Source organism: Benincasa hispida, chromosome 12, assembly GCF_027475165.1.
Source record: "Benincasa hispida cultivar pf3 chromosome 12, pf3_genome.v1.1, whole genome shotgun sequence".
Lineage (NCBI taxonomy): Eukaryota > Viridiplantae > Streptophyta > Magnoliopsida > Cucurbitales > Cucurbitaceae > Benincasa > Benincasa hispida.
The window spans coordinates 64,334,756-64,406,844 of NC_143489.1; the positions used below are offsets into that span (position 1 = coordinate 64,334,756).

Consider the following 72,089-nt stretch of genomic DNA (forward strand, 5'->3'; position numbering starts at 1 on the left):
CTCCAAACTTAGAGGTTGGCAGCGTTCTCACTGCAAAGCTAAGAAAAAAAATACTAGAATGAGGTAATAAATGTTTGAAAAAAGGTTTGCACAAAATAAAACTTAAGACTTTCAAAATTTGAAGAAGCTATTGCAAGTAAGGATTGCCTTGCGATGATTAGTTAGAAGATGCGGTGAATTATACGTACCATCATAGAAACACTGCAAATCAATGCAATCGGGAAAAAAAAGAATTTCAAAAGGATAAGGCATACAAGATAACAAGAAAAGAACCTTAGGCGGAATAATGCATGCGATCATGCGTTGGAATCCACGATCGAAGCCTTGCATTGAAGGATGAAAGGAATTCTTCCATTAAACTGCACACTGAGAAAACTTATTGTTGCACTTACAAAGAGCAAACGCACCACAACCAAGGAAGCAACCATATATCCAAAATAACAATAAAAAAATACAAATAGCCTAAACTATGAAAGTGAGGTAAAGATACTGTCTTTCGATCATGCGTTGGCCATCATGTGCTTAGAATCATCTTCAGCTCTTTGCGACTGATTGCTCTTCTACCTTGGAGTCAATACTGACTTTCGGCGCATCGCCTACACTTCAATATTGTTTTCAACTTGGTCGCACAAGCTACAATACTCCCAAGATAAAAAGGTTGCCTGTAAAGACACGAAACTCAATAAACAATTAGCTGCCAAGTCCCCGACAACGATGCTAAAAACTTAGTGACAGAAAATTAGATGTCAATTACTCGACAACTAAAATTCGATGAAACACAATATGTGATGCATGTTCTTAGTGTATGCGTTGAAACACAATAAGCTCTTGAAAAGTTTAAAGAGTACAAGGCTGAAAATGAAAATACATTAAGTAGAACAATTAAGACATTTCGAACTGTTTGAGGTGGAGAGTATATGAATTTGAGATTCCAGGACTATTTGATAGAACATGGAATCATATCCCAACTCTCAGCACCTAGTACATCTCAGCAGAATGATGTATCAGAAGGGAAAAATTGAACCTTGTTGGACATGGTTCGGTCTATGATGAGTTACTTTTGGAATTATGAATGGTCGTAAAAGTAGTTTTCGTCATTTTATAATTTGTGGTTACCCAACATATGTGCTTGAGGATAATCCTAACAAATTGGAACTTCGTTCAAAACTATGTCTATTTGTAGGCTACCCTAAAGGAACCAAAGGTGATTACTTCTACGATGCTCAGGATAATAAAATGTTTGTGTTGACAAACATTACGTTTTAAAAAGATTACCACATCAAGGAGCATAAGTCGTGCAGTAAGTTAGTGTTAAACGAGCTTTCCAATGAAACTATTAAACCTTCAATAAGAGTTGTTAAAAATCCTAGTACATCAACAAGAGTTGTTGATGTCGATTCATCTAGTCAATCACCTGTACCTCAACCGTTAAAGAGACCTCGACATAATGGTTGGATTGCAAACCTACCTATTCATTATATGGGTTTAACAGAAACCCTAACTGTCATATTTGATGGCGACGTCGAGGATCCATTGTCCTATAAACAGACAATGGAGGATGTGGACAAAGATGAATGGATCAAAGTTATGGATCTTGTAAATCAATCTAATGAGGTAAAATCTATAGATTACAAGTGAATCTACAAAAGAAAAAAAGGTGCAAATGGTAAGGTGAAAATTTTTAAGGCTAGACTGGTGGCAACGGGTTATAACCAGATTGAGGGAGTTGACTATGAGGAGACTTTCTAACCTATTGCCATGCTAAAGTCTATCTGGGTACTTCTGTCCATTGTCGTATATTATGACTATGAGATTTGGCAAATGGATGTCAAGACTACCTTTCTAAGTGGCAATCTTGAGGAGACCATCTTTATGCAATAACTAGAGGCATCCATCTTAATCGGTCCATTCATGGTCTAAAATAGGCTTCTCAATCTTGAATATAAAGTTTGATACTCGATAAAATCTTATGGCTTTGATCACAATGTTGATGGGTCTTATGTCTAGAAGAAAATCATCAACAGTTCAATAGCTTTCGTAATATTGTACATAGACAATATCCTACTCATTGAGAATAATGTAAGTCTACTGATTGATGTAAAACAGTGGTTAGCGGTGCAATTCCAAATGAAAGATCTGGGAGAGGCGTAGTTTGTTCTTGGGATCCAAATCTTCAAGGATCGTTAGAATAAATCCTGCCTTGTCTCATGCCTCGTACATTAATAAGATGCTTGTCAAATATTCGATGCAGAATTTCAAGAGAGGTTATTACCTTTCAGGCATGAAATCATCTTGTCTAATGAGAAATTTCCTAAGACACCTTAAGAAGTTGAGGAGATGAGACAAATCTTAAGGAACTCTTATGGGGGGATCCTTGAGCAGAAGCGAATCTATCCAAATCCCAATTTTACAGATGAAAAAGAAAAATTATGTGTTCACAAAAATTGTACAACATGCTTCAACAGAAATTGCAGAAAATAAATTGGGGTTTCGAAAAAACCTTTACCTTTGAAGACACAAAAAATCTTCAAGAATCCTTCTTCTCTGTGAAGAACACAAACATCAAAAAGGGCACCACCACTTGGAGATCACAATATTCTTAGGTAGAGAACCTAGGAGTTGTGGGCTCTAGTTTTTTTGGATTTTTGTGAAGGAAGATAAAAATGATAGAGAGAAGAGAGGAGGAATAGAAGAATTGGATTTTTTTTTTTTTTTTTGTACACTGAATTCTTTTGTGTTGCAGGAAGAAGAAGAAGAAAACACGAACTCCCACTCCCTTTATCAACCACCCACATAATACGTGGGTGGAGAGAAATTTGAGGATGGAAGTTAATTCCCTCCAAAATATAGAAATAATTAATTTAAAAAATTTTAATTAATTAATATATATATATATATATATAAAATAACTATTTTATTATACATATATACATAACTATATGTTATATCACATATGATATATAACCTATAGTTTTTATATTGTATCAAATATGATATAGCCTATAGTTTCAATTTTCTCTCACCAATGGATTTTAATATAAATCACATTTACATTAAATTTAATTATATGAATCCAATTCATAGAATTAATATTTGAATAATTTTCAAATATTTATTTTCTCTCATAAATACTTAGTATTATAATGTATCAAATACACTATAATAATTGAAGGAAATCGAATTCGAGATTTCCATGAGCAATAGAATATAGATCCTTCCAAACTACAATCATGAATGAACATTACAAATTACAGTTGTACAGAAACATATGGTTATACAATCAATACAGAAATTACAGCATGAACAACTACAAATGAACAAGGGGAAAACTCTACGATCAATTGTAGACTCGTCTCCATGCTCCTTGCTCACGAACGCTCGAACAACACGACCGCAACACTGCACGAACACTGCACACTCATCCTCTGCGATCGACTTGGTCATGAATTCCTCAGGAAGAACACGAACAACCTCCATAAAACCTCGACGGTGTCGAGTTGAGTATGACACCACCAAGAAGGCTACCTTGGTATTCTCGGTGTGAGAATCCAAAGGGTGGGCTCTGTTCGGACTTGGTATGAGGCAGACGAAGGAGGAAACACCAATCGTGTACACGATTGAGCAAGTGGGAAATGGCAGAGACCTATTGTATAGGTCGATGCCCAATCGTTTAGCTAAAGCTATGCGATCGTATAGTAAAAGCTATGTGATCGTTGAGCTCATCGTTTATCTCGATGTCTGTCGCCTACAAATACTACACGATCGTTTACTAAAACACGCTATCGCTTAATGAATCATTATTTACTTGACAAGCACCGTAAGTTTCTTTTTTTCGAGAGAAAAAAAAAACTTTTCAATACATACTAAAATTAGGAAAAACAATTTTCCTTTTAACTTAAGGTTACCATGAAAAACCAATAACCACCCACTCAATTGGTTATTAAAGAAAAGAAATTAATTATCCAATAATTAATATTATTATAAATATAAATGATAACTAACTTATCATATTATATTTATAACCTATAGTTATAATATTTCATCTCATGAAACGTATAAACCATAGTTTTTTTTCTATTCCATGGTACTTAATGTAAATCTCCTTTATATTAATCCTCCACTAGATGTATCTCATACATCATACTGATTACGTCATATATAATCAAAATAACTTCTTGTCAATTTGAACACTTTAAATCAATACCAAGAACTGATCCTCGACTGAATCCATTGAGCTACCAAGGGGATCTTATGGACTTGTAGCTCGAAGCTCCAACGGTACGTGAAAAACTGACTAAACTCTTTAGTCACGGGATCCACCATCTGTTAACTGCTAGGCACTCCACCAAAGATCGACAACTGAACTCTCCTTACCACAGATATATTATGTGTCTATCTTAACCAATCAGTAGTACGACAACCCTTCACAGATCGCTCGAAAGTACAACTGGGCCAATAATTGTTATACCCCTGTAGTTACATCTGTCTCTTTAAGTACCACTGATCCGTCTAATGAACATAAATCATTGTCCTATTATGACTGAGTCTTCTCTTCTAAAGAGAAGTTTTGGCCACTATGTTCAAGCCCCGGAATCAGCCCTTAAGAGAGCAATCTTTCTATCCTTGCTTCGGGAAAGAAGTGCATTCCATCTTGTGGATTAAGTTCCCAACTCCCAAATCAGATAAGTCCCCAAAAAGGTAGGCATGTTAAGTTGGCAATTTGGCCATTCTCACCCATACTAATCAAAGGACTGCCCTCAAAGGCAGAAGTTCCCAAAACACTCAAGATTGAGGTCGTGTCACTATTGAACAAACGCTTGTGATGTAATAATATATGATATTTTCTTCACTGTTGTCTATGAAACATGGAATGTTTTATTTGCTTTACCACAAACCAATAAACTAAGATCCCTTGTTGTCATTGTAACTTAAGCATGTATGTGGAGACATATAGATGGGTCATGCTTTAAGTGATAACCAAAATGGTTTATAGTATATGGATATAGGAGAGAAACCTTATCCTAGTAACGCTACGGATGCGGCTCGCTTTGTAGAATAGTTACAAGTGTTGTGACTTGCTATAGATTGTCTGATCCTAATCATTCATGTGGAGACATGTGAACAAGGCCGTTCTATACAAAAGAGATTGTATAATACCGGACCACGAAGTGTTATAGTCTCATTATATAACGTCGTTCAGGACAAAGACTTCACTTCACTAGAATGACCATAGGTAACATGACCTCAATCCTGAGTGAGTTGGGAACTCTTGCCTTTGAGGGTGATCCTTTGATTTGCATGGGTGCAAGTTGCCAGATTGCCGACTTAAACCTACCACTTTGGGGATTTGTTTGATTTGGGAGCTGGGAACTCAGCTACACAAGATGGAATTCACTCCTTCCCCGAAGCAGGGGTAAGTAGATAGATTGCTTCTTTAAGGGTTGATTCCAAGGCTTGAACGATGTGGCACCACACATCGTTTCATGGCCTGAGAGGTATCTACACATAGTAGGGCTATGTTGTATTGTTCATTAGAGGGATCAGTGTTACTTAAGGAATTAGATGTAACTACAGGGGAAAAACGATAAATTGGCTCAGCTATACTTACGAGCATCTGTGAAGGGTTATCATACTGTTGATTGGTTATATCTGATGGACAGAAAAATATATCTGTGGTGAGAAGAGTGTCAGTCTTTAGTGGAATTTCTTGTAGGTAACGGATGGTGGATCTCATGGCTAAAGAGTTTAATCAGCTATTCACGTACCGTTGGAGCTTCAAGCCACAGGTCCATAAGATCCCCTTGAAGTGTTTAAATTGACAAGAGGGAGCTTGATTATATATGATATGGTTAAACTGGTCAATTAGATATGATATAGTTGACATGATGTATAAGATACATTAATTGGAGAAAAAGGATATAAATATAATTTATATCTTATGGAGGAGAAAAGGACTATGGTTTATATGTTGCATATGATGTGATATTAAACTATAGGTTATAAATATAATATGATTATATTTATTTTTAATTAAACAATTATGGGATAATTGTTGGTGGTTTTTCTCCATAACCGTATGAGAAAGTGGGAGGTTGTATTCAGTTTTCATAACTAGAGGATAAAATGAAAATAGTTTACTAAGTGATCACACGTGAGCATACACGATAGCTTAAGTTTTACTAAACGATCGTGTACACGCACAGATTTCCTAAACGATCGTGTAGCCTTTTACTAAGTGATCGTGCGTGAGAGCGATTTGCCTAAACGATCATCTAAACAATTGTGCATCGTTTGCTAAAAGATCAAGCACATTTTCTAAACGACCAAGTACCCGTCTATATGATAGACACAATATCTCTCCCACTTACTTGGTCATTGTAAACAATCATAGTTTCCTCATCCCCTCTGCCAAATCTAAAAAAGCCCATACCTCCTAGATTCTCACTCCGAGAATACTGAGGTTACTGAGTGGTGGTGTCCTCCTTGTTGCCTGTTCGTGTAGAAGACCTTTCGGTGGTGAGCGACATCGAGATTTGTTGGACGATTGACTTGATGATTACAGTGACAGCGAGAGTTGTTGTTCCTTGATGAGAGCGCGATAAACACAGAAGAAGAGTTCTTCAAGAGGTATGTATCTCATTCCTTTGTTATTTATTTGTCAAAGCATGCCGTAATTTATTAGTAGATGCATAACTTGTATGTTTGTTTGTGAATGTGGTATTTCTGTCACAATGAATTTGGAACGATCTTACTTCCCCTCACTGGTACTCTTTGATAAGAGTTCCTTCATCAACAGTACGATGACCCTTCACAAATTACTTGTAACTACAGCTGGGCCAAAATTACCATTTTGCCCATGTAGTTATATTTAACTCCTAAAGTACCACTGATCCCTCTAATGAAACAATTTACCTACTTGTCCCGAAATTGGGAAATGAGTGAATTCCTTCTTGTGTAGTTGTGTTCCTAACTCTCCAATCAGACGAATCCCAAAAATGGTAGGCTTATTGAGTTGGCGATTTGGCCATTCTCACCCATACAAATCAAATGACCGTGTCTTCATATGCAGAAGTTCACGACTCACTCAAGATTCAAGTCATGTTACCTATAGTCATCCTAGTGAAATGTAAGTCTCTATTATGAACAGATTTATATAACGAGACTAAACATTTCGTGGTCCGGTCTTATACAAACTCCTTTGTATAGAATAGTCCCACTCACACATCTCCATATGAATGATTAGGATCAAATCATTTCTAGCACTTTGCAACATTTGTAACATTTACAAAGCGAGCCATACTCATTGTGTCCCCAGAATAAGGTATCTAGCCTTAACCATTTACCCCAGACCATTTAGGTTATCACTTAAACATGATCCACCCGTATGCCTCTACATACATGTTTAAGCTACAAGATAACCCTGGATGTTAGTTTATTGGTTTGTGGTTAATGCAACAAATTTTGAAATAAAACATCAAATATTTATTACATAAATAAAATGTTTGTAAATTATAATTACAAACTATAGGACCCTACAAGATTTAAAGCATAAACCCAAACAAGATCCTGTATGCATAGACTGTTAGCAGCCTAATGTATGCAATGTTATGTAATAGGTCTAACATTTGCTATGCAGTGGGGACAGTTAGTAAATATCAGTCTAATCTAATATTGGATCACTGGACAGTAGTTAAAACCATCCTCAAGTAATTTAGGAGAACGAGGGACTACATGCTTGTGCATAAGTCTAAGGATTTGATCCTTACATGATACACTGAGTCTAATTTTTAGACCGATAGGGATTCTAGGAAATCCACTTCATGATCAATGTTCACTCTTAACAAAGAAACTATAGTCTGAAGGAGCACTAAGCAAGGTTGCATAGTTGACTTTACCATGAAGGTAGAGTATATAGCGGTTTGTGAAGCTCCCAAGGAGGTTGTGTGGCTCAGGAAGTTTTTAACTGATCTGGAATTTATTCCAAACACGTCAAAGTTCATCACCCTTTATTGTGATAATAGTGGTATTGTGGCAAAATCCACGGAATCTAGAAGTCACAAGCGAAGAAAGCACATAAAGCGCAAATATCATCTCATAGGGGAGATTATGCATCGAGGGGACGTGATCATCACGAAGATCGCTTCAGAGCATAATGTTGCTAATTTGTTTACAAGGGCCCTCATGACTAAAGTATTCGAGGGTCACCTAGAGTATTTGGGTCTACGAGACAGGCCTCATCTAGTCTAGGAAAAGTGGAAGATTTTTACTAGGTGTGTAATATATACCCTAGTTTCTTATTTTTGTGTATTGTACCTTGTAATTTTCTTTGTATTTATATGGCCAACTGGTTTTAGGACAAGTAGAATATTGTTGGAGTTGATGTCTTAAATCTTGTGATTTTGTAGTTTGTAATTTATTGTAAAAAATTATTATTTATCTAATAAAATAAGTTGTATTTTTATTTTAAATTTAGTTGCACTAACCCAAAAACCAATAAACTAACATCCAAGGTTATTAGAACTTAAACATGTATGTAAAGATATACAGGTGGATTATGTTTAAGTAATAACCTGAATGTTCTGCAGCAAATAGATAAGCTAGGTACCTTATCCTGGTAACTCTAGGATACAACCTGCATTGTAGTTGTTACTATTGTTGTAAAATGCTGGAAATGAGCTGATCTTGATCATTCATGTGAAAACATGTGAGTGGGGTATGCTATACAAAGAATTTGTATAAGATCGAACCACGAAATGAATAGTCTCTCTTTATAACACTGTTGCTAGGAGAGACTAACATTTCACTAGGATGACCATAGGTGACTTGACTTGAATACAGAATGAGTTGTGGATTCATGCCTATGAAGGCAGCCCTTTGAGTTGTATGGGTGAGAGTGGCTGATAACGAGCAGAAATGCACGTTATTACAGTGCTAAGTTATAAAATAATGCAGGTTTGCAATGATAAAAATATACAATATTGTGTCCAAAAGCATTAAGTTCACAATATTACGATCGCATGCATCCATCACATTAAAACATTTAACTTATGTATTTTTGTGCAAAATATGCGTTGACGCAAGGCGGAAAATGCGATCCAAAGAAATCAATGGCCAAACGCATTAAGAGATTGCGTTGACACAAGGCTATGTGATCATTTGCGCATGAATATCTGCTCAAGAAGGTTGCCGCATAGAGCCGATGCATCTTGGTGGGCGTATCTGAGTGAAAAGCGTAATAAATCATGATGGGACAGAAAGCGATGACGGTAGATTCCGAATTAAATTGACAAGCCGTTAATGACCTACTGTAGCAAGTATACTTAACTTTTCGGTGACAAATATTTGGCGCATCAGACAAAGAATTAATGCCAACCCATCAGTACAATTATAAGAGAGAAGAAACTTTTCACCCCGAAGCTCTATAAATACCAAAGGCCACCTTCAGTGAAGGAGTTAGTTTGTTCAGTTAGATAATTTTATCCTTAGATAGAAGTAGACTTGTTCATAGTTGTTATACTTAGAAGGCGGAGTGAAAGAAGGGAAGAGACGCCGGAAGATCGCCTTGGTCAGCTTGAGAGAGAACCCAGGAGGCGTGGAAAAATAGAGAGAGGGCCGACTCTTGCGAGAGCAAGATTATCTTTTGAACAGAGTAGAGAAGAACAGTGTAAAAGCCTTGGGATGCAAGAAATTGCTACCAGGCTCTTTATTTTTATTTCACACTGTTATTCTGTATTTCGATTATATATCTATAAAATGGAACTTGCTTATCTACATCTATTCACTCTCTTTAAAGCACGCATGAGTAATTAAATATATCGAATGGGTTGAGAAGAACTTAGCTAACATGACCTAGGATTTTCATTGCATGCGATCATTTTTTCTTATGTTGCATCCAAGACCCCTTTAGAGCTACTCTCGAGAGAGTCTAAAGAAAAAACCTAAGACTTGAGAGTGCTAGGTTAGAATCTAGACTCGAGAGAGCAAGATTAGAACTGCATGAGCAAGAGATATGGACTTAGAGATAAGCTCTGTTTGCCTACATGCATCGCATGCACCCTAGATATAGGTTATGGTAATATGCGGTCACCTTGTATGTGTATGTGTCATTCGTCATTGCATAAATAAGAATAGAGGCTTATGTGTAGGTCCTATAGACATCATCACATATATCACATGCGTTCTAAAACTAGAAGCCGTAGCATTTGGATTGAGAGATGATTTGCTATTGTATGTATGTAGCATGATCGCATAACATGAACGCAATCCTAGGAAGTGTTAGCTGAACCCCTTCTCAACCGTTCTCCCGCATATTCATCACATCTTCCGTAATATTAACTCTTTTCTCAACTCCGCGCATACATTTTATACTGTAAACAACAACCCAACAACTCCTTGATTTATTGGTTACCGCAAAGTAATCTAAAAATTATTGCCATATATTGTTTTCCTTAGTCCTTGAGTTCAACCATGGGCTTACCAGGAAACTCAGTAGGATTTATACTTGGGTTCTACAGAGAAAACTTGTTGCACAACGCATTTTCCATCACCGCAATTCCTTTCATTAATTCACCGCATAAATAACACATCAGTGGCCATATTCACTGACTCAATATGTCTACCATTTTGGGGATTTTTCTGATTGAGGAGTTGGGAATATAGCTATACAAGAAGGAATTCACTCTTTCTCCATTGTTAGGGTAAGTAAATAAATTGCTCCCTTAAGGACTGATTACAGGTCTTGAACAATGTGGCGCTACACCCTCTCCTAGCTTGAAAGTGGTTCAATTATAGTTTGACTATAACAAATTGTTCATTAGAGGGATCGGTGGTACTTAAGGAGTTAGATGTAACTACAAAGATAAAACGGTAATTTTGACCCAACTGTACGTGCGAGCAATTTGTGAAGGGTCAATGCATTGTTGATTGGTTATATTCAATGGACACATAAATATATTTTATATAGTGCGAAGAGTGCAATTGTCAGTCTTTAGTGGAGTGACTGACAATAATGAAGGTTGACTAATTTAATTGAAGAGTTTAATTAGTTAATCAAGTATCATTTGAGCTTCAATCTATAGGTCTATAAGGTCCCCTTGTTAGCTCAATAAGGATTAATAAAAATCAAATTAATTTTTGGTTAATTTGAATTGTTCTAATTAATTAAAGCGAATTAATTGTGTGATATAATTAATATAATGTATGTGAGTACATTATAATATAAAGTTTTAAATAAGAGAAATAAATATTTGAATATGATTCAAATATTAATTATAGTAAAAAGGGTATGTTATCATTCTCCCTATTTCCTCTTAAATTCATAGTAAAAAGAGCATATTTAGTGTAAAATGTTTATCATATTTCCATCCCTATGAGTTTCATTTCTATAAAAACAAAAATGAGACACGACGACATTCATTTGCTTCCGCTTCAGGGTATTCCAAACCCTTCAGTTGAAGCTCAAGATTTGATTGCACAAGAGAAGTCTTGTTTCCCAGATGCGTATGTGAAGGTACAAATTGGCAATCAAATTGTAAGAACAAAAATGGTGAAAACTCAAACAATGAATGTCTTTTGCAATGAATATTTGATGATTGTTGCTACCGAACCCTTCGATTATCATTATGTTGAAGATCGTGTTGGCCCCAACAAGGAAGAAATGCTAGGGAGGGTTGTTATTCCACTGAATTCTGTTGAAAAGCACGTTGATAGTCAACCTATCCGTAGTCGATGGCACAACCTTATGAAGTTTGTATCAGATGTGGCGACATAAGGAGAACAAATTCAAGCACTCTTAAAATGGCGAGATCCTTGTGAAAAAAGAAAACCATATACATATTTTTTTGCTTCATTGCATCTCTTGTGTTGTACATAACACCTTTCCAGATGTGTTCTTTCTAGCCGGTTTCTACGTTATGAGGCATCTTATGTTCATAAATCGAATGTCATTGGTGCCGATGAAATTTTTGCACAGCTGCCTGCTAGAACTGATAGTATATTGTAATTTGAACTACAGTAGTGATAGTCAAGCTTGGATTCTCTATCAAGATGCAAAGGTTTTCTAGAAATGGTTGGTCAATTCTCATGGTGAACTTTGTAAATCTTTTTGCAATGTTTTTCATTTAGCCTGTGTTGGTCAAGGAAGTAGAAAAGCTAGTTAAAATGTGAAGTTGTCCTTTGAAGAGGTATACGATGGGACAGTAAACGATAGTAGTAAAAAGGCAGACGATAACGACAACAAGTAAACGATAGTGTTAAGCGGTAGACGATAGCATTTAAAAGAGGTAGACGATAGCGTCAAGAGATACATGATAGCATTTAGATGAGGTAAACGATAACGTCCAAAGGAGATAGAAGATAGCGTCAGGAGATAGACGATGTTGTGTAGACGATAATGTCAAGAGGTAGACGATAGTATCAAACAAAGGTAAACGACAGTTTTAGCTAGGTAGAGGATAATGCAGAAAGTACACGATAGTGGCACGCCAACCTTTCCTTTATATTTTCTTGTATATTGAAATGTACATGGGTGTTCTATTTATACAACATGGAATCCCTAATTTGGGAATGCAAAAATAACTCAACAATAAAAAAAAGGTTAGACACTTGTTATAACCATTCTATTCTTTTGGTAAAGAGGTAAGACTGTAATTTATGAAGTCTTGCACTACTGACGGAGTTGCTGAGTGGATTTCCCTTTGAGGACGTGGCTGGCTGTGTTGGCATCCTTAAGAAAGCTGTCAATGTACTCATCAATAGTCAAATAAAACTACAACGCCTGTCAAAACTTTGTGACGACTAAAATTTGATTCTACTTGACGACTAATTTTATTTGACTATTCATCAATTAGTCACCGCAAAGACTTGATGACTGAAATTGTGGTGAATGTAATATGCGATGCATGTCTTAAGCTATGCGTTGATTCTCATGCGTCGATGGTCATGCATTAGAGTGAAAATATGTGATTATGAATGTATACGATGACCATGCTGTTCTTGTCACAAGTTTTCTTGCGCCCACGCCAAGTATAACACAAACGCAAGTTTTTCGGGTGATCGGGGTCGAACTCAGGGACTTGTAACTAAATGCTATGCGGTGATTTGTATGTGGCGGATGAATAAAAGAATGATGGGGGTTTTAAGCTACAACCTACTTCTACTCCTAGCTAACAGACAAAGCAGTGAGATTAAGAATAAGAGGTAGAGCCACGAAAACTATTGACGCGTAGTAAATGAATGGAGAAATCGATAAAATGTGAGGATGTCTTTATCGCAACCCTTAAGATTGGCCGCAAGGGCAACCCTAGCCAACGCAAGCTATGCGATCATACTGCACACACATGTGCCTAATTCTAGGACGCATGCGATGTATATGCGAAGTGTCAAGAGGCCTTATTCCTAAGTCTCTATTCCTGCTCATGTGTGATCTGCATGTCATCTTAGGCCTTTTACTTAGAATTATGAAGGTTGTTAGGTAGAATGTGCGGCAATTATAATAGGAATTCACGATAAAATGAGTTTGCGTCGTTCAACATGATGAATCTTGGCTAACTCGTTATTTTGCGTTATTATGCATTCAATGTTCTATTTTTGTAGTTAAAACAGGAAATGGACGTAAGCATGGAAATCGGACCACCACATAGACGACTGCATGCAGAGAAACTCTCCATCGCAAGGCAAATGCATGGATATTACGGTGATCAGCCGCATGCGTCCATCGTATGGGAATTGTGTTCGTCAAGCGATTGCGGTCATCGTGTAGAGTTACGGTATTAAATGAATGCAGTCACTGAATGATTGCGGCTATGCAACAACGCATTCTAAAGGGATCAACACAAGGTTGATGGAATGAACACATCAACGCATCTACATCGAGATAATCAAAAGATGACGTTGACATTTCACCTACCACGTCGTTGATAGTAGAGGTTCAAAAAAGGACTAACGCGCTGAATGTCAGACTCAGTGTAGTCCATTAATGCTGTCGGCGACCCAAGCTTTATAAATAGAAGTCGATGAGCAGAAATTCAAGTCATCCGGAGATTATCCCTCAATCTGGGGATTTTCCCCGTGATCAGACAAAATGCGTGAGAAAAAGCTTGAGAGTTCTTCACCTCCTTCATCCATTACGAGTGACGACTAGAACCTTCGACTGGAGCTAGATCTCGAGAGAGTCAGCTCCTCTGCCCATCCATGACACCACCGCCAGCCTTGACGCACATCCGCTGGAAGCAAGTCTTTGCTTCTAGCCGATCTCTTCATTTTCCTTCCTTTTTTTCTATTGTATTGTATGACATTTTGTGATTAAAGAATTAATACAATTTGTTTTCAATGCATTTCTTTGTCTCCTTTGACTCCAACTCAATCTTCTTTACTTAGCATCTTTACTTTCATTGCAATAATTAGTGGGATTGCTTGGGTATCGCATACTTAGTCATGTGGATTAGGGATATGAAGCATGTAGTAACCCACTGAGAGGTGTGCGTTGCGTGAGTGTGTGAGTAACCTAATTTGCTTAGTGTGAAGCTGTGGCAACGCCTGTCTATAGGCTAATGCAGTGCTTGTCTATTAATAAAGTTAGAAACAACCAACTGCCTGGAGGGTAAATGGTTGGTCGTATTAGGCAATGTAAGTTATTGTTCACTAGGGATAGGAGTAATCATGCATCAATCAAGTTTATGCATTTGTCTTGTTTTATGTTATGCCCAACACCCCTTTAGAGCTACTCAAGAGAGAGTCTAAAGAAAGAACCTAATGACTCGAGAGAGCTAGGTTAGAATCTAGACTCGAGAGAGTGAGATTAGAATTTCAAAAGGATAAGGCATACAAGATAACAAGAAAAGAACCTTAGGCAGAACAACACATGCAATCATGTGTTGGAATCCACGATCGAAGCAATGCGTTGGAGGGTGAAAGGATTTCTTTCGTTGAACTGCGCACCGAGGAAACTTATTGTCGCACCTACAAGAGCAAACGCACCACAACTAAGGAAGCAGCCATATATCCAAAATAAAAATAACAATAAAAATAACCTAACCTAAGAAAGCAATGTAAAGATTGAGTAGAAGACGTCCTTGGAAAAATAGGAGTGTTGTCACTGCAAGGAGTCTTCCATGCAGGAGATTTAGTATGCGTTGTTGCATAGCCGCAATCATTCAATGACCGCATTCGCTTAATACCGCAACTCTACACGATGACTGCAATCACTTGACGAGCGCAATTCCCATGCGAAGGACGCATGCGGCTGATCACCGCAACATCCATGCGTTGATCTAATGTGTTTGCCTTGCAATGGAGAGTTTCTCCACATGTGGTCGTCTATGCGGTGGTCCGGTTTCCGCATTTGCATCCATTTCTTGTTTTAGCTACAAAAATAGAACATAACGCATAATCATGCAAAATAACAGATTAATCGAGATTCATCATGTTGAACGACGCAAACTCATTTTATCGTGAATTTCTATCATAATTGTCGCATATTCTGCCTAAAACCTTCATAATTCCAAGTAAAAGGCCTAAGATGACATGCATTTCTTCATGTCATCATCATGCTCCCACACATAAACAAAATGACCGCATACCACCGTATCTTACTTCTTGGACACATGCAATATCCTCTCCGTAGGGTGCATACACTGTGTAATAGCAAACAACGCTTATTTCTAAGTTCCCCATTCTTGCTTATGCGATTCAATTCGCTTTCCCGAGACTTAGATTTGGTTTTTAGACTACTCTCTCAAGTATGCCTAAATGATGAATGATGCGCTCATAAGACAAGGTAACCGCATAAACTTGGCTGACATAAGATTATTCCTATCTCTAGTGAACACAACTTACATTACTTAATGCAACCAACCACTTACCCTCCCGGGCAGTTAGTTGTTGCTGACTTTACTCATAGGCAAGTGTTGCCACAACTTCACATTAAGAAAATAAGGTTTTCTCACAACACTCACGCAACGTACACCTCCCGGTAGTTTGCTACATGCTTCATATTCCTATGCCGCATGATTAAGTATGTGATACTCTAACAGTCTCACTAAGTGATGCAATGAAAGTTAAAGATGGTAAGTAAATGAAGATGGAGATGGAGTCGAAGGAAAATATAGAAATGCATTGATCACAAAATGTATTAATTCCTTAACCGAAATGTAATACAATACAATATAAGGAAAGAAGAGAAAATGAAAGAACCAGCTGGAAACAATGTCTTGCTTTCAGCGGATGTGTGTCAAGGCTGCCGGTGGTGCCATGGAAGGGCGGTGGAGCTGACTCTATTGAGATCTAACTCCGGCGAAGGCTCCGGTTGTCACTTGGAATTGATGAAGAAGATGAAGAACTTTCAAGCTTTCTTCTAACGCTTTGGTCTGGATCACAAAGATCCACCCGAAGGTAGGAGACCTTGAAAGAAATGAAATTCTACTCATCGACTTCTATTTATAGAGCTTGATCGCTGACAGCATTAATAGACCTGCTCTGATTCTGACATCCGGGACGAGTTGGTCCTTTTCTGAATCTCTGCTGCTAACGGCGTGGTAGGTGAAATGTCAACATCATCTTTTGATTTTCCCGAGATATGGGTTGATGCTTCCATTCCACCAACCTTGTGTTCATCCCTGTATTATGGTTATCATCGTGTAGCCGCCATCTTTGGATGACCGTATTCGCATGATTACCACAACTTCTATGCAATGATCGCATTCGCTTAACGATCACAACTCCTATGCGATGGATGCATGCAGTTGATTACCCCAACAACCATGCGTTGAACATATACATTCGCCTTTGCGATGAAGGATTTCTCCGCATGCAGTCGTCTATGCGATAGCCCGACCTCTGCGTCTGCGTCCGCTTTTTGCGTTAACTACAAAGATAGACAATTTAACGCATAATAGTGGGTTAACCGAGATTCTTAATGTTGAACGATGCAAACTCATTTTCTCATGAATTCCTAACATAATTGCCACATATTCTGCTCAACAGCCCTCATAATTCTAAATAAGAGGCCTAAGATGACGTGAATTTTTGCCCGTCATCAGCAGACCGCGATTTGGTTAGAGGATGGTACATAACGAACATCAAGCTGACCATTGAGGACTTGATCACGAACGAAGTGCATGTCGATCTTAATGTGCTTGGTCCGCGCATGAAACACCAAATTGATGGCTAGAGCACCGGTGCTGAGGTTGTAACACCACAGGATTGGAGCCGACTTCTGTTTGACACCAATCTCAGATAGTAGTTATTGCACCCCGATGATTTCTACAGAGGTATGAGCAACCGCTCTATATTTAGACTCTGTGCTGGACCGAGCTACAAAGAATTGTTTCTTTAAGGATCATGAGACTAGATTACCACCAAGAAAGATGCAATAAGAAGCAACTGATTTTCAATCTTTTATGTTGGCTACCCAATCGGCATCAGAGAAGGCCGAAACAGACAGGTCAGACCCATGTTGAATGCAAGCTGGAGAAGACACTTGACAAGGAAAATCAGTTTCATCAAACACATGCCAGGAGATGAACAACATACCATTGGGGTTGAGGCATTTATAGCCTTTGTGATTCATGGCAGGGCCGAGGTAGATGCACTTCTCTATGCGATAGCTCAATTTATGTGAATTGTACGGTCTCAAGCAGGGGAAACAGGCACACCCAAATATTCGAAGCTCCTCAAACTTGAGCTTCTTTTTTAACATCACTTCCATTGGAGACTATCCATTTAGGATAGGGGTAGGAAGGCCATTAATCAACAGAGTTGAGTATAAGAAATCATCACACCAATGATGTAAGGGAAGATGTACTTGGGCTAGTAGGGTTACTGTCTCCACTATGTGTCTGTGCTTCCTCTCAGCCCTTCCATTTTGTTCTGACGTGTATGGACAGGTATACCTAGAGGCAACGCCATGTTGATGATAGACTTTGTGTATCTTGAAAAATTCTCCACCATTATCCGACTGTAGGGACTTGATCAGTGTATTGAACTGAGTTTGTATCATGATGAGAAAGTGTTAAAAAGTTGCAAGAGTGTCACTTTTTAACCTTGGAGAATAGATCCATGTGTACCTGTTGTGATCATCAAGAAAGATAGCATAATATTTGTATCCATCTATAGACAAGAGAGGAGCTGGACCCCACAAATTAGTATGTATAAGTTCAAAGGTTGCAGATGCTCTTGAGTTAGAGTTAGGGAAGGCTAAAGAGTGCGATTTGCCATAGCTATAAGAATCACAAAATTTGAGCTCTTCATTAAATAACATAGGGAGATTACAACCTTTGATAATAAATTATAGTGGTTTTTATGAAGGATGGCCAAGTCTTCTATGCCATGTAACCTTAGACACCCTATGCTTCGAAGATAGACTAAGAGCAGACAAATCTTTATTCTTGTGCACTAGCTGCGATGGTACTCCGTTTCCTGCTGACTTCGAGCTGACTTCTGCACCTTTTAACTTATACAGTCCATCTTTAAGCACTCTTTTCATTACTGTTTGTTCCGTACCCTTGTTCTTAACAAGACAGTAATCTGTGTGAAATTCAATAAACATGTTATTGTCTTTTGTTAGCTTAGATATACTGACCAAATTTTTTGCTATGGCAGACACACATAACATATCATTCAGTTTCAAATTACAGGCATCACTAGACAGACATGCAGTTCCAACATGAGAAATTTCTAGAGTATTACCATTAGCTATAGTGATTGGGTCAATACCTGAGTATTCAATAAGGTTGCCAAGATTGTTGAAGTCTTAGGCAACATGATTGAAGGCACCACTGTCAGCATACCAATTTGCATCTGTTATGTTCTCTTGTCTTGTCAGAAAGGGATTACTTCCATAAGCAGTGGCTAGGGCTGTTGGATGAGATTGTTTGTTTTTGGTCTGGTTATTGGGGAAGGGTTGTCCCTTGTTCTTAGGAGAATTGGGAACAAAATCTCTGTTATACCTGTTGAAGCAATAAAATGCTATGTGTCCTACCTTCCCACAAACTTGACACACAGGTTTGTTGTTGTTTCTTCCCCTGCCTCGACCTCTGCCATGACCACCACCACCTCGTCGTCCTCCCCAAGTAGACTGGTTGCTACTATTGGTCTTGTTATTTTGGTTGACATGTCTAATATTTTTCATATTCACTGACACATTATTGACTTGGTTGAAGCCTACCGTCGTCTTTTGGTTTGACTAATGTTCTAATCTCCTTTCATACAGAAGAAGTTCAGATTGCATATCAAGCCATGACATTTCGCTCTCCCTTGAATTGTGGCCATGATGGCATTGTACTCTTCATCAAAACTTAGTAGCACCTGTGAAACAAGAGCTTTTGGTGGCACTCGACTACTAGCTTGCTCAAGATTGTCAGCATTCATTTTCATAGTTCGAAGGTACTCTTCCATTTTCAAATTACCTTTTCTAGTTGTTTGAAACACATGTCTCAGATAATCCTCTTCAGCCTTAGACTGAACACCAAAGATGTGTTGAATGTTGGTCGACAGATCCCTTGCACATTCACATCCCATCACTTGAATGGCAACTTCTGGTGTCATGGAGTTATATAGTCAGCCTAGGAGGAGTTGATCTACAGCCATCCACGCTTTGTATTGAGGATTTACCTCAATTATTTTCGACGAGCTGGAAGCACCACTGTCGGAGCATCCTTCTGCGTTGTGTGGAGCAGCTCTTGCTTCAGTCGATCCAGTCGGTATGCTCTCATCGACTGCAGGTTGCAAAAATATTGGGGGACAAACTTTTTGCTCGGTCAGGTGCCCATCGAGTCGGTAGCTCCGAAGGATTGGAAGCGCCAAGTTTTTCCATAGGAGGAAATTGCTGCGATCAAGTTTGATGGAGGTTACTTGATTGAGGAGTTAGTTTAAGGATGGGCCGCTGAAGTTGGTTGTGCCGAGGATGGTTCCCAGATTTCCTTGATTGACACTGGTCATTGTGAGCTCTGATACCAAGTTAAAATGTGAAGTTGTCATTTGAAGAGGTATTTGAATGGTAAACGGTAGTAGAAAAAAGGTAGACGATAACGCCTACAAGTAAACAATAGTGTCAAGCGATAGATGATAGCATTTAAAGGAGGTGGATGATAGTCAAGAGATAGACGATAGCATTTAGAAGAGGTAAACGATAACGTCCGAATGAGGTAGACGATAGCGTCCGGAGATAGACGATGTCGTATAAACGATAACGTCAAGAGGTAGACAATAGCATCAAACAAAGGTAAACGACAGTTTTAGCTAGGTAGACGATAATGCAGAAAGTACACGATAATACAGAAGATACACAACAGTTTTAGCTAAGATAGACGTGGTGAACACTGAATCACCAAATAGAATAGTCTTTTTTGTTAATAAACTACTTTTTTTTTCTAAAAAAAATTGGATTTTGTATTAAATTAGTTCTTAAGTTTCAAACTTAAACAATCAAGTCTCTAATATGGTGTTTGGGGCACTAAATTGATATTATAGTTAGGTTATAGCAGTTCATGTTTGAAGTGTTGATTATTTGATGGTTATAATAGTATGTGTTTGAAGCGTAAACTATTTTAGTTTGAGGAAGTTGTAGCAAAGAATAAAAGAATTGAATGTAAAATAGTAAAAACTATAGCAAATAGTAAATACGGTAGCAAATGAAATTTTAAAATATTGTTCATTGTAACTAATTAGGAATTACAAAATAACATTTACTGTAGAAATGAATGGTTTTAATAGTTGAACCTTAATTGAAGGCCCGGAGAGCTCCTAATATTTTATAGGAAAAAATATATTTTTTGGCCCCTAGGTTTTGGGTCTAGTTTTTATTTAGTTCCTAGATTTCAAAATGTTACACATTTAGTTCTTAAATTTTGAGTTTACTTTTAATTTAGTCCTTAGGTTTTAAAATGTTACAATTTTATCCTTGATATTTGAATTTTGCTTCAAATTGTGCCCTATATCTTGAGGTTTACAATTTTAACCACCATTTTTCACTAAATACCCAGTTTTCGTCTTTTAAAGTTAATTTATGTTAATAAATTAAAAATCATTAAAATAATTATAATTAATTAAGTTTCACTATTTTTATCACTTTTAAAATTAAATTTAAAATTTCACTTCTAATTATTTTTAATTAATTAACAAAAATTGACCTCAATGATTGAAAGTAAGTATTTCATGAAAAGTTAAGGTTAAAAATGTAAAATCTTGAAATCCATGGACCAAGTTGAAACAAAACTCAAATATCAAGGGTAACATTATAACATTTTAATACTTATGGACTAAATTGAAACAAAACTTAAAACTTAAGAATTAAATATGTAACATTTTAAAATCTAAGGACCAAATAAAAATTAAAGCCAAAACTGCGGGACCAAAATGATATTATTTCCTATCTAACAGTTACTATTTAGGTTCAAGCGAATGTTCGATTCGATTATGAAGTCGACTATTTAGGCTCAACTAGAAATTGTTGGATGATGATTGTGATAAATGCTTGGTTACTTCACTAGTCAAGATGGTATCATAGATTGCTTGCTATGGAATAGACCAAAGTTCAAATTTTAGTTGATGTTGTGTTTTTTATGATTATTTTTTTCTTGGCCTTTGTCAAAAAATAATAATAATAATCGCCACATCATAACTTCATTACTCAATTAATAATCAAAATAGTTTTATGGACCAATTAGATTTATTTTTCAAGTCGGAGCAAAGAGACATGAACTTCGGCCTTTGCGGCAAAAAAGTATATATATTGTTTTCAAAATTCAAAATGGAAAAATAAATTTGACTAAAAAAAATGGCAATAATTATATATAATGAACAGAAAGTAATAAGTATATATATTGAAAAGAAAGTAATAATTATATTGAAAAGAAAGTAGTAGAACGAAAAAAATATGATGGTTTAAATGTCACCTGTTCCGTTGTCGTCCAGCGGTTAGGATATCTGGCTTTCACCCAGGAGACCCGGGTTCGATTCCCGGCAACGGAAATTAATTTCTTTCTTCTCTCTACCATTTTTTAAAGTCAAGTAAAATGTTGTGCAATTCTTACTATTTAAAAACAATTATGTTCAAATAGAATAATCAAGCACCTTTTCTTCTTTTTTTTTTTTTTTTTTTTTTTTAAAGGAATTTTCTTAAATTAACAAAAAAAAAAAAAAAAAAAAGGTCTATTCTAACAATATACTTTCATGATTATGCATATTAAAAGTCACATTATTATTCATATCTTAAACAAAATGATAATAAAAACTTATGGACTAAACAAAAGGGAAATTTGTTACCCCTATTTGATAATAAAATATTTCTATTTGTATTTTTTTTCTTGTTATTTAAAAAGACAAAGCCATATATGTTTTATATACATTTTCTTTTTCTATTGTGAAAAAGAAAAAACAGGGAGAAAGAGAGAAAATTGCTATAAGAAATAGCAAAAGAAAAATATGTGGAGTCAGAAAATATATACAATAGAAAGATTTTCTAGATTTTTCTTTTCTTCTTTTTTTTTTTTTAGAAGATGAGCAAGTTATGAATCAAAGTCAGCAAGTCAAAAACCGATACAAAAAGATCAATAAATTCGAAAACCGATATAATAATATCAATAAGTCCAAAAATCGTCCATTCAAGAAGATCAAGTCCAAAGATTAACCACCCAAAAGGATAAAAATGCCTAAACATTAAAGTTTATATATTAAAGAGAAATAATTAGATAATAAATTTTAGAGATTTTAACACGTCTATGAACAAATAAAATCTAGTTCATTTTCAAGAATTAAATTTGATTTTGAAATTTCATGCGACAAAATTGATGACATGCCCGATAACGCAAATGCATTTCTATCTCTCATATCTTTCTCTCTCAAGAAAGTGATGGCATCCAAAGAAGTTACAAATTTTGGTGCTTCAAACTACTCATATTCAGGACCTGTTGCACACATTTCCTCTAAGAATATCCAAAATGGAAAAACCAAACATTTGTCTTTACAAATAAATTGTCAAGACACATGACTGTTGGCTTTTTGGTTCTTAATTTCAATTAATTAATTAATATTTTGATGATAACAAACCTGAGTTTATTCGCTAAAATTTTTGTGTTTTAAATAGTCTATTACGTAGAGCTTGGAATAAAGATTTTAACAAAATTTGAATCACTCAAATTGAAGCTCAAACGAATAGGATATGGCCGAAACAAGCTCACGGAAAAATCTTGAGTCCATGACATTGCAAAATTTTTCTCATTATAGTGGACCGATTGGAAGCTGTCATTTGGAGTAATTGCGGAGCGACACATGGTCGCCTTTTGATTTTTAGATTGGTTTTTTAAAAGAAAATGAATTTAAAAGAAAAATGAATTTAATATAAATTTTGTTTGTGTCTAATGCTAGTTTTGGACACTTTTTGCTTTTTTGTTAGGTTTTTAAAAAGAAAAAAAAATTAATATTGTATTTTGTTTGTGCCTAAGGGTTAATTGGTTTTCACTTTTTTCTTCTCTTTTTAAAGTTTCCATCTTCTCCAAAATTAAAATAACAATTACACATTATTTTCAATCCTCCATAATCTATTAAGCCTTCATTGTTGCTCTCTCCAAGTTTCAAATTTCTTCTTTTTCATCTTATTCTTGAGAAAGATTTATGTATGGTGAGGATTGATTTGTGGTGAACTCAAAATTTATAAATACACTCTTTTAGATAGTTTTTTAAGTGTGTTTTTTAATTTTCCAAAATTTTTGTAAGGATTGCTTTTAGTTTCGAAAAAGAGTAGTTGTAACGGTTTGATTTTGCTCTTGAACTCACAAAAAGAGCGGTGTGGTGATTAGGCTCTAATCCGTAGAAAGAGTTGGTGAAATCCTTAATCAAAATCCCAAGAGGCGGTTAGAAAAGTGGATATATACGATCGTGAAGCAACTTTGAGCTATCGTATAGTCTCTCGGTTAGTGAAGCGATGGGCAGTATACAATTTGCTTGAGCAAATTCTGTGATTTTTTGCAAAATGAAAACGATTTTCATTTTATTCTTCAGTTACGAAAACTAATTGAAACTTCCCATTATCACACGGTTACGGAGAAAACGACAAACACAATTATCCTATCATTGTCCAATTAATAATAATAAATATAATCATATTATATTCATTAACCTATAGTTTGATATCATATATAAACCATAGTTTTTTCTCCTCCACTAGATATAAATCATATTTATATCCATTGAACTCCAATTAATGTATCTCATACATAAAGTCAATCATATCATATATAATTAACAAGTTCAATCATATCATATATAATTGAATTCCCTCTTGTCAATTTGAACACTTCAAACTGACCTAAAAGTTGATTCTTAACTCGAATCCATTGAGCTACCAAGGGGACCTTATGGACCTATGGCTCGAAGCTCTAATAGTACGTGAATAACTGACTAAACTCTTTAGCCACGAGATCCACCATCCATTAACTATCTGGCATTCCACTAAAGACCGATAGCTCAACTCTCCTTACCACAGATATATTTTTGTGTCCATCGGATATAACCAATCAACAGTACGATAATCCTTCATAGATGCTCGTAAGTACAGCTAGACCAATTTACCATTTTACCCTTGTAGTTACATCTAACTCCTTAAGTACCACTAATCCCTCTAATAAAACAATACATCATAGTCCTACTTGTGTGAATACCTCTCGGGCCATGATAAGGTGTGTGTGGCGCCACATCGTTCAAGCCCCGGAATCAACCATTAAGGGAACAATTTATCTACCTACCCCTGCTTCGGAGAATGAGTGAATTCCATCTTGTGTAACTGAGTTCCCAGCTCCCAAATCAGACGAATCCCCAAAGTGGTACGTTTGAGTCAGCTATTAGGTCACTCGCACCCATGCAAATCAAAGGACCGTCCTTAAAGGCAGAAGTTCCCAACTCACTCAAAGAATTAAGGTCATGTTACCAATGGTCATCCTAGTGAAGTGAAGTCTTTGTCATGAACGGCGTTATATAACGAGATGTTAACACTTCGTGGTTAGGTCTTATACAAATTCTTTGTATAGGACACCCTCGTTTGCATGTCCCCACATGAATGATCAAGATCAGACCATCTGTAGCAAGTCACAATATTTGTAACTATTCCACAAAGCGGGCCACATCTGTAGCGTTACCAGGATAAGGTTTCCCTCCTATATCCATATACTACAGACCATTTTGGTTATCACTTAAGACATGATCCACTTGTATGTCACCACATACATGTTTAAGTTACATAATGATAACCAGGGATTTTAGTTTATTGGTTTGTGGTAAAGCAAATAAAACATCCAATGTTCAAAGACAAGTAGTGAAGAAAATATCCTATATTATACATCACAAGTGTTCGTACAAAACTGTATTTACAAACTACAGGACACAAGAGTTTTGGGCATCATCTCCAACAGGTTCATGTTCCTTAGTTACACATAATGGTTTGATGAATCTGGAAAATGTGTTATGTGTTCCTGAAATAGCAAAAAATCTTATTAGTGTTTCTAAACTAGCACAAGATAACAAAGCGTATATTGAATTTCACAATGATTGTTGTCTTGTTAAGGATACCGATACGGGAAAGGTGGTGCTAAAAGGGGAACTCAATGATGGACTATACAGATTAAGGACAACAAGATCCATTGGCAGCGTCACAGGTTCGGTCGATCTTTACTTGATGTCGAATGGTAAAATAATGGCTTGCTCTACTGTTTCAAAATAATAGTGTTAATGTTGCAGTGTCCAAGAAAATTTTGCTAAGACGACTTGGACACCCCTCTCTAAAAGCTATGAATGATGTAGCTAATAAATGTAAACTGCCAATGAAAGTCGATGAAGTTTTTAATTTTTGTGAAGCGTGTAAATATGGAAAATGTCATGCTCTCCCTTTTTCAGCCTCTTTATCACATTCTTCAGCACTATTTATTTTATTATATTCTGATATGTGGGGTCGTGCACCAGTTATGTCCTCTGATGGTTATTGTTAATACATACATTTCCTTGATGATTTTAGTAGGTTTGCATGGATTATCCTTTGAAATTAAAAAGTGACACAGTTGCTGCCTTTTCTCACTTCATTAGTATGGTGAAGAATCAGTTTGGAACATCTATAAAAGTTTTTCAGTCAGATAATGGAGAGGAATACAAATGAATACATCAAATGTGTGCTACCTTAGGCATTAAATCACGTTTCTCTTGTCTTTATACATCTCACAAAATAGTTTGTAGTATATGGATATAAGAGGGAAACCTTATCCTAGTAACACTACAGATGCGGCCTGCTTTGTGAAATTGTTACAAATGTTTTGACTTGTGACAGATGGTCGGATCCTGATCATTCGTGTAGTGGACATGCGAGTGGGGGCATCCTATACAAAGAGTTCGTATAAGACTTGACCTCGAAGTGTTAATGTCTTGTCAGATAACATCGTTCATGACTGAGACTTCACTTCACTAGGATGACCATAGGTAACATGACCTTAATCTTGAATGAGTTGGAAACTCCTGCCATTGAGGTTGGTCCTTTGATTTGCATGGCTGTGAGTGGTCCAAATGCTAACTTAAACCTACCATTTTGGAGATTCGTCTGATTTGGGAGCTGGAAACTCAACTATACAAGATGGAATTCACTCATTCTCTGAGGCAAGGGTAAGTAGATAGATAGCTCCTTTAAAGGCTGATTCCAGGGCTTGAATGATATGGCACCACACACCTTCTCATGGCCTGAGAGGTGTTCACACATAGTAGGACTATGTTGTATTGTTCATTAGAAGGATCAGTGGTACTTAAGGAGGAAGATGTAATTACAGGGGCAAAATGGTAAATTAGCCTGCTGTAATTACGAGCATCTGTGAAGAGTCATCATACTGATGATTGGTTATATCCAATGGACATAGAAATATATCTATGGCAAGAAGAGTTCAACTGTCGATCTTTATTGGAATGTTTGGCAGTTAACGGATGGTGGATATCGTGACTAAAGAGTTTAGTTAGCTATTCACGTATCGTTAGAGCTTCAAGCCATAGGTCCATAAGGTTCCCTTGGTAGCTTGGATACAAGTTGAAAGTCAGTTTTTGGGTCAATTTGAAATGTTCAAATTGACAAGAGGGAGTTCGATTATGTATGATATAATTGAACAAGTTAATTAAATATGATATAATTAACTTTATGTATGAGATACATTAATTTGGAGGAAATTGGATATAAATATGATTTATATCTAGTAAGAAAAATTCTATAATTAATATATGATATTAATTATATGTTATGAATATGATAAGATCACATTCATTGGACGGTTATAAAGGAAATGGGAAGGCGCCTCTTCTGTTCTAAATAACGGATGAGTGCATTATAAATAGCCGACGGTGTGCAGGAGACAAATGCGTGGACATTGTGAAAAAGATAGTGTCATCGTTTAGAAAATCAGTGCCTATACGATAGTGACTGCACGATCGCTTACATATATGATATTGTTAAGCGATTGCATACCGATTACACCGTCGCACGCTATTATGTAAACGATCGTTTACCTTTTTCTTAAGTGATCGTTTAGCTCCTGATATTTATTAAACGATCGTATAGACGATCGCTTAGTTTTTTCCTACGCGATCGTTTGGACGATCATTCACCCTTTTCCTACACGATCGTTTAGATGATCGCTTACTTTCCTTACACGATCATATACTTCACCTAAAGGATCAAGCATCTTGTGTATACGATAGACGACCACATCTCTCACTTGCTTGATCGTTGTGTACGATCTCTCTTCCTTCTTCCCTCTACGAAATCCGAATAAAGCCCACACTTTGGATTCTCACACCAAGAATACTGAGGGCTCTGAGTGTTGTTGTCTTTTTCGTTTCCTTCTGTCCAAGTGGTGATTGTTTGAGGTAGACGGTTGGGCTTCAGACTTGCTTGAAGAATAAATCTTCATCTGGTATGATTTCTTGATCTCTTTAGCATTATGAACGTATGTTTGAATGTATATGCAATAATTCTGTCACAATGAATTGGAAAGATCCGCTTCCGCTCGTAGGTACTCTTGAATAAGAGTTCCTTCATTTCAAGCCCAAAGTTTGGCTCGTTTCCTCTTAAGGTTGTGATTCCACATTCACAGAACCAATGCATGTAGCTGATGCTTTGGTTACTCCGACTTAGAAGGAGGCCATGGATCTTGAAATTCAAGCTCTAGCTCGACATAACACGTGGGATATGGTATAAATGCCCTCTAATAAAATTATTGTTGGATGCCAATGGATCTTCAGAATCAAATGAAATTCCGATGGGTCCATACAACGTTATAAGGCACGGCTTATTGCCAAAAGATTCCATCAAAGTTTGGGTGTAGATTTCTTTGAGACGTTCAGCCCAGTGGTCAAAGCTTCCACAATTCGTATTGTTCTTACCCTTGCAATATCCTATGGTTGGGAGCTTCGTCAACTGGACTTTAACAATGTCTTCCTCAATGGCCATCTTAAGAAGGACATCTACATGGCTCAACCTCCCAAGCATGTCAACAATTCTCTGCCCACCCATGTTTTCAGACTATGCAAAGCCATATATGGCCTCAAACAGGCACCTCGCGCTTGGAATACAATGTTAAAAAACACCCTGACCTCATGGGGCTTTGTGAATAGTAGGGCTGACATCTCCTTGTTTATTTCTCGGCGTGGATCCTCTATTGTGATTTCACTTATCTATGTTGACGATGTGATATCACAGGAAACAACCCTCAAATAGTAAAAAATCTAATTGCTCTATTGAATAACAAGTTTTCTCTAAAGGACCATGGACCCCTAAATTATTTCTTGGGCATTCAGACCTCCCGTTTCAGCTCTGGGATGTTGCTAACCTAGTCCAAATATATTGAGGATCTGCTAACCCGGTTGAATCTCTCCTCTCTATAGCCAACGCCAACTCCCTCAGTCGTGGGAAAACATTTCTCTGTATCTGATGGAACTTCGTTGTCTGATCCCTTTGTATACTGAAGCACAATTGATGCACTCCAATACCTAACAACTACACGCCCAAACATTGCCTATATTGTGAATCATGTGAGCCAATTTTCGAAACAACCTACAGATATTCATTGGCAAGGTGTTAAACGAGTGCTTCGCTATCTCAGTGGTACCAAACATCTAGGCATCTTAATCTCACCATCTGAAGATCTTGCCATTACGGCTTACTCTGATGCTGACTGGGGATCTAACATTGATGACCATAAGTCAATTGTTGCCTATTGTGTGTATTTGGGTAACTCTCTAGTTTCCTGGTCCTTCAAGAAATAAATAGTTGTTGCACGTTCAAGCACGGAGTCTGAATACTGGGCTTTAGCACATGCCTCTGTCGAGATAATTTGGCAAAATCAACTACTCCGTGAACTTAGTGTCTCACTATCGTCAAAGCCAATTCTATGGTGCGACAATGTAAGTGTCGGGGCCTTAGTTACCAATCTTGTGTTGCACGCAAAGACAAAGCACATTGAAATCGATGTCCACTTCATTCGTGACAAAGTTCTTGAAGGTGCTCTTGAAGTTCGTTACATTCCTTCTGCAAATCAGGATGCGAACAGCCTCACGAAACCTCTGTCTCACTCTCAGTTCATTTATCTTCGCACCAAACTCGAGATAATTGAATTAACCGCTCGTTTGCGGGGGGATGTGAAGGATTACAACAGACCCATTTACTCACACTCAAAGAAAGTGGAACGGACTCCACCAAAAAGCCATTAATGTTATTGTTACTTGTTGTTTTGTCCTCTGTATAATTTGTTACAATTTCTGCCATAATGTGTATGCGGTCCCCCCATTTCTTGTCGTTTTTTGAAGCCTAGGGTTCCCCATTCTTTTCTTTCCCGGCAACAAAATTAAGTTTTTTTTTTTTCCTTTCTCTCAACCTTTTAAGAATTGTTTGTATAGTTATTTATTTTCAAATAACATTTTTTTTCTTTCAAAAGGTAAAGAGTAGAGGGTTTGTTTCCCATTAACTTAAAAATAACTACTTTCCTAAATTATCTTTTGTGTGGTAACAAAATCAATCATCATTCTTATTTGAATGATGTTATTAACATATTAAAAAAAATGTCAACCTAAGCATTTCTCAATTTAAATAAACTTGCACTATTAATCATGAGATTTTGCTTTTGAGGTTAGATCCCTCATTTCACAAATTGTAAAAATAATTATACGTTGAGCAAAATAATATTGAGAACCAAAAAGCATTCATTTTTTAATATTTTAAAACTAAGATAGACGTTGTGAACACTCAATCACCAAATAGAATAGTCTTTTTTGTTAATAAACTACTTTTTTTGTCTAAAAAAAATTGGATTTTGTATTAAATTAGTTCTTAAGTTTCAAACTTAAACAATTAAGTCTTTTATATGGTGTTTGGAAACTAAATTGGTTATTATAGTTGGGTTATAATAGTCTGTATTTGAAGTGTAGATTATTTAATAATTATAATAGTATGTGTTTGAAGCGTAAACTATTTTAGTTTGAGGAAGAAATAGTAAACACAAAAATTAAAAAAATGAATGTAAAATAGTAAATACTATAGCAAATAGTAAATGTTGTAGCAAATGAAATTTTAAAATAGTGTTCATTATAACTAATTGGAAATTACCAAATAGCATTTACTATAGAATTGGGTGGTTCTAATAGTTGGAGCTTAATTGAAGGCCCCCCTATTATTTTATAGGAAAAAATACCCTTTCGGTCCCTAGGTTTTGGGTCTAGTTTCTATTTAATCCCTAAAATTCAAAATGTTACACATTTAGTTTTTAAATTTTGAGTTTGGTTTTAGTTTAGTCCTTAGGTTTCAAAATGCTGCAATTTTATCCTTGACATTTGAATTTTATTTCAAGTTGGTTCCTACGTCTCGAGGTTTATACTTTTTACCTCAATTTTTCACAAAATTCTCATTTTTCATCTTTTGGAGTTAATTTATGTTAATAAATAAAAAATCGTTAAAATAATTATAATTAATTAAGTTTCACTATTTTATCACTTTTAAAATTAAATTTAAAATTTCACTTCTAATTATTTTTAATTAATTAACAGAAACTGACGTCAATGATTGAAAGTAAGTATTTAATGAAACGTTGAGGTTAAAAATGTAAAATCTTGAAATTCATAGACCAAGTTGAAACAAAACTCAAATCTCAAGGATAAAATTGTAACGTTTTAAAATTTATGGACTAAATTGAAACAAAACTCAAAACTTTAAGATTAAATATGTAACATTTTAAAACATAAACATAAATAAAAATTAAAGCCAAAATCGTGAGACCAAAATGGTATTATTTCCTATTTGACGGTTACTATTTTGGCTCAAGTGAGCGTTGATGTAGAATGACCAATGAGCGAATGTTCGATTCGATTATGAAGTCGACTATTTAGTCTCAACTAGGATTTGTAGGATGATAATTGTGAAAAATACTTGGTTACTTCACTGGTCAAGATGATATCATAGATTGCTTGCTTTGAATAGACCAAATTTCAAACTTTAGTTGATGTTGTGTTTTTTATCATTATTTTTTTCTTATTTTTTCTAATTCTAATTAATTTTGCATTATTTATTCATACAAAACATGTAATAAGTTTAAGAAAACAAATAAGTTTAAATAGTATTTTAATTTTTGTACTTTATGTTGGTTCTATTTTAATATATATATTTCTAATGTTCAATTTTCATTTTTGAACTTTTAATAAAATTTAAATATGATCTTTACCAATAAACTAAAGTTAAAATTCTGCTGAGTCGAAAAAGAATAAATAAATTTGATTCCCTTTTTAACTTATTATTTACTTTTGCCTTTTTTGTTTACTATAACAAGTCATGTCAACTAGTTGAATTAAGTTCACTTTGAAAAATATAATTAATAATTAATTATCTTTGTCAAAAAAATAATGATAATAATAGTCACATCATAACCTCATTACTCAATTAATAATCAAAATAGTTTCATGGACCAATTTGATTTATTTTCCAAGTCTCAGGTAGGGAGCAAAGAGACATCAACTTCGACCTTTGTGGCAAAAAAGTGTATATATATTGTTTTCAAAATTCAAAATGGAAAAATAAATTTGACTAAAAAAAAATGGCAATAATTATATATAATGAAAAGAAAGTAATAATTATATATTGAGAAAGTGATAGAAATGAAAACAAATATGATGATTTATATGTCGCCTGTTCCGTTGTCGTCCAGCGGTTAGGATGTCTGGCTTTCACCCAGGAGACCCGGGTTCGATTCCCGGCAACGGAATTTAGGATTTTTCTTCTCTTATACCCTTTTATAAAGTCAAGTAAAATGTTGTGCAATTCTTAGTATTTAAAATCAATATGTTCAAAAAAAATAATGATGAGCCATTTTCTTAAATTATATATATATAAAAATGTCTATTTTAACAATATATTTTCTTGATTACGCAAATTAAAAGTCACATTATTATTCATAGCTTAAACAAAATGATAATGGAAACTTATGGACTAGACAAAATTGAAAGTTTTTAGCCCTATTTGATAATAGTATATTTCTATGTGTAATTTTCTTTCTTTCTTTTTTTCTTTTTTTCCTTTTTTTTCCTTTTTTTAATTGTTACTTAAAAAGACAAAGCTATATATGTTTTATATACATTTTCTTTTTCTATTGTGAAAAAGACAAAACGTAGAGAGAGAGAAAATTGCTATAAGAAATAACAAATATATATATATATATATATATATGTGGAGTTAGAAAATATATATAACAAAAAGATTTTTTAGATTTTTTTTTTTTTTTTTTTTTTGAAAAACGTCTAGAGTTGCAAGTCGGTCTCCCTTTCTTACAACTATTCATAGACCCAACTCCAATGGAAACAAGCAACAAAGGGCTGCCAATACTCGTCATCCTTTTCCAAACAATGGACAAGGAGGAAATGGACGTGGTCAAGGTAAGGGTCACTGGAATGGTGGCAGTAATAAACCTACATGCCAAGTATGCTTTAAATAGGGGCATATTGCTTTTACTTGTTACAAATTACTAAACAAAGGCTTCTCTCCAAATCAAAATGGTGCACAAAATAGCTGCAGTCAGAATCCTATGCAAACTTTTGATGGTGAAAATCAACCTACATACCAAGCTCTTATGGCAGCTCAAACAAATAATCCGTTTGTAGCCACTCTCGAGGCAGTTGCTGATCCTAGATGGTATGTAGAGTGGAGCTTCAAATCATGTAATCGGGGATCCAAACAATATGACATACTCATTTGAATATGGAGGTACTAAAAAAGTTACTATAGGTAACGGGTGTGCTGTCCCCATCTCTCATGTTGGTTCATGTTCTTTAGTTACACAATGGTTTGATGAATCTGGAAAATGTGTTATGTGTGTTGGGTTTTATGTCCTAAAAACTCGCAGTTTGTAAAATGATAAACATTTTCTATTATCAATATACTTGTTGTATGAAAGTCTAAATTCAATAAACTAAGACTCATGACTATTGTATGAGTACTTGAACTTTATGTGGAGACATAAGAGTGGATCAGGTTCGAGTAAATAGTCAAAATGATCTATGGTACATGAATGAGGTTGGATACCTTATTCTGGTAACACCATTGGATGCGGCCTATTCTGTAGTCGTTACAAAGAGTTGTAAAGTGCTACATACGATGTGATCCTAATTCATACATGTTATGACATGAAGAGTGTGGGTGTCCTATGCAATGAGTTTGCATAAGATCAGGACCAAGAAATAAGTCATTCTTACTTTATAACGTTGTTTACTGTTTAAGACTTACTATTTCACCTAGATGACTTAGGTAATTCGATCTTAATCCTGAGCTAACTGACCTTCTGGTTATTCGGGACTTCCCTTAGATTTGCATAGTTGAGGGTTGGCTCAACAGCGCCGACTCAATAAGACTCCCATTTCAGGGGTAAGACTAGATAGATAGCTGGGGACATAGGGTACAAGACGGAGATCACGTCTACCCGATTTAGGGATAGAAGAAAGGTTGTTCTCTCAAGTACTGAATCCATGCCTTGAACAAAGGGGCCCACCCTCTCACTGGGTTGAGAGAGTTTTGTTTGGTGATTGGATCACAAACCAGTTGTTCATTAGAGGATCAGTAGAGATTTGAGAAATAAGACGTAATCTCGGGGGTAAAACAAATATTTGACCCAGCCGTTATTACGAACAACCTGTGAAGGGTCAACTTACTGATTATGGTTAAATCATGTGGACATAATATATCTACAGTGAGGGGAGTGCAACTATGGGCTTTAGTGGAATGACCCATTAGTTGACGAATGGAGATTAATTTAGTCTAATGAGTTTAGCCAATTAATCTCGGATCATTGGAGCCCCTGATCTGTAAAACCGCGAGGTTCCCCTACTAACTCGTAATGGACTAGCTATGGAATAGCGTGATAAGTTAATTTGAAATGTACAAATTAGAATTAAGGGAATTAATAATTATATGAGATATAATTATGTTTAATTTTAGAATTAAACAGAATAGGAGAATTATATATTTAAATATGATTTAAATATATAAAGATGGATATATGTTAAAATTAATTTAATATTTGATATTAAATTAATTAAGTTTTATTTAATAATTAATTTATGAAATTAATTAATTTTTCATTTTTAAAATCAAAATTTAATTTTTAGATAAAATTGAAAAATTGGAAAACAAAAACACAAAATAGAAAAATGGATTTTTCCAATATCCATCTTTGAACCAACTCACACATATTACAATATCATGCCTTTGTCTTCTCTGAGCATGAGTTGCAACTCATGTAGTTCTTCTCTTTGCAAGTTGATCTGCAATATAATGAAGAGATGGAGTGAAAATCGACATGCAATCAAAAGAGTTTTGAGAGAAAAAATTGGTTTGAAGAAAGGTTCTTCAACAAGGTTGCAGCAGTGAGCTTTTCTCCTTCATCCCTTGATTTAAGCTTGTTTTGAGTCCCACAACTCAATCTAAAGTACCAAGAGAATAGTGGGGAAGATCTTGAGGTGGTCTACAACAAGATATGGAGAAGATAGAAGCTGGAGATGGAGTTTTGAAGAAGTTCTGCAAGAGGTATGTCTTGAAACTCACTTTTTTTGCAAAAGCATGCTTTATATTTTTCCAAAATTAGTGAATTTGAATGTTTAGATGATCCTTGTGTTTCCGCTACTGATGATACAATCCTACAATGTTTTCCTGAAATATCAAAAAATCTTATTAGTGTTTCTAAACTAGCACAAGATAACAAAGTGTATATTGAATTTCATAATGACTGTTGTCTTGTTAAGGATACCCATATGGGCAAGGTGGTGCTGAAGGGGGAACTAAAAGATCAAATTGAATAAACTTTTAAACAAGAGTATCCATGAGCGCATGCGGATCTTTCCGATTTCATTGTGACCGAACTACCACACATACTTTTTAACAAATAGATATGCATGTAACACTAATTATAGGCATGTTTTAACAATTAAAATAAAAAGACTGAGTAAACATACCAGTTGAAAACAATCTTCACTCGAACTCAGTCCAGAAAAAGCAAACTCCTCTACACTTCTTATCGCCCAGCAAACAGTCGTCGAATAGAACCACGACCATCTACACGATCGGCAGCACATAAACAAACAGCAACCTGGGACGACACCACCACTCGATCGTGTAGTACTATTTTCTATAGTCGGGTGCTTGTCGATCGTGTAGTATGAACAAGCAAGTGAAAAATAGTAGAAGTCTATCATATAGTCGGGTGCTTGTCGTTTAGAGAAAGGTACACGATCGTATAGGTTTTTATAAGCGATCGTCTAAAAAATAGTAAGCGATCGTTTAGGTTTGCTCGACGCGCTAACCAATCGTATAGAAAGGGTAAGCAATCGTTTAGGACGATGGGCGCTATCGCACAGGCTCTCAACGCTAAGCGATCATAAACTTTTCACACCATGAGCGAATTTTGAATCTCTTACAAAATAAAAATAATTTTCATTTTATTCTTCAGTTACAAAGATTGAATTTGATCCTCCCACTTTCGCACGATTCTGGAGAAATTCTCGGCCAATTATCTCATAACCGCTTAATTAATTAATTAATTAATATAATCATATTATATTCTTAACCTATAGTTTGATATCATATATCTACTATAGTAATTTCCCCTCTACTTGATATAAAACATATTTATATCCAATTTTCTCCAAAATAATGTATCTTATATATTTAGTCAATTATATCATATATAATTAACCAGTTCAATTATATCATATATAATCGAACTCCTTTTTGTCAATTTGAACATTTCAAACTGACCCAAAAACTAATTCTCCACTTTTTCTAAGCTACCAAGGGGACCTTATGGACCTATGGCTCGAAGCTCCAACGGTGCGTGAATAGCTGACTAAACTCTTTAGCCATGAGATCCACCATCCGTTAACTGCCAATCATTCCACTAAAGACCAATAGTTGAACTCTTCTTACCACAAATATATTTCTGTGTCCATCAGGTATAACCAATCATAAGTACGATGACCCTTCATAGATGTTCGTAAGTACAGTTGGGCCAATTTACCCTTTTTCCCCTGTAGTTACATCTCACTCCTTAAGTACCACTGATCCCTCTAATGAACAATACAACATAGTTCTACTATGTGTGGACACCTCTCGTGCCATGAGAAGGTATGTGGTGCCACATTGTTCAAGCCCCAGGATCAACCATTAAGGGAGCAATCTATCTACTTACCCTTGCTTTGGGGAAGGAGTGAATTTCATCTTGTGTAGTTGAGTTCCCAGCTTCGAAATCAGACAAATCCTCAAAGTGGTAGGTTTGTGTTGGCGATTAGTCCATTAGTGCCCATGTAAATCAAAGGACCGTCCTCAAAGGCAGAAATTCCCAACTCACTGAAAATTGTGGTTATGTTACCTATTGTCATCCTAGTGAAGTGAAGTCTTTGTCATGAACGGTGTTATATGACGAGACGTTAACACTTCATGGTCAGGTCTTATATAAACTTTTTGTATAGGACGCCCCCACTAGCATGTCCCCTACACAAATGATCAGGATCAAACCATCTGTGACAAGTCACAACACTTGTGACCATTCTTCAAAGTGAGCCATATCCGTAGCATTACTAGGATAAGGCTTCCCTCCTATATCCATATACTACAGACCATTTTGTTTATCACTTATGACATGATCCACTTATATGTCAGCAATGCCCTTTGCCGTTTACTTTTGAGTTCGCTCTCAGTCTATCCTATCTGAATTTCAAGATTGCGGATAGACGTCGCTTGACTCTAGAATACTATTTCATTCTTCTCAATATACTGCTTTAGTAAGCTCTCTAGAGATGAAGATTGTGGCACCTGCAAACTTCTAGCTTGATTTTATGATTGACCGTTTGTTCGTGGGAAAAATCCTAGTGTCCCCTCTTTTTACGCGATCGGTTGAAAATTTTGTTGTTGGTTTTTTCATTTGAAGTTAGGGTGGTTTCTCCACCCAGGTTTGTAAGTATTGGAAAAAGGATTATTTTTCACGAAATAAACAGACCGTGGATTCCTAGGACACTCTTCCATTGGATGGTCTTCTTCACAAGTGGCACAACTTGCACTCGTTTGCTCGATTGCGTTACCCTACCCTCTATGCGTTCCTGAGCTGCTGATTGCGATTCGTTGTATTAAATTCATTATCGCATTCATTTGGTTTTGTAGGGATGCGATGGCCCTATTGTTTGTGTCGCTATCTTTAATTCTCAGTCGTTGATCGCTTTCTCTCCAGTTTTTGTGATTCTTCGAAATGTGATCAAGTATATTCTTACCCTCATTGTAAGTTTTGTCGAGTAGACCTCCAGCTGCTACCGCATTGGCAGCCGTCTGTGATGTAGGGTTCAATCCGTGGTAGAAAATTTCCATTTGGAGGCAATCGGGCAAGCCATTGTACAGACAATCTCGCACTAGTCTTTTAAACCTCGCCCAGGCGTCACTAAGCTATTCGTCGATATCTTGTTCAAAAATAGTGATCAGCTTCCTCCGTCTTGCATTTTCTACCGGGGGGAAGTACTTCTTCATGAAATTTTCCACTACCTGTTCCCACGATTGATCTCCCCTAGTTCGAGAGAATAAGCCCATTTTCGTGCTTGGTCACGCAGCGAAAATGGGAATAGCTTTAGTCGAACCTCCTTAGCGAGGATGTTTGGGAACACAAACGTATTCCTCGCCATGCCTACCGCGAAACTGTCTGGTAGTTTGAATCATTTGCAGCATCACCGGCTTCATCTCGAACCTCGATCCATCTAAGGTTGGCCTCATGATTCCTGGTGAGAAATCATAATGGTTGGGTGACGCATAGTCTCGGATGGGCCTATTGTGGTCGTTCGCCAAGAGAATGGGGTTTGCCATGATATTATTTGCATTTAGTACTCTGTCTTCCGGTTGCTTCGCCATGTTGGGATTTTTCTCTTATTGTTGATGTAGGCGATTGTCTCTTCTTCTTTTTGGGAAAGTTCTCTCAATCTCTGGGTCGTAATCGGGCTCAGGAACTTGTCCTTCACTCATACGATGCCCGCTTCTTCCCTTACCAAAGGGGAGGCAGTGCACAAAGATGAAAAGCTGCAAAGAAAATAAAAAAGTTACCGTTAGCAAAATATGAACTATTGTAGTCCCCGGAAACGGCGCCAAAAACTTGATGCATTATGAATATGATGAAATAATGGTGTATACTGCGATGGTGGAGTATGCATTGTACATGCAAGTTTTTCTAGAAAAATCCAAGTATAAATGCTACTAGGTTGTCTGGTAAGCCCAGGGTCGAACATAAGGACTATGGAGATAGTATGCGCCGGTAAATTCTGATTCCTTTGCGCTGATAAACAAAACTATAAGTTGGTTGGTATGCTTGTTTAAAATATAAATTCTATGTGGTGGAATTGATAAAAGAGTCAATAACAGCGAAAGTTGCAATGAGTATGGGGGGAACGGTTTGAGAAGGGATTTAGCTAACACTTCCTAAGATTGCGTTCAAGTTATGCGATCATGCTACACATATACAACAACAGGTCATCTCTCAATGCAAATGCTATAGCTCCTAATTTTAGGACGCGTGCGATGTATACGATGATGTCTATAGGACTTATGCTTAAGCCTCTATTCTTGTCTATGCGATGATGAATGATACACACATACACAAGGCGACCGCATACTATCATATCCTATTTCTAGGGTGCATGCGATGCATGTTCGCAAACAAAACTTATCTCTATGTTTCTATCTCTTGCTTATGGGGTTCTAATCTGACTTTCTCAAGCCTAGATTCTAACCTAGCTCTCTCAAGTCTAGGTTCTTTCTTTAGACTCTCTCTCAAGTAGCTCTAAATGGGTGATGGACGCATACATAAGACAAGATGATCGCATAAAATGAAGATCTTAGGTCATGCTAACTAAGTGCTTCTCAACCCATTTGGAAGTTTAGTTACTCATGCGTGATGTAAAGAGAGTGAACAGATGTAGAGATGCAAATTCATTTTATAAATGAATTCAGAATACAGAATGACAATGAGAAGTAAGGAGAGGGAGCCTGGTAGCAATGTCTTGCTTCCCAAGGCTTTTACACTGTGTTTTTCTCTACTCTATCCAAAAGAATGTTCTTGCTTTCACAGAAGTCGACCCTTTCTCCGTTCTCAATACTTCCCGGCACTCTCTCGAGCTGACCAGGAACGATCTTCTGGCGTCTTCCCTCTTCACTCGCCTCCGCCTCTAAGTATATAAAAATTACAGACTACGGCTATCTATGTATATGGTGGAAAAGAACTCCAAAATTCTAACTACTGAACTCAAACCCCTTTAACGAAGGTGGCCTTCGGTACTTATAGAGCTTCAAGGTGAAAAGCTTTTCTCTCAAATGATTGTAATGGTGGGATGTCATTAAATCTCTGTCTGATGTGTCGATTAATTGTCACTGAAAAGTTGAGTGTACTTGCTACAATGTGTCGTTAACGGCTTGTCAAGTAAATTTGCATTTGATTGTCATCAACTTTCTATCCCATCATGATTTATTAAGCTTTCACCTTGATGCGCCATCTCTATGCGGCCACCTTTTAGAGCAGATCTTTGCGAACGCATACAATCGCATAGCTTTGCGGTCGCAATCTTCATATGCACTTGGACACTGAATTCCTTGGAACGCAACTCTTCCTTGTGGCAACGCATTTTCCTGCACAAAATACGTAAATTAGCTACGTTAATGCAATGGGTGCATTCGATCGCAATGTTCTCAACTTAATGCTTTTGGACACGATTTTACATATTTTTACCGTCGCAATCCTACATTGTTTTATATCTTTGCATTGTAATAATGTGCATTTCTGAATGCAAGCCGTGAGAGCCATCGTAAACGGGTCAGCAACATTATGCTCTGAAGCTATCTTCGTGATGATCACGTCCCCTCGATGCACTATCTCGCGGATCAGATGATACTTCCGCTCTATGTGCTTGTCGCGCCTGTGACTCCTAGGCTCCTTGGAGTTCGCCACTGCCTCACTATTATCACAATAGAGGGTAATGCGCTTAGACATATCTGGAACAACTTCCAGTTCTATCAAGAACTTCCTGAGCCAGACGGCCTCTTTACTAGCTTTGCAAGTCGCTACATACTCCGCCTCCATAGTAGAGTTGGTGATGCACCTCTACTTAGTGCTCTGCCACACTACAACTCCTCCGTTAAGAGTAAAGATTGACCCTGAAGTGAACTTGCGAGAGTCCTATCAGTCTGAGAGTAAGAATCTGTGTATTCAATAAGGACCAAATCCCTAGATCCATACACGAGCATGTAGTTCATCGTTCTCCGTAGATACTTGAATGTGTTCTTCACTGTGGTCCAGTGACCTTGGCCTGGGTCAGACTGATACCTACTGACTATGCCCACAGCGTAGCAGATTTCTGGTTTAGTATAAAGCATCGCGTTCATCAAACTTCCAACAACAGATGCATATGGGACCTGTGTCATCTTCTTAACCTGTTGAGGCGCTTAGGACACATGTCTTTAGATAAAGTGACTCCATGCCTGAACGACAGTAGGTCCCTCTTGGAGTCATGCGTCGAGTACTTGAGCAACATCTTATCAATGTACGATGCTTGAGATAGTGCTATGACTTTGTTCTTACGATCCTGAAAGATCTGTATGCCCAGAACAAACTAAGCCTTTCCCAAATCTTTCATTTGGAATTGGGTCGTTAGCCAGTTCTTAACTGCAATTAGTAGACCTACATCATTCCTAATGAGTAATATATCGTCTATATACAATACTAAGAATACTATTGAAGCATTGATGATCTTCTTGTAAACACGAGGTTCATCAACGTTCTGGTTAAAGCCATATATCTTGATCATAGTATCAAATCGTATGTTCCAAGATTTAGACGTCTGTTTCAACCCACAAATGGACCGATTCAGTTTGCAAACTTTTTGCTCTTGACCTTGGGCAATGAATCCCTTGGATTGCACCATGTAAATGGCCTCCTCAAGATTGCCATTCAAAAAGGTTGTCTTAACGTGCATTTGCCAGATCTCATAATTATAATAAGCTACAATTGACAAGAGGCGAGAAAGTCTTGACCTTGGCAATGAATCGACTTTAACATGGCAACAGGCGAGAAAGTCTCTTCATAGTTGACTCCCTCTACCTGGGTATAAACCTGTGCCACTAGTCGAGCCTTGAAGGTTTGCACCTTCCCACCAGCACCTCGTTTGCACTTAGATCCATTTATAACCTATAGGTCTTACTCCGTCAGGCTGATCTACAAGATCCCATACTGAGTTGAAGTACATCAACTCCATTCGAGATTCATGGCTTTGACCTATTAATCCTAGTCTATATTCTCTATTGCCTTCTGATAAGACAACAGATCCTCAACGTTGCCATCTTCTACCATAGTAAGGATTTCCGTGAAACCCAGATAGTGAATAAGCGAGTTCGCAACCCTCCCACTACGTCGAGGTTCCCTCAACTCTTGAGGTGGAAACGACCTCCAAGATGAACTATCATAACCAATTCTTGCTGATGAACCAGGTTTTGCAACAATTCTTGTTGAAGTTTTAGTAGTTTTATTGAAAAACTCACACAACACGACTTTACTACGTGCACTGTGCTCCTTAATATGATTCTCCTCCAGGAAAATAGCACTCGTGGAATCAAACACCCTATTTTCTGACGAATCATAAAAATAACCCCCTTGTGTACCTTTGAGGTAGCCTACAAAGAGGTATAACCTCGACCGTGGTTCCAACTTCTTGGGATTTGCCTCAAGCATATATGCAGGGAAACCTCAAATGCGGAAGTGACGTAAACTACCTTTATGCCTGTATCACAACTCCAGAGGTGTTCTTGCAACACTCTTGGAGGGAACACAGTTGAGTATGTATATTGTAGTCTCCACTGCGAAACCTCAAAATGAGTCCGATAAGGAAGCGTAACTCATCATCTAACGAACCATGTCCAACAAGGTTCTATTTCTCCTCTCCATTACACCATTCTGCTGAGATGTACCCGATGCTAAGAGTTGGGAAATGATTCCATGTTCTATCAAATAGTCCTGGAATTGCGAGTCCAAAAACTCTCCACCTCAATCCGATCCAAGTGTTTTAATCTATCTATCTATCCAATGTGTTTTCAACTTTAGCCTTGAACCCTTTGAACTTTTCAAAGGATTTAGACTTTCGTTGCATCAGATAAACATACCAATACCTAGAGTAATCATCAGTAAAACTGATAAAATACTCATAGCCACCTCGGGCTTGCACATTCATAGGATCACAAATGTCAGAATGTACTAACTCAAGAGACTCTTTGGCTCGATAACCTTTTCCAGTAAAAATTCGTTTAGTTATCTTACCCTCAAGGCAAGATTCGCACACTGGTAAAGAATTTTCTTCTAACTCACTTAGAAGTCCATTCTTCACCAATCTCTCAATCCTATTGAGATTGATGTGCCCTAATCGAAGGTTCCAAAGTTGGGCATTTACTTTTGGAGAATTTTGTTGACGTTTAGATTGAGTTACGACAGTTTTAAACAATTCTGTGTTATGGAGGGAACTTATGGCTAATGGTCTTAGCACATACAAGTTACTTTCCAGATACATTGTACAAATATTAATACCATCTTTATGAATAAATGCTTTATCCACATTAAATGAAATAGTGTATTTACATTGCAGCAAGCACTTTACAGAAATAAGGTTCCTCTTAAGTTCAGGAATATATACATCACGTAAAACAAGAAACCTATTCTGTAAAGATAACTGGATCCATCCCACTGCCACAGCTGAGATGACGTGCCGATGCCTATTCGCATCGTCATCTCACCAGCCTCCAGCTATCGTCAGGATCTAATCCCCTAAAAAGAAGAACAAACATGATTATGACGCTCAAATCAATTATCAAGGCAGAATCATCGTTCTCCACTAAACAAGTTTCAAGTACAAATAAATCATATTTACCTTTATCTACCTTGGCCTTAGCCTTGGCGGCCTTCCTTTCCTTTGGCCAGCGAGGGCAGTTTCTTTTCCAGTGTTTATCCTGGTTGCAGCGGAAACATTTTCCCTTTTCAACTGGCGGCGTACGCCTTCTTTGGGTGATAGGTGGCGAGTTAGCAGGCGCCTTCCCTTTCCTCATACCACCCTTCTTCTTCTTCCTCTCTGCAGAGTTAGAGGTAGAAGGTGCAGACTTCATTCTGAGGTTGAACCTCTATGGAACGTCCTGGAAGATGATGCAACATTTGCCTCAGCCTTCTTCTTCTCCTAACTTTTCAGTAAATATTGGTAGGTCTGCAACTCGTTGAAGAGAGTTGTAAGAGTATATTTCACTTTGTTAAGAATCACACTACTAACAAAGTGCAGGAAGCTTTCCGGTAATGAATGCAGGATTATGCTTATTGGGATTGGTGTCCTAATTCTCCCGGAGTCTCGTTGTTTTGTAAATATACACATTGTTCAATGAATAAAATAAATGTTATTTAATTATGGCATTTACTCATATCCAATAAACAAAGCTCTTTGTTTATCTTATGTGAACTTAAGCATGTATATGTGATATACAAGTGGATCATGCCTTAAGTGATAACCTAAATCAGTCTGTAGTATAAAGATTAAGGTGGGATACCTGATCCTAGTGACAATACGGATAGGGCCCACTTTGTAGAGGTTTGTAAGTGTTGTAAAATACTACAGATGGTTGATCCTGACCATTCATGTGGAGACGTGGAGCGGGGGTGTCCTATACAAAGAGTTTGTATAAAACCTGGACCACAAGATGACTAGACTCTGTATATAACGTCGTTGATACTAGAGATTTACATCTCACCTAAACGACCATAGGTGACACGATCTCAATCCTGAGTATTTTGTGAACTCTTGCTTTAAGAGCGGTTCTTTGATTAGTATGGGTGAGAGTGGCCAGATTGCCAACTCAACATGCCTACCTTTTTGGGGACTTGTCTAATCTAGGAGCTGTGATCTCAATCCACAATTTGGAATTCACTCATTTCTCGAAGCAGGGATAAGTAGAGAGTTTGCTCCCTTAAGGGCTGATTCCAGGGTTTGAACATAGTGGCCACAACTTCTCTTTGGAAGAGAAGACTCAGTCATAGTAGGACTATGATTTATGTTCATTAGAGGGATCAATGGTACTTAAGAAGACAGATGTAACTAAAGGGGCATAACGGTTATCGGCCCAATTGTACTTACGAGCGATCTGTGAAGGGTTGTCGCACTGCTGATTGGTTAAGATGGACACATAATATATCTGTAGTAAGGAGAGTTCAGCTGTCGATCTTTAGTGGAGTGCCTGGTATTTAACGGATGGTGGATCCCATGACTAAAGAGTTTAGTCAGTTATTCACGTACCGTTGGAGCTTTGGATTTACAGGTCCATCAGGGTCAACTTGGTAGCTTAGATTTATGTTGAAGGATCAAGCTCTTGGTGTTGATTTGAAATGTTCAAATTGACAAGAGGTATTTTAATTATATGTGATATAATCGGTATGATGTATAAGATACATCTAGTAGAGGACTGATGTAAATGAGATTTACATTCAATACCTTGGAATAGAAAAAGAACTATGGTTTATATGTTTCGTAAGATGAAATATTAAAACTATAGGTTATAAATATAGTATGATAAGTTGATTATCATTTATGTTTATAATAATATTAATTATTAGATAATTAATACTTTTTCTTTTAAATTACCAAAGTAGTGAGTGGTTATTGGTCATGGTAATCGTGAGTATAAAGGAAATCGGTTTCCTATTTTGAAAGGGAGTGCTTTTACAAAGTGTTTTTCAAAAGATTGAAAAAGTTTTGAGTTTTCTCTCCGGCGAAAAGAAACTCACAGAAGTCGTCAAGTAAATACAGATTTACTAAACGATGGCTGGGCGAGCTAAACGATCGTGCAGGTGTTAGATAAACGATCGTGCATTGTTTACTAAATGATCGCATAGCTTTGCAAGATGATCGCTGGACCAAGGTAAACGATCGTGTAGAATCGACCGAGCTAAACGATCGCATAGCTTTTGCTAGACGGTCGCATAGTTTTATCAACACGATTGGGCATCGACCTATACGATAGGTCTCCGACTTCTCCCACTTTTTCTTTGCCTTAGACTCGATTGGAACAAAGCTAAGAAAGAAGGAGGCGGAATGGAGAAAGTCATGGAGGATCAGGATCAACTAAAGAGCTAGCCTGCCATGCACCTTTGCTTGCCTAGTCGTGTACGAAATCAGTTTTTTCTCCGTTCGTCTGCCTTACACCAAGTCCGAAAAGAGCCCACCCTCTGGATTCTCACACCGAGAATACCAAGGTCGCCTTATTAGTGGTGTTAGACTCAACTCGACACCGTCGAGGTTTTTCGGAGGTCGTTCGTGGTGCTGCAGAGGCCGTTCATTGTTGCGAAGGAGATCATGACCAAGGCAATCGTTGAGGATGAGCGCGAAGTGTTCGTGCTATATTTTTGCGGTCGTGTAGATCGAGTGTTCATAGTTGCGGTTGTTTGATTAGAGTCACACATCAGAGCATGGAGACATTTCTACTTATATGCGTAAAGTTCCCTCTGTACATTTGATGTTCATGCTGTAATTTCTCTACATATTTGCATAACTATTTGTATTGAAGTCGACTGTAAATGATTTGTTGATAATACTTCTGCTGCTCAAAGAAATCGCGTTTTCAATTTCTTTCAATGCTAACCTGATTGCCCTCATCGATAGTAGACCCATTCAACTCCGCCACATTGAAGTGGACCATCATGTTAAGCACATGTTCACGAATAGATGTGCCTTCTTCCATTTTGGAGTTGAATATACACTTAAGAGCCTCGTGCTTGAGCTGATCAGACGGTTGTCCAAACATCCCCAGTAGGGACTCTATGATCTCACACGCTGAGACCATGGGCACATTCTTCTTGGCCAAGACATCATTAAGACTTGCCAAGATATAGGCTTGGGCCTTCTTATTTGCCCGTGTCCATTGCTCGTATGCCTTCCGAAAATTTCGAGCGGCATTCGAAACTGGAATAGGAGGACAAACCTCAGTAAAAGAAAACATGAGATCCTCGATGATTAAAATTTTCGTGATCACGTGTTTTCATGTTGAAAAATTATCGCTAGTTAGTTTCTCGGTGCTAAGCAAAACTATTGTGGCTGTGGTCATTTTCAAAAACATGTTGCTGAAAAATGAACAAAACTTTTATTAGATTTTGCTAAACCACATTTAACCAATTAATTTTTGCAAAACAGTTTCAAGTACCTTAAGTGAAAGACTTCTATTTTGCAGTGATGCCCCAACGAGGCAGGACAAACGTCACCGGTGGGGTGATTAGATGCCCTTTCACTGGGATAAGGCCTTCTCAACCATTAAGTAGAACCAACTCTTGGAACTGAACCTAACAGCCACCATTTATTTGGTCCAGAACTATTAACCTTTAACAATTCCGCATAAGTGTGACCTCTTGCTTTCAGTGCCAGAGTCTCGCCCTAATGAGCCCACTGTAGGGAAGAAGTATATTAGGACAAGTGACAAAGTAACCTTATCCTCTTATAGGAGATCAAATAAAGAAACACGCAAAACTGCCATCCTATAGGGGGACACTCCAAGGTGCCTCGAGGCGATACGTAGAAACTTTATTCAATCCAACGAGGGAGACCGAGGGATATGCTATCGCATTTCCCGCTCCAACTTACTATGAACACTCTCTCCATCCATCTTGATATAGACCTACCCAAACACCATCCTTTATGGGGACACTCCCAAGGTGCCACGAGGCTGAGGGTAGATCTCACGGTGTGGACTATATAAGAAAAATGTGAAAGGTTTAAATAAAGCATCATATGCCTCAAATACCTCCCACTGAATGTTCTACCTAAGGGTTCATTAACCTAGACAATTCGGCTACGAATTTTAGTCTAAGTCATCTTTTTAAGTCCGCTCATAAACAACTTTTGTCTATGAAATATGAACAAGTTCAAGTAGTCACGTTTAAACACTTGAATGGACTATCCTTAACTTGCATGCATGCATCAAATCTATCTAATTCACCTTTCCAGGTAAATTCCCAGGTAGGGGTGTTACGTTTTTGTCAACTTAAATACCCTAGCCTAGCCAGAACCCTCCTTAGAAAAAAGGTCCCTTATAGAACGATTTGCTACACTTTAACCTTTTATTAGTCAATTTAATCCTCTTAAACTGAGTAAAAGATTAAAGCCTAAGGGTTGCTAATCATATTAGAACTGTGATCTTAGGTCTATGTCATCAAAGTTTTAAAGATTTTAAAACCATGAATTAAACCTAAGTAAGCATACAAGTCTTTCTTATTGCTTTTAATTCTAATTTCTCTTTAACCTTTAAAAAGAAATAACTAAAACACATTGCGCGTAACTAGGTGTTTATAACCCTTATAAAGAAACCTATGTATCATGCTTCATGCAATGTCCGGTGATTACTATATATAACTTTTGTATACGTGTAATAACCAAGCAAACATGCTTTCCATACACCCTTATACTATAACAATTATAATATAAAGATGATGCATGTCAATACTTTTTATGCATGAATAAATATCTCTTATATTATATAATGCATGAACATGCTCTTATATAATTAAATCATGCTTCTCTAAATTATAACATTTATAATAAAGAGATGATGCATAACCAATGCATAACCTAAGGTGGATTTACTATATGTGCATACTATATGACACATAAATAACCATACATTTCATGTAATAAACCAAAGATTAATGGACCGGGATGAACCTTTACAAAATCATAATGAAATAATTTTATTTATTACATTGTTCATCGAGCAAACCGATTCATAAGCAAACCGGGTTTTGAACTGTCTGGTGAAGCTCCATCGTTTAGTAAACGTCGCAGGTAAACGATCGCTTAGCACACATTAGAAGATAGCACGAAAAAGCTAAACGATCACTTAGACGAGAACGAGGCTGCGAAGCCTGATCGTCTAAGCGATCGCTTAACGCAGCGAAATTAAACGATTTACCATGCAATTTACCTCGCGATCGTTTAGTGGGTTACTAAGCGATGAAGCTTGCTGAGCTAAACAATCGTCTAGTGCATGCGCGTTAAATGACACTCGAGCATCTGATACTCAGTGATCGCTTACCCCATCGTCTACATGACCCATCAACCCTTGATCGTCTTCTTCCTCAAAGAACAACAACCCTTTCTCTGAACTTCCTCATGAACAACTCAAGACTCAAACTAACTTTGAATTACAGACTCGATAATAATTAATTATGCCAAAAAATGCAGGGGTCTTTACAATTAACCAAAAATGCAAAAGAGTTAATCAAACTGAGGTTTCATCCCAGAAACCTCTATTAATCCGCACATCCACAAACAATTCAACAATTGAACAGAGAGTAGACATGCACCCATCGCGAATGTATATGCAATTCTTTGCATCAATGAAATTTGATTATCAGCAACCTGGCTCTGATACCAACTGAAAGAACTCTTAAACAAGAGTATCCATGAGTGCATGTGGATCTTTCCGATTTCATTGTAACTGAATCACCACACATACTTTCTAACAAATAGATATGCATTGTAACACTAATTATAGGCATGCTTTAACAATTAAAATACAAAAGACTGAGTAAACATACAGTTGAAGACCATCTTCACTCGAACTCAGTCCCACAGAAGCAAACTCCTCTACGCTTCTTATCGCGCAACAAACAGTCGCAACGGTCGTGTACACGATCGACAGCACACAAACCAACAGCAATCGAGGACGACACCACCACTCAAAGCCCTCGGTATTCTTGAAGTGAGAATCCAAAGGGTGGACTTTGATGGGATTGGCAAAAGGAGGAGGAAAAGACAATCGTGTAGTATGAACAAGCAAGTGGGAAATAATAGAAGACTATCGTATAGTCGGGTGCTTGTCGTTTAGAGAAAGGTACACGATCGTGTAGGTTTTGCTAAGCGATTGTCTAGGAAATGTAAGTGATCGTTTAGGTTTGCTCGGCGCGTTAAGTGATCATTTAGAAATCACGTGTGATTGTTTAGTGCTTGGGTGTACGATCGTTTACGACGATGGACGCTATCGCATAGGCTCTCAACGCTAAGCGATCGTAAACTTTTCACACCGTGAGCGAATTTTCGAATCTCTTCCAAAATGAAAATAATTTTTATTTTATTCTTTAGTTACAAGAATCGAATTCGATCCTCCCACTTTTGCACGATTCTGGAGAAATTCTCGATCAATTATCTCATAACAATCTAATTAATTAATTAATTAATATAATCATATTATATTCTTAACCTATAGTTTGATATCATATATCTACTATAGTAATTTCTCCTCTACTTGATATAAGTCATATTTATATCCAATTTTCTCCAAAATAATGAATCTCATACATTTAGTCAATTATATCATATATAATTAACCAGTTCAATTATATCATATATAATCGAACTCCTTTTTGTCAATTTGAATATTTCAAACTGGCCCAAAAACTAATTCTCCACTTTATCCAAGTTACCAAGGGGACCTTATGAACCTATGGCTCGAAGCTTCAATGGTGCGTGAATAGCTGACTTAACTCTTTAGCTATGAGATCCACCATCTGTTAACTGCCAGGTATTCCATTAGAGACCAACAGTTTAACTTTTCCTACCACAGATATATTTTTGTGTCCATCGGGTATAACCAATCATAAGTACGATGACCCTTCACAGATACTCATAAGTACAACTGAACCAATTTACCGTTTTTCCCTTGTAGTTACATCTCACTCTTGAAGTACCACTGACCCCTCTAATGAACAATACAACATAGTCCAACTATGTGTGAACACCTCTCTAGCCAAGAGAAAGTGTGTGGTGCCACATCGTTCAAGCCTTGGATTCAGGGGAAGGATTGAATTCCATCTTGTGTAGTTGAGTTCCTAGCTCCCAAATCAGACGAATCCCCAAAGTGGTAGGTTTGAGTTGGTGACCTGGCCATTCGCACCTATACAAATCAAAGAACCGCCCTCAATGGCAGGAGTTCCCAACTCACTCAGGATTGAGGTCATGTTACCTATGGTCATCCTAATGAAGTGAAGTCTTTATCATGAACGGTGTTATATAACGAGACGTTAAGACTTCATGGTCAGGTTTTATACAAACTCATTGTATAGGAAGCCCCCGCTCGTATGTCCCCTACACGAATGATCAGGATCGACCATTTATGACAAGTCACAACACTTGTGACCATTCCACAAAGAAGGCTGCATCTATAACATTACTAGGATAAGATTTCCCTCCTATATCCATATACTACAGACCATTTTGGTTATCATTTAAGACATGATCCACTTGTATGTCACCAATGTCCCTTGCAGTCTACTTTTGAGTTCGCCTGCAGTCTGACCTATCTGAATTTCAAGATTGCGGATAGATGTCGCTTGACTCTAGAGTAATGTTTCATTCTTCTCAATATACTACTTCAGTAAGCTCTCCAAAGATAAAGACTGTCGCACCTGCAAACTACTAGCTTGATTTTGTGATTGACCGTTTGTTCGCGTGAAAAATCCTGGTGGCCCCTTTTTTTGCGCCATCGGTTGATTTTTTTTTATTGGTTTTTCCACGCGAAGTTAGGGTGGTTTCTTCACCCAAGGTTGTAAGTATTGGAAAAAGGATTATTCTTCACAAAATAAACAGACCGTGGATTCCTATGACACTCTTCCATTGGATGGCCTTCTCTGCAAGTGGCACAACCTGCACTCGTTTAATCAATTGCGTTGCCCTGCCTCTATGCGTTCCTGGGCTGCTGATTGTGATTCCTTGTATTAAATTCATCATCGCATTCATTTGGTTTTGTAGGGATGAGATGGGCCCATTATTTGTGTCGTTATCTTCAATTCTTAGTCGTTGATCGCTTTCTTTCCAGTCTTCGTGATTCTTCGAAATGTGATCAAGTATATTCTTAGTCTCGTCGCAAGTCTTGTCGAGCAGACCTCCAGCTGCTGCCGTATTGGCAGCCGTCTGCGATGAGGATTCAATCTATGGTAGAAAATTTCCATTTGGAGACAATCGGGTAAGCGATTGTGCGGACAATCTCGCACCAGTCTTTTAAACCTCGCCCAGGCATCACTGAGTGATTCGTCGATATCTTGTTTAAAATTAGTGATTAGCTTCCTCCGTCTTGCATTTTCCGTCGGGGGGAAGTACTTCTTCATGAAATTTTCCACTACCTGTTCCCACGATGTGATCTCCCCTGGTTCGAGACAATAAGCCCATTTTCGTGTTTGGTCACACAGCAAAAATGGGAACAGCGTTAGTCGAACCTCCTCAGCGGAGATGTTTGGGAACACAAACGTATTGCATATTTCAATACACAAACGTATTGTATTAAATTAATTATTAAGTTTCAAACTTAAACAATTACGTCTCTAATCAGGCACTAAATTCGTTATTATAGTTGGGTTATATTAGTTTGTATTTGAAGTGTAGATTATTTTATGGTTATAATAGTATATGTGTGAAGCGTAAACTATTTTAGTTTGAGGAAGAAATAGTAAATACTGTAGAAAAAAATTAAAAAAATGAATGTAAAATAGTAAAAACATAGCAAATAGTAAATGTTGTAGCAAATGAAATTTTAAAATAATGTTCACTGTAGCTATTGGGAATTACAAAATAGCATTTACAGTAGCAATGGGTGGTTTTAATATTTGGACCTTAATTGAAGGCCTAAACAGCTCCTAATATTTTATAGGAAAAAATACATTTTTTGGTCCCTAGGTTTTGGGTCTAGTTTCTATTTAGTCCCTAGATTTCAAAATGTTACACATTTAGTTCATAAATTTTGAGTTTGGTTTTAGTTTAGTCCTTAGGTTTCAAAATGCTACAATTTTATCCTTGAGATTTGAGTTTTGCTTCAAGTCGGTCCCTATGTCTCGAGGTTTACACTTTTAGCCTCTGATCCATCGTGTGTGGGTTTTATTTGGACAGGGCTTTGGATTCAAGGGCTTGGGGGAGGTGAATTTGAAACTGACGAGGAGGAGTAGGAACTTACCGGCGAGTCGTTCTCGAAGCTCATAGTTTGGTTCTGGCTATCTGATATAGACGACATTGTGGCCGGATAAGAGTTTGAGCAGATCGTCGGTGAGGGAAACGGAGAGGCTAGGGTTTTTTTTTGTTTTTTTTGTTTCAAAGAAGGAAATGAGGAAGAAGAAGGAAAATGAAGCGTTCGATCTTTGTTAGGAGACATTGTTCGTTGTTGAATGACTCTCATGATACCCGTATGGACAAGCCAAAACGAAGGTGATGTGTCTAGATAAGGTTTCCTCCTTGTGAAAATTAAAAAATAAATAAAATAAAAAAAATAAGATTGGTTTCCGTAGGTGTGCCATTACAAAGTTGAGTCTAGGAAACTTGGCTCTTAAACCTTCGAACCAGTGTAGAGAGGAAACAAATTGAGAGCCTTATAAAACCATTATGGGTTTTATGAGCATAATTAGTAGGGCTTTTGACTCACTCATGCATGAAAAGTTTAGAATCATTTTTAAATGTGCTTTGTTGACTGATTGTAATCTAATTATATTTTTATTGCAAACTTCATCCTTATAGACTGTTGATACTAGAGTAACAACCTTTGTAATGGAGCAAGCATAATTTTCTATGTGAATGTGTGATTCTACCTTGCTCGAGGATGATCAAGAATGAAGTTCAGTGTATTTGATAGAACCAAAAATATGTTATTCTCCTCTTCTTAATTTTAGGCCGTTACTATGCTTCTTGTATTTATTTGATGATTTCGTAAGTATTGAGCATCTTGAAGGTAGAATCAGTCGTTACGAGCTATTTGGGGTTAATTTGGAGCAATTAGAAACTAATTTGAGCAATCGAGTTCAAAGAGACGTGAACGGATGAAAATACCACCAGACGGAGCATTGCAACGCTATAAGGCAGTAACTGCCTATTTTGGGCAAAAGTGGGCAGCGTTGTAACACTGCAAACATCATCACGGACGTGCACACAAGTCAGGGTCGCGTTGCAACACTACGACCAACTTTTATATATGTCTCTTCGCTTTAGGTAATAAATATATGCCCGCCCACCTTCGGTCCCCAGTCGAATTTCCCCTTTCTTTTCACATACACTTTGTATTTTGGGTGTTTCTTTAGTAGTTAGTCGAGTAACGCAAGATTGTAGCTTCTCATCCTCCATGGGAATGTAAGGTTTTGGTTTCTTAACTTAGGCATTCGGAGAAACTCGATGTAATTTTGAGAGATTTCTATTTATTAATGTATACAAACTTGTTTAGGGGTTTTAATCCGAATTTATATTTATGAATTACATGTTTTTAATTGTTGATTGATGCTCAATAATTTTGTTGTGTGGCGTTTTGATTAACTTGTAATAGTTGACACATATTTATAAGTTGATCCCATTGAAAGCAATAGGTTAGTTAAGCAAAAAAGACTGCTCCAAGCAACCTAGAGAAAAACCATATTGTTTGTTTAATTAGACGTTGGAAGTCAAACACTCATCTTAGCTCAATCTTTAGAACTTAATGCGATTCGTTAATTTGTATAGAGCAGATTCATTTTCTATGCATTTTGATTAATTAGATAACTAGGACCATTGGTTGGGATTCCAAAAAATTGGGCTAAGCATAAACAAGAAGTTTAAGTCATAAATTGGGTCGATCTAAATTACATTGGGCAAGTCCATTCCTCTAAGTTAAGATATCTCGATTAATTGTGCTTCTATCTTTTATTTTCTTGCACATTATTTTATGCAATTTCAATTATCCATCCACACAAACCCCTTCTCCCCCCACCCCATTTATCTCTTTAACGGAAAACGAGTTTGATGAACTAATCTTCCACGCTTCCTTGAGGTTCAAGACCGACATGCCGCTTGTTCTATCAGTTACTATAAGTAGTTAGTTTAGTGTCTTATAAATATTATTTTCGTAGGCACGGATTTACGGGCGACGGTAAACTCAACCAAATATTTATGGCTTAAGGTAGAAAGTCTTAAATATTAAAGCAATTTATAAATATATTAAAGTATGAAAATGTTGAAATGAAAATTAGAAAATAACTAATTTTTTATACCACAATTTTTGTAAAAAGTATATAGATAAAATAATAATAATTATTATAATAATAACAAATATTATAAACTCATATTTTGTTTATGTAAACAAAATATGAGTTAATAATAATAAAAATAATAATAATAATAATAATAATAATAATAATAATAATTATTATTATTATTAATATTTACTTTTATTATTATTATTATATAAATATAATTATATATCATATTCATCAGGACGGGGCGGGGACGGTGTGAGGAATAGAGATGGGAATATAATCCCCGTCCTTATCCCCATCTAATCGGGGATTTCCTGCCCCGTTCGAGGTAGGTCCCTGCAGGGCCCCGACCTCATGGGGTAAATGGACATCCTTAGTCACACTATCTTGGCAGCAACCTGTCTAGTCTTCCTCCATCGACCATATGCACTCTGTTTCAGGGGCTCAAAGCACTGCAAACCCCACAAACCTATCCCCAACAGAGGTCCAACAACAATTCACCCACTTTAACAACAAATAGTTGCACTCGGGGTAGCTCTTGAGACAACCACGAACATCAAGTCCATTTTATTCCACTCAGACCTTATCACTCCTCGCACGAGCTCACACTCCTAAGCCCGAGGAGAGGCATGATATTGACTGATGCTACTTTGGTTAACCTACTAGTTTCTTTTTAATAACGTTACGTATAGCAGTAGCGGAAAAATATTACATGCTTTAATTAGAAACTAGTTTATAAATTCAAGTTACATTTACATGAAAGATATTATCCCGAAAACCAATCTCATTTTAGACTATTTCTAGACTTGTGTCAGACCTTGACCAACACCGCAACCTAGACTCATCAGCTACCTGCCAGAGAAACACAGAGACAAACCATGAGCTCTACAAAGCTCAGTGAGTGGTAAAACAAATACAAGTCTTTTACAAGCATTATCACGAGGTTCCCACACGAACCTCCACAATACCATGAAGCTTTCACAAACCCACCTACACACACGGTAGATGGTTAACATTTCATAACTAAAAATATCAACCTATGTGCACATAGTTCTCCCTTTCATGGGCTCAGAAGCTAGGCCTGTCGACCCTCTGACCATCCCATTAAGGTTTTTTCGTCCCACAGGTTCAGGAACTAGACTCATCGGTCCTTTGACCATCCTATAAGGATTTATTTTAGTTCAGGCTCTAGGTCCACAGACTCCCTGACCATCCCAACGTCATACACATCTCATAGCATAAACTACAACATATTAATTCACAATATGCTTAAAAGATCAAAGGATGAAACCACTCATAGTGATCGGTTGAGATCTTTCTTCCTAGTTCACCTGGTTTCCCTTGTTCCTCCGCTGGACCCTATTTCAGGTTTAACTTTAAGCTTAGATTACTCACTCTTTTGGGCCTTATCTCAAGACATTCCCATCTTAAAAAATGTGTGAAAATGTCTTAACTATAATATCTTAAAGTTTCGCCTTGAAATTCCTTGGCGAAAGTTCCGAGTCTGAAGTTTATTCCTCCTAGCCCGACTGTCTCCTCACTGATGAGCACCTCTCGATTTTCCTTGAATTTGACAGCCTTAAAGTTAGAATTGCATTAAGTCAGTCCAAACAGAAACTACATTTAATATAGAAACGTTTGGTCCAAAAATCACCTGATTTTCACGAGTAGTTTGGAAAAGCTTCCTATTTGAAGTTAGCCTATGCGTCTATCCGTACAACCCTGTTCCTTTCGGCACCTTTGCTTGTACCTCCACCCGAACATTGTCTGCCCTCATTCGAATATCTCTTATTCTTTCATTTCTTTGTGGTTTTTATGTACTTAATTGATGTGTGTGTTGAAGTGAGGCGTTCTCCCCCTTTTATAGGCGTTCAACTCTTCTTCTTTGCCCGACACCTCTTCCCTTGATCACATCCACATGTTTCCCTTATCTTTTGCCAACTCTCAGCCTCTTCCACCTCCTGTTTGATGTGTCTTCACTCTACACTATCAACGCATCCCTCATATCAATGCAATATTAAGTGTCCTCCTCCTTCATAGCTAACACTTAAGGCTTAACTTTGCATGTCTACTCGTGCACCCACCTCATTTACTTAAGGTCTAAGACTTCTTCCTAGCAAGCCACATGTTCGAATGACATCCTTAGATGCATCCATCCACTCTCATATGCGTTTGTCCCACTTCAAATGCGGTCATCTAGCCACAAATGCGCTCATCCAATTGCTGCAACATTCCTATGTCCAAACACATCACATGGCATATGCATCTATCCTTTTTCATCTTACCGCCGCATAGTTCATCGCCTAACGCTATTGCTGTATACAACCAACGTATAACGTTTCCGCATAGCATCGACACATAGCGTTGCCGCATAGCACCGACACAGAGTATCACTGTGTGACACCAACGCATAGTGTTGTCGTATACCATCTACGCATACCTTCGACCGCACGACGCATAGCACCGTCGTCTGATGCCAACGCATAGTGTTGTCGTATACCATCGACACATACCTTCAGCCGCATACCTTCGCATCACCGCATGTGTAGCACCGCCGCATGCCCTCGCACCACATGCCCACGCGTAGCATCATCGCATGCCTTCACGTAGCATCACTGCATGCCATCGCGTAGCATTGCTGCGTCCATCGCCCACCTGCCTCCATCGTCGCATCCTCCATCGCCACATCCTCTATCGCCACATGCCTCCATCGCCGTATGCCATCCATCATTGCATCTTCCATCGCCGCATGCCATCCATCGCCGCCTGCTACTAACGCATTCCTTCGGTCACAAACCATCGGCCGCATACTCTCGCGTAGCAAGGCCGCCACATCCATTGCATAGCAAGGCCGTTGTATCCATCACGTAACAAGGCCATCGCATCCATCGTGTAGCAAGGCCGCCGCATCCATCGCGTCCATTGCATCGCATGCATTGTTCTAACCTCTCAAGGTATTGGCTGCCGCATGCGTTATTCTTGGCGTCAGCCTCTCTCAATGCTCATGTAACCTCTCAATACTTCATGGCTAACGCATGCTCATGTAACCTATTCTCTAACTTAGGATCTAACTCATGCTTAGGTAATCTCTTGTATTTCCTACTTAAAAGGGAAAATGGAATTTCGGGTTTCATAGACCTCTCTTCCAACTTATCTATGTATTCAGAAAAGCCGGTAACTTCTTCCTCTGCTTTACCCACACCAAATATATTATCTAGATCAATGAGAAATTCTACAGCTTTTATTATTGTGGAGAAATTGAATGATTAGAACTATTTCTCTTGGTCTTAATCGATCAAGATGGCCTTTGAGGGACATCATAAATTTGGGTATTTAGTGGGTGAGATACTGAAACCGAGACCTTGTGATCCTCAAGAATGTATCTGGAAGGGAGAGGACGCATTACCTCGATCTGTGTTTGGGAATAGCACGAAACCCCAGATAGGCAAACTCCTATTGTATGATGCAACTGGCCGAGATATCTGGGATGCAGTTCAGAAGTTATTTTCCAAGAGACAAAACGCATCTAGGCTTTATACCTTACGTAAACAAGTCCATGAATGTAAAAATGGAACGATGAATGTGACAGCGTATTTCAACAAGTTGTCTCTACTCTAGCAGGAGATGGACCTATGTCGTGAGATTGTCGGGGACTGTTCTTGTGGTGGAATACAATACTCCATACTTGAGGAAACTGACCGGGTTTATGATTTACTTGCAGGCCTGAATTCTTAATTAAATGCGGTTCGTAGTCGGATATTGGGACATCGTTCAATACCTCTCCTCATGGAAGTCTGTAATAAGGCTCGTCTTGAGGAAGATAGATCCAGTGCCAAGAATAATTTGTTGATCTTTCCAACAGATTATGCTACGTTTAACGTTAAGTTATCCGAACCTGATAGTGACAAACAGAACAGTAAGCCCTCTCTTGTGCGCAAACACTGCAAGAAGCCTTGACATACCAGAGATCAGTGTTGGAAGTTACATGGTAGAGAGTTAAAATAGAGAAAATAGCTCATTATTAGTCTCTCTTGCATGATATATAATTAAATGTGTCTGCAAAAGTCAACAATAAATTAACAGTAGGGACTACATTTAGGATTTATTTAAAGTACATGAATTTGAAAGTATAAGAACTAAATTATAAACTTTAAAGTACATCCTCCAAAATTATATCATAACCTATTGTTGTGTTTTTTAGACTTGAAATTTCATCTTAAAAAAAAATGAAATGTTAATAATATTGGTATGCGGCTATATAAAAGATTTGCACAATATGCTTTTACTTGTAACTTTGTATATATGAATTTCACCAAATTTAAGAGGTGAGAGGCCTATAGGGGAGTGAAACGATCGGTTAAAGCTCCCATTTAATTTTAGTAAGACCTCATTTCCATATATGCACATATATAAATATTGGTATATACTTAATTTAATTTTTAATGAAATTAAATTTAAAATATAAAATAGTATATTTATTACTTTTCATAAAATATTTCTTATAATATTGAAAATACAAACTAGTAAGAAAATAAGCATAATGAAGAGGCTCATAAATACTCTTAATTTTGATTGGTTGACATTTCAAAGTTATTAACCTTTAATCAAAATCCTATGTTTAGGTTGGGTGAGCTAAAGATCTTTCATATTTCTTATTTATTTATTTCAAAACTAAAACATTTTAAGTCGTTTTCTCTCCCTCATTTATTTATTTATTTCAAAACTAAAACATTTTTCAAATACATATATTACTTATAGAATATTATTAAGAATATCAAAAAAGTTGCTTAGACTGAAATAAGCTTTTCAAAATTAAAATTAATTGAGGTCAATGAAACTATGTAGCAAAAAAAATTAAATGGATTGGTCATATTATTCTTAGAAAATGATATATTAATGAATTTTGATTATCAAAATTTAATACATAATTTTACATCCCAAAGAACAAGAAAAATAAACTTCAGATAATATTTTCTATGGGAAGATCTCTCTATTAAATCTTATAAGTCTAAATGTGGTCAATATTTTCATGTGCATCCAACCAATTGTAAAATAATTCCTAAAAAACACTTCTAAAGAAATAATTCCCTTAAAAAATGATAAATAATTTCTATAAACCAAATTATAAAACAAAAGTTTCAATACAAATAATTTTAAAGGAATTGTTCCTTTTTTTTTTAAAAAAAATAAATGGATGTTTTATTTTTAGGATGGTTTTACTAAAATGTAGGAACTAAATAATTTTGAAGCTAATACCAGTTTTAAAATTAAAACTGAAATCCGGGTTTATGGGATTACATCTCCATATATATAGCGATTTCCTAACAAACAAGAACCAAAGCTTAGTTGGCCTTGGATGTGTCCAATGGAGAAGGTGGATATGAGTAAAAGTAGAATGATTATGAAATGGGGGAGGGATCTTCCATCCTTTATTGGTGAAACAATCTTCTCTAAATTTCAATTCCTTACAAATGCTTTTCTTTTGTTCACCTCTGATCGAGTCCCCAATTGCAAGTTTACTGGTACACGCAATTCTAAGATGCATTGTATCAATCTTGATACTAAAAAATATTTAGATGTAGATTTTGATTTGGAAATGGAATTTATTAAATCAGGCTCATTGCAATTTGATGGGAACTGGTCCTATATCATAATGATGAATCAATGCAATGGCTTGGTGTTTATTTCCAAAAATACTTTTTATTGTTCGTGTGATGGTATATTCAATCCTATGACTAATGAGTTCATCCAGGTTCCTGAGTTCCATGATGATATTCATGTCTTCGGATTTGGTTTCAGCCCTACTACAATACAATACAAATTATTCAGAGTTGCTGACACAATTGCTTACTCAAAAAGCTCCAGGACTATTGTCCCTAACACCCAAGAATCTACGTCCATAATGGACGTTTTGACTTTTGGTAGAAGTGGAACCAACCCTAACCATAATCAATGGAGGCATCTTCACACCCTTTCTTTTGAAAAAGAAAATGCTTGCAATGGTGCTTACTTGAATGGAGTCATATATTGGTTGGTAAAAGAAAAAAGGAAAGATGAAAAGAAAATGTATGTTATATATGCTCTTGATGTTGAAACTGAACAAATTGAATTACGTGTTGTCTTGCAAGAAGCTACTGACCTTGTGGAGGACGGTAGGATATATAAATATAAAGGTACCATTGGTAGGATATATCAATTTAATGGTACCATTTATACAACTTTCTACATTAACTCAACATTAGTTAGTAAGACCATTGAAATTTGGAGGATGCAAGAGAATGAATCATGGATTAGAGAATTTGTCATTGATGATACACCAAATTATTGGAAATGCCTTGAGCTCATCAAAGCCTTTGAAAATGGAGATATATTATGTATGATCAATATGGACTTTTTTTGCTTCTATAATCGTTTCACTAAGAGAAAGAAGATCGTACCGAAGAATCAAAGGAAGTCTAGATATATTTGTCAAATAGATTCTTTGAATTTTGGTTCTCTCCGTGAAATTTTGGAAGGACAGAGTAGTTGAGAAAATTTATAATGTTTTTTAGCTTTGAAATATTTATGTATTTTGTTGTCTATATTTTAGGAATGTAGTTATTATTATCATTATCATTTAACTAAGAGATTTGATAGAAAATTTGATATACAATTAAAGTCCAAATCTCTCAAATATATTAATTGGGATCTATTTCGACAATAATCAAAATTTCAAAAACTATATTATATTTATTTTAGGTCGGAACTACACAAAGAATATGCATGTCCCATCCAATAAGACTTTCATCCAATAAGACTTATAAATGTCATCGATGATTGACACTTTTTATGAACTAAGTTTGGATCTACTTAATGGAAAGTAATAACTTTTGTGTTTCTTATGGTTTACTTACATTTCAATTATTCATTCCTCATTAATTTCTCATTTTATTATAAAGTGTCATAGGCTAATCAAAAGAATCAGCTCTAAAGTTCATTCATACAATTGCTTCAAAGAATTTCATATGCATATGAGAATTAAGAAAGTATTAGTAATATCTTCTAGTGAATTGTTTTACAAGAAGGATCCGATGGTCAAGCAATGGGGATAGTAATCTTGTTTAAGCTTACGCACTCTAAGAATGACAACTCGTTTGTTAATTAGGCTACTAATTATGCATACGTAAGTTTTTATTCCTCAATGTAACTTTATTTATATACACTTATCACATAATTAATTGCTTAATTTATCACAATCCTTAAAGCTAAATTGGACGAACTAAAAGAAAGAAGAAAAAATTGAGATGGATGATATGAAAGCCATGATCTTACAACTCATGAAATAACAAGGAGATAAATCGAACTAAGCATGAGCTCTTCAACTTTGGTAGTAAATTAATTAGAAGATATGTGTATGTTGTTATCCTCTTATGGTAATAAGATAAACGTATATTTATGTAAAATATAATCAGTGTATGGTATATTGAGTTTGTTAATGCTCTTAAATTTGGTTTGTTTCAATATGTAAATATGGGGGATGTTGGGTTAAAGTTGGTATTGGGGTAATTGTATTGTTATGTTTATCTATATGTTGAGTTCTTAAGTTCTATAGTGATGTGGAGATTATTATATGGTTTCTTGAGCTTGAGATCAAAATACGTAAATATAGGTTGGTTTATTTAAATTTATTGATGTTCTTAACTTGAAATTTTAAGTTTTATATTGAGTTTAAGATTATTTTGAAATGAGAATGTGCTATATTAAGTTTGAGGTTAAAGCGCATAGAGGGAGATTGCATAAAGTTCATCTATATTTTTTTAATAATCTTTTGTCGAGTTCAAAATTATTTTAGGGGTAGATGTATAATTATGTTTAACTTTAAGTTGAGTTTTAGGTTCTATATTGAGTTTGAGATTGAAATATGTAAATATGAGTGTTTTGGTTTTAATTTATTGATGTTCTTAAGTTGAGTCTTAAGTTTATTATTCAGATTGAAATATGTAAATATGAGTTTGAGATTATATGTAAATATGAGTGTTTTGGTTGCAAAATCTTTTTCTTCCAACGACGAGGTGTTTTTAGGCAAGGGAAGATTTTCCCAATGAGGCTTTCTCAATAATAATGTCAACGATCAAGATGCCGTCGAGAAAGGTTTTTCCGATGGTTTTCATATTTTTTTCGACGATTTCATTGTCGAAAAAAGTTGAATTTCTTGTAATGTTTAACATATCCAAAGCATGTAATCTGAAGTCGCTTCGAAACATGGCTTCTTAGTTTCATCTACTCACTTCTCAGTAAGGTTTATATTTTTCAATGGAATTTGTTGTCTCAACACAACCGTCCAATATTTTTCTTGAATGAGCATCATGCTTGGATATAGAGGATTTCTTTCCTCTTCTAAATTAAGTGTCTGGGTGAGGAAATGTGATCAACAAAGTACTGCTACTTAGATGCCTAGAGTTTTCAGAGATTGGTCTTTCTTTTCAATGTTTTATAATTAAATATAGTATCATTAGATGTGGGTGCAAGACCACCAAAATGTGTGTGTTAAATTATAGCATGATATAATATTGTTTCATCAACTTAATAACAATGGTATGCAATTAGACAGTCGTATGTGAATATGTCCTTTTTCTTCCCTTTAAACAGATGAAGATGAGGCTTTTCCTTTAGAAAAAAGTAAATGAATGTACGAAATTATGTAACATGTCAATAAGCTTTTTAGTGTACTTAATTTAGATGACCATAGAAAAGAATGAACATAATGGAATAAGGATTTGATTGAAACTTACTGTGTGTATTTTTCCCCCTTAAAACACATTGAGAAAATTGGTAGAGGAGTTTATACAAATGTTCGGGTTGGAGCTTAATCTGAAGGTAATTAAATTGAGACTTTGTATAATAGCAACACTGGTTAGAAGAGCTTTAACAAGAAGAGAACTCAACAACTTGCATTTGTACAACTTGTGCTCCGAGGAAACTAACGAACCACTTCACCCTACCTTGAAATGTCATGAATCCTAAAATTTTGAAAAGCGGTTCTTTTACTCGAGTAAGAGATGTCACACAACACGCTTTAGCAATCAATCTTTGTGACAATAGTAAATCGACAGAAAAGTGTGGCAATAGTAACACACAAGAGTTGGTAACCCAGTTTGGTGATACAACGCCTACGACTGGGGGAAGGTTGCCTAGGAAACATGATCCTCTAAAATAAATTTGATTAAGTGTTTACAATGGTGTACTTATCTATATATAAAGACAACTATTGTGACAATCGTAGAGCGTAATCCGCATGAACACCTACATTCCCCTTAGATGAGAGACTCCTTTTCAGATGAACTTAGACTCCGCCTAAGTATGTATATATGTTTGGTGTAGAACTTAGGCGCCCCTAAGTATGTGTATGAGACTCTCTCTCACTTGATATTTTTTCTTCTTCTCCATGTGAGCACACTTCACTTGAGAAATGTATGCTCCCGCTAAGTATTTGTGAACTCTCTTCACTTGATCAGATTGACCAGCAGCCAGTAGACCACGCCAGAGCTTCACGGCAGCAGCTAGCAGACCGCGCCGGAGCTTCATGCTACCACCCACCAGAGAGGAGCGACTAGACTTCGCACCGCAACCGAGTCAATTAGTGCGCTCCAGTTGATCCCAACCGGAGTGATCTAACAATTCACCATCAGCACAGCCCCCTCTGTCCGTGCGTTGGACCAACCGCAGCCACGACCCAGCAGTCGTGCACCTGACACGTCGTGTCCCCTCCAGCCGGCCATTCCAATGGTTTTGGGTTCGAGGCATTTTTCCCAGTATCTTTAGTCAGCAACCTGTTTCGATAGTCAGTGGATTTGAAGCTGGGGAGTCGTCGTCACACTATCTCGGACAGCAAACTATCCAGTCTTCCACCACCGACCATATGTACTCTGTTTCAAGGGCTCAGGGCATTACATGCCCCATAAACCTATCCTCAACAGAGGTTCAACAACAATTCACCAACTTTAAACAACAGATAGCTAGATTCGATGTAGATCTTGGAACAACCACGAACATCCAGTCTGTTCCAGTCCACTCAGATCTCTCTTCCAACTTACCTATATATTTAGGCTCCGATGACTAATTTCAGGCTATGACTACAAACTCAGATGAAAAACATCTCTGATGACCACCTTTGAGCGAGCAACTCTAACAGTTGACTCAAGGCTTTGACAACCACCTCCGATGACAAACTTCGACAACCAACTCTAATACCACATTCATGCGACTAACATTCGGGCTTGGATAGCTACCTCCGACTACAATCTCTGTTGGAATCATTTTCGATAATCAACTTTGACAACCAACTTCGTTTGACCAACTCTAGGATTTGAAATCCACCTCCGATGACAAACTTTGACAACCAACTCCAATACCACTTTCATGCGACCAACTTCAAACTCTGACAACCACCTCCGACTAGAAACTCCAGTGAAAGCATCTTCGATAATCAATTTTGATAACCACTTCTGACTATTATAACAGTTATGACTGTTAGAATATGTTCTAGGGTTGTTGGTTATATAAAAATATTCTTTTGTCTATATTAAGTGCAATATTTATGTGTAAAAATCGGTAAACAAATATTTTTATTTAATTGAATTCACGTATCAAAAGAGTGTTAAAATATTTAGACAAAAGGTATATATATAGTTGAAAAATATGTAACATATAAAAAAACATAAAATGAAAACTTTTTTCCTGGAACATTAGAGGAATTGAAATGAATTTGTTGAAGAAATTGGTGACATTCGAGCTTAAGATGATGAGAGAGATTTAATTAAAAAAGAATCATTGCATAATAAAAACATAGAGCAACAACCAGAAGAAGAAAAAGAGAAGATGATAATTAATGAAATTCATGTGGAGAAAAATTAAGAATAATAGATTTTAATTTCTCTTTGGTTTCTCATTTTATTTAACAATATTTCAACAAGAAATGTAAGAGGTTAATTGTTGTTTAATGCCCAAAAAAGAAAGAAAGAAAGAAAGAAAGAAAATTTTTTAAAAATAAAAGAAAAAATTGCAATCCATATTTTAGTAAAATAAATATGGATAGAATTACTTAATAAAAAGTTCTAAAAAAATAGTAATTATAAAAGTATAATATGTAGAGTTAAAAAAACTACATCAGATACCACAAATATATGAACTCAACTCTACACCTCAAATATGAACATATGAACGAAGACCAAATAACTTTGTACCCCAAACACAGACATATGAACTCCACATACATATGAACGTCGGACATTCTATCTCAACTCACCACCCTAAACAACCTCTTAACCAAACATTAAATTAGTGGCGTTGATGAAATATTGCCTGTTATAGTGTGTTTACCTTTGTGTTGATTATATATAGAAGCACTCAAAAATATTTTTTTAGAGTTGAAACAAAACACTGAATGTTTTTAATCAATATTAAATAATCTTAACCATACTTTTAAGAGTTGCTTTAGGTTAAAAGCACTCCCTAACAAAATCATTATATATTTTGCAGCAATCTTATGAAAATATGATAATTAGCCAAGAAGATTAGTAACAATAGTATATATTCTAATCATAAAGTAGCTAGGATTACATGCATATATTTTCATTATAACTTCTAGAGAAAGAAAAACTCCATCTTACCTATAATATCAACATTATAGTTCTCTAGAGTACTTATTTTTTCCCAGGTCACATATTTGGAAAATAGACCTTATATTCAGCATACATTCCCCTAGTGGCAATGATCACACAACCACAATTAATTGTCTTGAAAAACCATACCCTTTCTGATCGAGAGGTCATATTAAGTTTGGTAAATATTTAGTTTTTTTTTTTTTTTAACATTAAGTCTATAAACACTACTTCACCTCAATTTCCTCTTTTGTTATTTAGTTATAACCAAATTTAAAAAATGAAGCCAAAATTTGGAAACTAAAAAAGTAGTGTTAAAATTTTATTTTTGATTTTTGAATCTTGGCTTAGAATTCAACCATTGTACTTAAGAAATTCAAATTATTATAAGAAATGATGAGCCGTAGTTCTTTTTTTAAAAAAAAACTAAAATAATTATCAAACGAGGTCGTAATTTTCAAAAAACTTGTTTTTGTTTTTATGATTTGACTATCAATTTTAGTATTTTTTCAAGAAAAATGAGGGGTAATATGAAATTTGTGGAGAAATTAAACAAGCATTTATTCAGCGAAAAATCAAAATCATAACCAAAAGATCAACGGCATTGTTTATCAAAGGATCGCCCAGATAATTTTAAATCATTCATTTTAACTCATTATTCATTTTACATTAGTTCAGTGCTATTCCAAACGACAAACAACTCTGCATCAAAAGAAAATAATTAAATACCACTTTTGCAAGAATAAACATATCAATTCCTGTATCAAACTTGACATATGAATCTGTAATAGTAACACGAACTGTAACACAAACAAAAAAGAACAAGATCTTTAGAAACATTCAACCATCATATACTTTTTCAATCAAGTAAATATGATCAAGAAGAGACAAGAAGATCACCCGGACAACCATTAACCTCCATTACGATATGTCAGAACGTTCCCGAATCAATCGACACAAATGTTCCAAGATCAATTTGGTCTACATTATCCTCGTCAACCGAAGGTTGCAATTCCAATTTACGTGTCAACACTTTTTGCACATCCCCTAAATGAACATATGTAAAGAACTAGCAAGAATGATAAACAAGATTCTTGCAAAGAAAAAAAATATTTATATACTTACTTGGATTCCTAAAATGACTATAGTCTTCCTCAACCAAAACTCCGAATGCCCTTAGTGGAATCTCTCTATATGAGATTCAAGAAAGACGGAGTGTTTATTGTTTTAATATATTGGGGACGATAGTCTAAGGTCTCTTTATATACTAGTTCAATTACGGTTCCCATTAAACCCTAATTAATTAGGAATACGCTTCCACCCATTAAGTCCATACTCAAATAGGAATTTAGGACCATAATTAATTACATCACATAATATGGCCCAATCTAATAAAAATGCCCAATATTATAAATTATTAATCCACATACATAGCTCATACTTTAACTAAACATATTATTATTTGAATATATCTAACAATCTTCCACTTGGGCTATGTCTGTGTACCTGACATAATTAAATCATATAAACCTTAAACGTGCATAAACATGTTATTTCAATACTAGAATTCCCCTTTTGTTCAATCTAGTCCATCTCCTATATTAGCATAGAATCAAGATGACTTTTGTCACTACCCTCGTAACTAAACATTCCTTCATCACCAATTATAATACATTTAATGACATAGATCAAGTAAGGATGGATGGCATGGAAACTACATGCAAAATGATCTATATCATGCCTATATCCAATTGGTCCCAATTACTTAATGAGATCATTCTTAAAACTTTATGCTAAACCGCATCTGCAAAACCACGTGCACGGTAAATAAGTTTAGATAATAAAACTTAAACCATATCAACTTTATTTTATATAAAAAATAAAAAAAATAAGGTCAAAGAATATCCTTAATAACAAACTCCCACTAAATAATGAAACCAGAAAAGTGACTAACACCCATGTGAGTAACATGCTCATAAAAAACTTTTAAGTGGTAAACCTTTAATCAATGGATCTGTCATCATGGAGTTTTTTCCTATGTGTTCTATAAAAATTTGACCATTTTGAACTCTTTCTTTAACAATCAGAAACTTCCAACAGCCTCCGGCATCTACTTAGTCCCGAGCGTGGTCTTGGGACATTGACCTAAATAAAATTTATCATCTTTAGCGTTCGGGGTATCTCTTGGTGCACAATCTTTCTTGTCGAATCTACTCAAAATCTTTTCAATGTAGTTCTTTTGTGTCAATCCCAAAATACCTTGAGAACAATCTAGCATTTTAATCCCTAATACAAAAGAAACATCACGAAGATCTTTCATCTCCAAATTATTTTTGAGAAATCACTTAGTGTCATGCAATAAACCTACATCATTACTTGCTATGAGTGTGTCATTGACATATAACACCAGAAAGATTGATTTACTCCCACTAAACATGTGATATACACAATCTTCCACTATATTCACCTCAAAACCAAAGTAGGTTATCACTTCATGCAATCTATGATACCATTGACGAGAGGCTTGCTTGAGGCTGTAGATGAATTTCTTCAATTTGCACACCATAGACTTTGAATTACCAGACACAAAATTTTCTGGTTGTACCATATAAACTGTCTCATCAATGTTGCCATTGAGAAACACAGTTTTTTCATCCATCTAGTGTAGCTCTAAATCAAAGTGAGCCACCAGTGTCATGATTACCCTAAAAGAGTCTTTCAGTGAAATTGGAGAGAAAGTCTCTTTATAATCAATGCCTTCCTTTTGAGTAAAATCATTTCCAACAAGACGAGCATTATATCTTTCAATATTGCCATGTGAATCCCTTTTAATTTTAAATATCCATTTACAACCTATGGGTTTCACTCCTGATGACAACTCGAAAAGTTCCCAAACATCATTGTCTTGCATGGATTTTATTTCCTCTTCCATAACACTCATCCACTTTTGAGAGTTAGAACTTTGTAGAGCTTGTTGGAAGTTGATTGGATCATCTTCGATTACGCCCACATCATCCTGATGTTCTTGAAGAAACACAATATAATCATCTGAAATTGCACTTCTTCTCTCTATAATAGAGCACTGTAGTGGCACTTCTTGAGGTTATTGAGATTGAAATTCAAGTTCAACAACGGGGACTTCAATGTTGTCTTGTTCTATAATTGGTTCAATAGTGAAGTCAGAAATTGGAGCCTAAACATCATTTATAACCATATAAAGAAAAAAACTGATTCCTCTTCTAAGAGAACCATCTTTATGTTATCTTCCCCTCTCCCCCGCCCCCTTAAATTCAACATTCTCAAGAAATCTAGCATTTTCCGTCTCAAACAATGGTCTAGAAGTGGAATTATAAAACTTGAAACCCCGAGAGCACTAAGAATACCCAAAAAAAATAGCAACTAACAGTTCTTGAGTCTAATTTTCTTTTATTAAGCCTGTAAGGTCTAGCCTCAGCTGAACAACCCCACATGTGAAGATGCCTAATACTAGGCTTCTTTCCTCTCCACAGCTCATGAGGGGTTTTAGCTACTGCTTTACTAGGTACCCTATTAAGGATATATGTTGCAGTCTTTAGTGCCTCACCTAGACGGATTCTAGTAGGGAAGAATGACTAATCAGACTTCTTACCATATCCTTAAATGTTTTATTTCGCCTTTCTGCTACATCATTCATGTTGGGTTTGCCTAGCATAGTGTATTGCGGTACGATTACACATTCCTCTTAGTATTTGGCAAAGGACCCTGGAAGTTGTTCACCTGATCCATCATATCTACCATAGTATTCACCACCACGATCAAATTTGACAACCTTAGTTTTCTTTCCAAGTTGAAGTTTAACTTCAGCTTTGAAAGACTTGAAAGCATCCAAAGATTGAAACTTCTCATGAATTAAATATGGTACTCATATCTTGAATAGTCGTCTATGAACGTAATAAAATATTATTTTTATTCCAAGAAGTTGTAGGGAATGGACTTAAACGTGTGTATGTATTAGTTCTAAGATGTTTGAGCATCCGTTGACACTTAATTTTCTTATGTTTGTCTGTTTTCCCTTAATACATTCCACAAAAATGTCAAAGTTACTTAACACATGAGAATCAAGAATTCCATCTAATACAAATCTCTAAATTCCCTATTGAGAGATCTGACCTACACGCTCGTGTCATAACATAGTGGATTTTGTTAAATGAAGCAAAAGAAGCAAGCATATATAGATTATCAATTAAAGAATCAGTATAAATAAGCTTGAAATCTTGAAAAAAAAAACTAACTTTATTATTTGCAAAAGAACAAGAAAAACCAAATTTGTCCAAACTGGAAATAGAAACTAAATTTAGTTTAAATGACGATACAACAAAATTCTCATTCAGATATAAATAATATCCAATTTTTAAAAGTAATCTAAAATTTTCAATAGCTTCAACTTGAACTGCTTTGTCATCGCCCACATAGATGAATCTTTCAGTATCACTTGGCGGCCAGCTCCACGGGCAACTCTACATTGATATACTTATGTGAGTAGTAGCACGAAAATCTACCAACTAAGTATTTCTAGGTTCAGAAGCTAAATTAACATTAGAACAAACCAAAGTAAGAAGTTTACCCTTATTATCATGCCACTTGGCATGCTGGGGACAATCTTTCTTGAATGGTCCTTTTATTTTGCAGAAGAACAAGGATTTTCGGTAGCTTGTTTCTTGTTTTTATTATGCTGAGATGTTCCTTTTGCAGTATCCACAAATTTCCTTTCCTTCTTATTACGAGAGCTTGTTGCCAAATGAGCACTTTCTGTCCTTTTTTTCTTAATCCTATCTTCTTCTTACGCACATTGTGAGATAAACTCATTAATATTCTATTTATCCTTCTGAGTATTATAACTTATATTAAACCGAGTGAATTGTGCATGAAGAAAGATAAGTACCAGATGCACAACTAAATTTTCATTTATCTCGATATCAAGTGCCTTTAATTTACCTATGAGATTGGACATTTCTATAATGTACTCCCTTACTTTTCTATTGCCCTTATACCTCATAGAAGTTAAAGAAGTCACAAGACTACTTGCTTCCCCTTTTTTATTTTTAGCAAAATATTTCTCAATTTGGGCAAGGAACTTATTGGTATTTTCACTTTTTGTCATTGAGCCCGAAAAGACTCCAGAATGGAATGCCTAATGATCATCAGACACATGCATTTTGACTGTTCCCACTTTTCTTTGTTAGCTGTATTTTGTTGTTCCTCCGTAGAAGTAGGTTTATCGGTGCTTAATGCAAGGTCCAAATCCATACACCCAAGATGTATCTCTAGGCTTTCCTTCCAAATCTTTAAGTTTGATCCATTCAACATAGGAATTGAACTCAGATTTCCAGATATTTGAATAAGAACAATTGAAACAATAAACAACAAAATATATGTTCACAGTTAAAATATAATAAAATAATTTCACATATGTGGTGGGCCTCTTTAACAAGATACTTAGCACAATATTGATGTCCAGCCTTTGGGCAAAAAAACACCAACTGTAAATGGTACTCTCAACGTAGTAATCAAAGTACTGACAATAAACTTTGTCAAAAAATAGTCTTTCTTTGGACCGACTATTTTTCACATGAGCCATCCTTATAATTGTCACATGCTCATTACCACATGCATACTCACAATTTGGCCAAATAATTATCTTCATTTGAGCCGATAATTATCCGAATAAATTCATGAATATGCACATTTTTTTTTTGATAATTAAACCGATCTAGATAATAGAGGCAACTTTGGTAACATATTATTTTTTACCAATTCAATCTAAAATATAAGACACGATAGTATAATAAAATTATTGTATAAAAATAAAGGA

General features: G+C 36.3%; 3 non-coding genes across 3 annotated transcripts; all 3 read left to right on the top strand.

Moving 5' to 3' along the window:
* The first annotated feature begins 21,894 nt into the window (after nucleotides 1-21,894).
* On the top strand, nucleotides 21,895-21,966 carry TRNAE-UUC (transfer RNA glutamic acid (anticodon UUC)). The gene has a single exon. It is a non-coding gene; the product is annotated as a tRNA-Glu (tRNA).
* Nucleotides 21,967-32,186: 10,220 nt separating this feature from the next.
* TRNAE-UUC (transfer RNA glutamic acid (anticodon UUC)) lies at nucleotides 32,187-32,258 on the top strand. The gene has a single exon. It is a non-coding gene; the product is annotated as a tRNA-Glu (tRNA).
* A 19,327-nt stretch (nucleotides 32,259-51,585) lies between these two features.
* Nucleotides 51,586-51,692, top strand: LOC120068621 (small nucleolar RNA R71). The gene has a single exon (XR_005479259.2). It is a non-coding gene; the product is annotated as a small nucleolar RNA R71 (small nucleolar RNA).
* The last annotated feature ends 20,397 nt before the right edge of the window (nucleotides 51,693-72,089 follow it).